Source organism: Citrus clementina, unplaced genomic scaffold (genome assembly GCF_000493195.1).
Source record: "Citrus clementina cultivar Clemenules unplaced genomic scaffold, Citrus_clementina_v1.0 scaffold_7, whole genome shotgun sequence".
NCBI lineage: Eukaryota > Viridiplantae > Streptophyta > Magnoliopsida > Sapindales > Rutaceae > Citrus > Citrus x clementina.
The window spans coordinates 8,092,415-8,158,621 of record NW_006262075.1 but is presented as its reverse complement, the minus strand read 5'-3'; the positions used below and the strand labels follow the sequence as shown (position 1 = coordinate 8,158,621).

At 36.3% G+C, this 66,207-nt stretch overlaps 5 protein-coding genes and 1 pseudogene across 5 annotated transcripts; 5 read left to right on the top strand and 1 right to left on the bottom strand.

Moving 5' to 3' along the window:
• Positions 1-8,745: 8,745 nt before the first annotated feature.
• LOC18035821 (putative leucine-rich repeat receptor-like protein kinase At2g19210) lies at positions 8,746-13,154 on the top strand. The gene is made up of 13 exons (XM_006426771.2): positions 8,746-8,827; positions 8,921-9,473; positions 9,566-10,044; positions 10,152-10,290; positions 10,487-10,558; positions 10,644-10,715; positions 10,996-11,076; positions 11,173-11,327; positions 11,490-11,719; positions 12,085-12,211; positions 12,292-12,354; positions 12,454-12,643; positions 12,740-13,154. Exons 1-13 carry the CDS (start codon positions 8,746-8,748, stop codon positions 13,152-13,154), a joined length of 2,658 nt encoding a protein of 885 aa, XP_006426834.2.
• A 3,281-nt stretch (positions 13,155-16,435) lies between these two features.
• On the top strand, positions 16,436-20,315 carry LOC18035816 (LRR receptor-like serine/threonine-protein kinase IOS1). The gene is given in 13 exon segments (XM_024181066.1): positions 16,436-16,511; positions 16,594-17,137; positions 17,223-17,698; positions 17,785-17,923; positions 18,015-18,086; positions 18,196-18,264; positions 18,341-18,421; positions 18,568-18,723; positions 18,826-19,036; positions 19,136-19,262; positions 19,394-19,456; positions 19,578-19,767; positions 19,892-20,315. Coding segments are annotated over 13 exon segments (2,628 nt in total).
• Positions 20,316-23,185: 2,870 nt separating this feature from the next.
• Positions 23,186-27,612, top strand: LOC18035792 (LRR receptor-like serine/threonine-protein kinase IOS1). The gene is made up of 13 exons (XM_006426769.2): positions 23,186-23,267; positions 23,363-23,900; positions 23,990-24,465; positions 24,558-24,693; positions 24,785-24,856; positions 24,954-25,025; positions 25,117-25,197; positions 25,937-26,085; positions 26,201-26,424; positions 26,500-26,626; positions 26,734-26,796; positions 26,907-27,096; positions 27,201-27,612. The coding sequence occupies exons 1-13, from the start codon at positions 23,186-23,188 to the stop codon at positions 27,610-27,612; spliced, it is 2,622 nt and encodes an 873-aa protein (XP_006426832.2).
• Positions 27,613-38,555: 10,943 nt separating this feature from the next.
• Positions 38,556-39,841, bottom strand: LOC112096868. Its single transcript, XM_024181065.1, has 2 exons — positions 39,176-39,841; positions 38,556-38,882 (listed from the first exon to the last, which is right to left on the bottom strand). Exons 1-2 carry the CDS (start codon positions 39,839-39,841, stop codon positions 38,556-38,558), a joined length of 993 nt encoding a protein of 330 aa, XP_024036833.1.
• A 2,470-nt stretch (positions 39,842-42,311) lies between these two features.
• LOC112096867 lies at positions 42,312-47,035 on the top strand (annotated as a pseudogene).
• Positions 47,036-51,623: 4,588 nt separating this feature from the next.
• Positions 51,624-59,775, top strand: LOC18035813 (LRR receptor-like serine/threonine-protein kinase IOS1). The gene is made up of 14 exons (XM_024181064.1): positions 51,624-52,034; positions 55,580-55,715; positions 55,820-56,357; positions 56,463-56,938; positions 57,047-57,185; positions 57,281-57,352; positions 57,451-57,522; positions 57,606-57,686; positions 57,778-57,932; positions 58,035-58,258; positions 58,345-58,471; positions 58,642-58,704; positions 58,798-58,987; positions 59,355-59,775. The coding sequence occupies exons 1-14, from the start codon at positions 51,624-51,626 to the stop codon at positions 59,773-59,775; spliced, it is 3,105 nt and encodes a 1,034-aa protein (XP_024036832.1).
• Positions 59,776-66,207: the final 6,432 nt, after the last annotated feature.

The window sequence follows — 66,207 nt, the reverse complement described above, 5'->3', positions numbered from 1 at the left end:
TTGAGATAATTTCTCAGATTAATTGGGTATGAATTTTAAATTAAATATATAAAATTTATGCAACCTTCAGCTTTTATGTTAACTTTCTGAGTTTGAGTTAGGATTATGAGTTACTTCAAAATACCAAATTGAGATTCATGTACGAACAAATGCACATTACCTTTTATACATGAGTAGTTTTACATTTCATTACCACGTGCTAAGAAATAATAAAAAAGATTGCCTACACGTGACTTAGGTATAATATTCCACATTAAATAAAGATGAATTTTATATTAAGGGCTTTGTTTGAGATTGCTTTTGAGAAACTTAAAAGTGATTGTGAAAAGTTAAAAATTAATTTTAACGTTTCATAATTTTTTTTTTAAATCACTTCATCTTATAGCATTTTGAAGACCTCTGCTTTTGAAAATCTATTTTGAAAATCAGTTTCATACTTAATACAATCTCATATTTATCCTAATACATATTATAAAAAATTAAAATTATCCTTATTCAAAATCAAATCATTACGTTAAAGAAAAAATTATTATTATTATTATTATTATTATTATTATTATTATTATTATTATTATTATTATTATTATTACTACTACTACTACTACCAATTAAATTGAGATAATAAAAAAAATATTTATTTTAGTTATCAATTATTATATTTACGCATAAAATATTATTATATACGCATATTTATAAATGCGTGTGTAAATAAATTTGATAGATTTAGGTCTATTTAAGTCATTTGTATTTTTATAGAATTTTAAAACTGAGTTTTACTAAATATATATTATTATTTTTAAAATTCACAATACTTTTAAAAATAAAATTTATTAAACGTTTAACTGATTCTCTCCAAGTTTGATTGATTCTCTTGATACCTATGTATTTCTACAGTATAACTAATAGTAATAATTTTAAAAATTACAATATTATCAAATTGACTATAAGTAGATAAAACTTGGACAACCTAAACTCTTGAATTAGCTTTTACATTAAGTTAGCCCATAGGCTTCTATATGTTTCAACAGCCAATAGAGTGAAAAACCACCATTCACAACATGTACTTGAAATATATAAATATATATATATATTGATTACAATTAAAGGACGGTAATTCATACGAAATCTTTTCTTTTCCAGTTTTCATTAGATAAAAATTTCTTAGATCATGGGAGATTATGCTTTCTGTTTAAGCAAATCTTTATTTATAATTTATTTTTAATTATAATACCAATTTATAGTCAAGACATAGAGCCTGAAAAGAGCATGTAATTTTCTAAATTGGAAGCCTTAAAGACTTAGATTAAAATATATACATATATATACATAATATGAATTAGACTATGGTGTAACTGTGGTACCGTGCCACAATTGCATTCAGCCGTTGGATGCACTTAGATTGGTGGGGTTCACTGACATCCAACGGCTGGATGCTACTGTGGCATGGTACCACAGTTACTCCACATGTTTCCCCATATAATCTAGATTAGATAGAGTTGAACAAGTCTATCATTGGTTTAGAATTTTAGATTTTACTTAACATCTACATTTACATAGATATAATTATCTATACCGAAAAAAAAAAAAAAAAACTGATTCGCGGGGAGGAAGCTTCGCAGAAGGGCTAAAAGTCCTTTTAGGAACTTCTTTAATCTATATGAATTAAGACGATAAGTTTCCAATACATGATAAGTCAACTTGACTTTTGATAAAAGGATAGAAACGAAGAAATGATAAGTTCGTGCAGACCATTGAAACGATAACGAACGACCGCCCATGATCCTATGTGATAAGAATTGAATGTGTAAAATTTGTTGGCGAATTAAAACCTCCGCCTACCCAACTAATTTCTTCCTACAGTGACAAATTATCAAATTCATAAAAGCAGAAAGCCCCAACTCAACGACCCAAAACGTGACACGTCGCCATCATGAATAATTTTTATGACAAAAAATCTCAAGTTGCTAGTCGACAACAAAAGCAAAAAAATATAAAAGTGGCGGGAAGTAGACGTACATATATGGTATGGCTTTCGATTTGGGGGTAGGTGGTACGTACTAAGCCTTCTCCACCATTTATATATTATTTATTTATTGAAAGAAACCAAACTCCGTTTATATAATTTTTTTATGTGGCAGGACAGTTCGGTGGACAAAAAATATCTAGTGGTTTGCTGTGTACAGATATGAGACATGGACGTGTGAATGTCGCGGAATATATAGGGGGTCCACAAAATTTGTTGTGATGACTGGTTGTTGCCTTGTTGGACGTACATGGGGTACGAGATCGAGCGAGTGGTCTAGATTAACCCTACCAAACGGCATATGCTTCATGAGTTTCTTGAGATGCATATGTGCTTGAGCGCTTCAGATTATATTATGTAAGATGTCGGCAGCACGCCCTCACAAAGAGGCAAGGTATCAGTTCGAGTACTTATTCCAACACTCTTCTCTCAATTGTAATTGAGTGGAGACGGGGGGGTGTTTGTTTGTTTTCGTGAGTTAATGACTTAATTGTATTTTTTTAAGTTAATAAAATTTTTAAGTCACTAGGCTTTTAGCCTAATGAGATTTAATTTCCTTCTTCAATCTAAGTGAAGATAATTTTCTCTCGTTCAAAATATGAGTGGAGCAGACGTCCCTCAAATATTAGAGGAATGTAAAATTTAAACGGTATTTCATAAGAATTGATGTAAATTAGTCACAATAACAGTCTGACTTGTAAATATCATTTGTAATCTCATATAATATGAGTTGTACTCTTGAGCAATAATCTCATGTAATAAAAAAAGTTAATAAAAGTTTTCAATCAATTAATTCCTTAAATTATTAAGTTATTTTTTTTAGTTTTTTGTTTAATCGAAAAAATCTGGATAACATCATTTAAATATATTCTTCAAAATATCAATATCTAATTAATTATTTCTATCTATACCTAGATCAAATTTAATAATTAACATTATCAATCATCTCTACAACTTATGATAATATAGTTATAAGACTATGATTATTTTATCTTTTTATTTTCTTCAAATTGGCGTTATTTATTTTTTTTAATTTTTTATAAATATTTTTCAAATAAAAAAAAAGTAAACAACAATAAAATTGATTAACATATACTCATTTAGAACATAAAATGTTGCATTCAACTGTACATGATGATGTTATGACAAAATGTTATCTTATTTATGTTCTTTGAAATGTCTATTATTTGTTTAAACATTTATAATCTGTAAATGCACAAATGTAAAAATATTAGTTTTCAGATTTTTAAGTTAAAAAAACAAAGTTAATATTTTTTTAAAGTGATTCAAACAAATATATATATGAATGTATGCATGTATGTATGTATCATTATAATTCAAACATTTAGCTCTATTCAAAATTCAGACTAATTCAGGTCTATTCAGATTTTAGGTTATAAAAACAAACGCTACCACATATTATTTTTCGTATTTTGATGAGTGGAGTAGATATTTTTACTAAATTTATGAGAGTAGATATTTGGATTGTACCACAACAAATTCTTACTGAAATATCAATAGGGTTCTTATTTTAATATACATATGAGTAGTTAAAAAAAAATATATGCAGCAGATACCGAAATTAAAAATTTCAGTTTATAGAACCTTTAACAAATGACAGCCCTCGGATGAAGATTAGGAATTGGTAAATAGTAACATTAATGTGTAAGTGATAGGCACATTACAAGATAACTCGTGCGGAAATTTATTGTTATATCACATATGGGACTATTTAAAATCTCGACTTGAATAATGAGACGAAACATAAGAAGTAATAAGTCAATGGGTGGTGTATATAGAGTAAAATAGTTTGTACTTGTAGAAAGTGAATTTTAAGTGTGCATATACAGCCGCCGCTCCTTAACAAAAATCCTGTAAAAGTAATAAAGGATAACTGAGATTGAAAGAATAAGAGGAGGCTGTTTAAGAAGGACTCCTCATCCGGTGAAAAAGTTGCTCCTATCACATGCCCGCGTACTCTTTATACTGCTCTTATCAAAAGAAGCGAAGGCACTTGTCTTTGAAAATTTGGAGTTTTAGTGGACCTTAATAGATGTTGGACTTTCTCCTTTTGGGTCTTTGACGAAGTTGGAGAGTGGACTGGTGGTTTAATTCTAAAATATAGAATCTTCGCAGTGTGTGTGTATATTCAATTTAGAATTTAGAATTTTATTAAAGTATGAAAAAAAATTAACTCATATAGTTTAATAGTAATGTTATTATACTATTAAACTATATGGTTTAATAACTCTTTTGTATTTATACGTGCGGCTAACTCACTTAAAGTTAATTCAGGACTTCAGGATGCCCAACTCTTATATAGAGATTATTATTTAACTCGGAATTCATTCTGAGCTTATATAGGATATTTATCCCTAACATATATGAATATGTTTTGAAAAATGACACTGCTCACAAATCTTCATTGAAAGAATATTGACTTTCTCCTTTAAAAAAAAAAGAAATTAAAAAGTTTTTGGTTGGTCAAAAAAACTATAAAAAGTGAGAGAATATTAAATTACTCACTTGGGAGAAATATTAATTAGGTGCATATTCTATTTTTGTCATTTTATTTTGTTACTATTTAAGGATCTATTTAGCACACTATATTGCATTGCATTGTATTATATTATGATGTACTATATTAAAGTGCATTGCCTGAATTTATAATGCAATACTATGTTTGGTAGTATGGACTGTATTATATAAAATAATGTTATTTATATCAAAATTAAAATTATTTTAATTTATTAATATTTTAGGATTTTATTATTACTATTTGAAATTAATATTAAACAATTATTTTGTATATTAATTTTTATAATATAAAAATTATTTAATACTACTATTAAAAATAAAATATTTTACAATAATATGATATAATATTAATAATATTATATTATTACATAGTGTATTTCTATATATTATTTATTATAATATAGTACAATCATATTATAATGTAGTATAATTTAATAGTATATATTAAAAATATAATAGTAAATTATAAATTGATATTTATTTATTAATGTCAAATACAATTGCTTAATTTAGATTTATTTCTAAATTTACAAATAAAATTAAAATACTCTTTACATATTTAAAGTAAAATAATTAAAATGATTTTGTGTAACGAAAGTAAAATAACGTGTTATCATTTATTTATCAAATATTTAGATTTATTACTATCTTATATTATTATTTAAATTAAATTTATTTAATACACTTTTCATTGTATTAGCCACCTTTTTAAAGCAATACAATGCAATTAGAAAATGCAGTCAAACATGGATTAACACAAGAACAATATTAGCCACCTTTTTCTTATTTTTTTAAAAATAAAAATGAAGGTAAGTTAAAAATTACAATAGTTTTGAGAACATTTTAAAAATTTTCATCACAGGTGGGTAATTTGAAATTTGGAGATCAGTGCGGAGCTTATAAGCATGTACTTAATGTTGTAAATGCTTAACTTTGTCGTAGGCTCATCATCGGTCATAACCATGTTAGATTTTAATATTCGTTTGGGTATAACAGGGTTCTATGGAACACGGATAGGCTTCAACAACTATGGGCTTCAGATTTCATATTACAGGATACAGATGGACTATTGGCACCCCTCTGATTTCCTCATTGAACCCCCTTTTTAGTTATATTTATTTTATTTTCGAAAATACCCCTTTTTTTATATATACTTTTTTAAATTCTCAATTTTCATTTGATTTGTTTTATTTTTAAAAATCAAAGTATTATTGTGCTATTTTTTTAATTTTTTTAAATTTTATTATTACCCTACACACTAATTAAAAAGTTGTATGGGTGATAAATTTTTTAGTATTAATCATTGGTTGAAATAACATATATTTCAAATTATAATTTCAAAATAATTTTAATTATAAAAATATTTAATCAATAAGAAATCAAAAGAGAACAATAAATTATTCTAAATTTGTACAATTTATTTTACTTAAATAGGAAGTAACATATATAGATTTTTTTTATAAAAAAAATTGATTATGAATTAAGTAATTTGTTAGGAAAAAAATAATTATATATATTTAATTTTTAATTATCCTTAATTATAATTTTATTTAAAGTGAGGTTTTATATGATTAACGTAGGGGTGCCAATAGCCCCACTCTACATGATATATCACAGTGAAAATAAAACTAGTCGGCTTCGGCTCAGGTTAGCTGTGAGTTGAATTGAACCATATTGGATAACTGCTAACAGCCACTTTGCGATTAGACTTGATGGGCCTGGTTCAGCATTGCACTTGGGCTGTAGGGCTAAATTATAATTCCACAACCCCCCCCCCCCCCCCCCCCACCAGAAAAAAAAAAAAGAGGTCCAGGCATCCAGCCGCAACAGCCTCTAGTGGGTTAAAGAGATCAATGTATAAAAAACCCAGTGGCTTTAGAAAAAATGAGATCAGGTGTTGACCGTTAACAAAATATTTTATTGGTTTACCTCCAATTTTATTTTATATCTCTATTTAAAACTTGGCTTTAAAAATTGTTCGTTTCCATTCAGTCAACGGGGAAATCCTCAGAGGGCTCGGTCCAGTTATCACCAAAAAGTAGCACATGCTATGCTCCTATTTTTCCTGAGATGCCATGGTTGACCGCGTTTACTTTGTATATTTAATTCGGTATACCCGTATTTTTCATTACATCTAGAATCACGCCAGTGTTCATAAATATATACATAAAAACACACACACATATATGTATGTATGTATGTATGTATGTATACGTGTGTGTGTATATAAATTTTCTAATCTGAAAATCTGAATTTTACAAAGCATGGGACATTAATTACACCATTATAAACAGGAAAAAAGTAATTTATAACATTGTGAAGGAGTTCCGGATTTAAAGTTGACTCTCTCTCTCCTTCTCTCTCAATATATATATTTTTAGAGTTTTATCTTTTAATGTTTTTGATTTTTATCACTTACCTATACTGTATATACTCCGTAATTTTCTTCACCTCAAAATAAAAAGAGAGAAGGGGATAATTAGATAATATGAAAATGGCAAGAGAGTCGTTGATTATACAAATAACATTCGTAGCTTCAATCTCCTTTTTTATTATTACTAACTCTTGGAGTGTAAATGGCTTCCTTCTGGTATGAGTTCTCTTGGAAATATCGCAGACAGTTTGATAGAAGTCATTATTTTACATGAAGTTGTTGCCTATGATACATTCATTATCATAGTTTACCGAATTTTTTCGCATAGGATTGCTTTCTCATCAAGGTTTTTTTTTTTTTATTATTAATCATTTTTTACTTCTATTAAAAAAAATGCAAGCAAGACGAAATAAAGTAGGTTTATAATGCGGCCGTAATTGTAAGCTGTATCGCAGAAATTAAAGACATTCAATATATTATATTGATGGCTTCTAGAATTCTCCTATATTTTTTAATGCGATAGGAAAATTGGTTACTTGTAAATAAATAACATATGCTCACGATCATGGTGTGTATGCGTATGTACCTGTTGGCGCTGGCCAAATTAAATATTTCATGCATGTTTTACCCTCAATTCTCTTTTGTCTTCAATTTTACAAAATTCCTTTAGTAAGAGAAATAGACATTTCCCCTCTATAATTTCTAAATTTTAAAATTTTTATGGTAACTTAGTAGGATTTATACCATCTTACCGCGTGACAACAGTGACGGATCCAGAAAAATAATTTACCAGGGGCTAAATTAGATAATAACAAAATATAAAAACTAAAACTTTGAATATATAAAATATTTGCTAATATGAATGGGTATGAAAATGTTATGCAGTAGACTTATTATTAATACTATTAAATGTATTATTTCTTACATAAACAACCAAACTACATAAACAACTAAAATATCGTTTGTCCTATCTGATTCTAAAGATGATTTTTCACGAATTTCGTTACTAAAAATGTTCACTCTACTATTATTATGAAAATTGAAAAAAATTAATCCTATTCTTGGGTATAGAAAAATGTTCTGAGTGGTAGGCTATCATTATTTTTAATTATAGTATAGGTTTTTATAGTTCTTAAAAGTTAAATTTTATGATTTTTTTAAAATTATATGAGTTATTTTAATAGATTTAATGGGGGCTAATTAGAAATCCAAAATATTTTTCTCTTTTATTTTTAAAATTTTTTTTTGGCCAATGGAGGCTTGAGCCGCCGCCGCTGGTGACAAGTTGGAACCGTCACTACGTGACAATGACCAGTTGAAAAGACATATCTACACATGTTGGGGTGTTAGAGAAAATATCTCCCATTGATTGATTATTGAACTTGGATTAAGTATATACAATTTAAACAAACCTCAACTCATAAATAAAATTTTGAGTTGAGTTAGTCCCATGAGTTTCTATAAGTAAATAAAAACTGTAAAGTGTCAACTCCCAATAAATATTTTGATGTTGTTAAATTATGAGTAAAATCCCAGAATGTGAATGCCGCAAATTTGGTAATTAACTCGTTTTCGCCATTATGACCTTGAAAGGAGCGAATGACCTCGAATTCTGCATAAACCAAAATACATCAATTCTATACTGATTATCTGACTTCGTGAAAAATGTAATAGGTCAACTGAAAGAATATTTGACGCAACCAAAATATACAGTTTAGCTGGATTGAATACTTGTCTCGCATATAATTACATGTTCACGTCTCCTTCGTTTCCTGAAAACGAAATAAACAAAGACAGATATTGGCAAGTGATGGAGAAATTAAGGAGCTTTCGGTATGCATTGCTTTCTTGTTTAACTCTTGGAGTACTGATTCAAGCTCAGGATCAATCTGGTTTGAACTTCCAATTCTCTTTTCATTTTGAAATTTTACTTATTACGCCACTAAGCATTCTATTTAATTTCTTCTAAAATTTCACGTTTTCAGGATTCATTAGCATAGATTGTGGGATACCGGCTTCTTCTGGTTACAACGATGAGATTACAGGCATCAAGTACATTTCAGATGAAACCTTCATCGATACAGGAACATCAAAGAGCATAGCACCTGAATTTCAGTCCAACGCACTTGAACGACAATTTAATCACATCCGAAGTTTTCCTGAAGGTACAAAAAACTGTTACACTCTAAATCCTGCCCAAGGACAAAACTACAAGTATTTGCTCAGAGCCCGTTTCATGTATGCAAATTATGATGGCCGAAATAATGTGCCACAATTTGATTTGTTTGTCGGAGACATAATCTGGGATACGATAAAATTGGATAATGCTTCAAGTATTATGACCACAGAGATCATACACGTCCCTCCAAGAAAAAACATTTATGTTTATCTTGTTAATACTGGCCTTGGAACACCTTTCATTTCATCACTTGAGCTCAGGCTTTTGAAAAATTCTACCTATGAGACTCAATCTCTGGCTGAATCACTTTGGTTGCTCAGAAGATACGATTTCGGTTCCATAACTAATAAATCAGTCAGGTAATGATGCGTATTGAGTTTGATATATGAAATTAGATATCAGTTTATTTATTTCGATCTTAATTTTTGTTGTCAATTTAATATCTCAATAGGTACAAGGATGATATATATGATCGCTTATGGATGCCTAAGAACTACCCTGGCTGGAAAAAATTAAGCACATCGCTACCCATTGATGCTGAAAATCCCAATGCCTTTAGACCGGCACCAGCTGTGATGAGTACAGCTGTCACATCGGAGAATGTTAGCGAAAATTTTTTGATCGTTTTCTGGGAGCCTACGGATCCCGCTTCGCAATATTATGTATACATGCACTTCTGTGAAGTAGAGGTCTTATTAGCAAACCAGACGCGAGAATTCAACATCACTCAGAATGGCAAGTTTTACATTGGGCCTATTGTTCCTACTTACTTGTACACAACAACTGCCTTAAGCTCAGTGCCTGTGAGCGGCGCAAGAATCGAGTATATAATCAATGCAACTGAGAGATCAACTCTTCAACCCATTCTGAATGCCATGGAGATCTATATGGTCAAAAATTCCTCGCAATTGCTAACGGATGAAGATGATGGTATGCTTAATTCAAAAATATTGAACAATTTAAAACATTTTTTTTTTTCTGAGTGCACATAATTTTATTCTTATTAATTTTTCGTGTCATGATTTTGGGAATTGCAGTTGATGCTTTAAGGAATATAAAATCAACATACGGAGTTAAAAGAAATTGGCAAGGAGATCCGTGCGTTCCGAAAAATTACTGGTGGGATGGTCTTAATTGCAGTTATGAGGATAACAATCCTTCTCGAATCATATCCCTGTGAGTGTATGCCTTCAATTAAGCATGCTAGACTTTCAGTTTAATTTTATTTATTTCTTTCAAATCGAATCCTGGATTTGACCTCTAGGAAGGCGGCTCCTTTACTACTGGAGCGCCGCCTTGACTTGAGCTTGCACCCAGGATTTTCAATTTAATTTTATTAGCTACGTCTTATTGAAATTTAAGTTGCAATTAGGAACTTATCTTCAAGTGGACTGACCGGAGAGATATCTCCATACTTTGCCAATCTCACAGCAATAGAGTTTCTGTAAGTATTCTGCCTTCCGTTGACCATAAGCAACCATTGACCATTATAATAAGCGTTGACCACTTATGAAAATTTTTGGATACAGGGATTTATCGAACAATAGTTTAAGCGGAACCTTCCCTGAATTTTTATCTAAACTGCCGTCTTTGAGAGCGCTGTAAGTTTACTTCCTAGCTAAGATTATAATTGCTAAGGGCATCAAAACTTTATATAAATTGATGTGGAATTATATGATTGGAGAGGAAGACCAGTTCATACAATATATCAGTTATATAGAACACAATTGAGTCCTTCTAATCTAAAGTCTCCCGAGTTTTTTAAGGTGTTGTGATGAATGCGTTTGTTGTTACCCATTTACTGTTTATACTACTATTTGGATTGAATGAAATTGGACAACTAATTAACTTGACAATTTGATCTAACTCTGCAAATTGCAGAAACTTAAAAAGAAACAAGCTTACAGGTTCTCTTCCAGCTGACCTCGTGGAAAGGTCAAACAACGGGTCGCTGACATTGAGGTTTAATTCCTTTTACTTTTAAACCAGTTACAATTATGTTACACGTCATTATAAATTATTTTTCATGTCTTACTAATATTCTTATGAACTTGTAAGTGTGGACGGCAATACAAGCACAACTTGTTCATCCGAATCATGCAAAAAGAAGAAGCACAAGTTTGTTGTTCCTGTAGTAGTATCAGTTGCTGCGTTTTCTACTGTCTTATTTGCATTGGCAATCTTTTGCGGTCTTAGAAGGAGAAACAAACGAGGTATATAGATATGTATACACACACACATACATAGCTAGACCTTCCACAGATGAAAAGAAATATGATGCTTAAAAATGAATTGATTATCAGTCACAATTGATTTTTTTTTTTCAATAGTTAAATTGTATCAATTATTAAATTTGTGATACCTTCAATTATTAGTTGGCCAAAAGGTGGAAATGGAATTTGAAAACAGAAATGATTCTTTTGCACCGAAAAGTCGGCAATTTGCATATTCTGAAATCCAGAAGATTACAAACAATTTTGAGAGGGTCCTTGGCAAAGGAGGATTTGGAGAAGTTTACCATGGCTCTTTGGATGACAATCAACAAGTAGCTGTTAAAATGCTTTCTTCTTCGTCAGCGCAAGGTTACAAGGAGTTTCATGCAGAGGTATATACGAAACATTTTGTTTGATCTTAATGTGCTGTATTTTTTAAATTACAACTGTTGTGGAAAAAAAAAACTATGAAATAAAAGTTAATAGTATGTAGTAATTTAAAAATTTTGACAAAATTAGTAAAGATATAACCCATTTTTTGTTATACAAGTGTAAAACTAAATTAACTTAACTTTTAAACTACAACAGTTAGTGTTTATTAAATATTTTAGTACTGTAATTTTGAAACTATAGTTGTCTAACCTCAATTCTTAGGCCCCATTTGAGGCAGCCACCCGAAACGCGCTATTGTTAATACAAAAAATAGTTGAGGTCAATTACATTTCTTAAAATGAGATGCTGTTTTCAATTGCTGCAGGTTAAACTTCTGATGAGAGTTCATCATAGAAACTTGACAGCCCTTATTGGTTATTGCATTGAAGGCAACAACATGGGGCTCATTTACGAGTACATGGCCAGTGGAACCCTGGATCAATATCTGAAAGGTCCTTTTTTCAAAATTCATGATTTAATATAATCTTCTAGAAATGATTTCTTGTTAGTTACATTCTGCAATGATGTACAGGCAAGAAAGAGCATATGTTGAATTGGGTGGAGAGATTGCAAATAGCAGTTGATTCTGCTCAAGGTAATCGTCTAGAGAGTAAATAATTGCTCGTCAATACATCGTTTTATCGTTTCCAAATGAGCTCTGTGTTTAAATTTTATATATTGAATTGTGTAACAGGATTGGAGTATCTTCACTATGGTTGTAAGCCGCCCATAGTGCACAGAGATGTGAAATCATCCAATATCTTATTGAATGAAAAATTACAGGCCAAGATAGCTGATTTTGGCCTTTCCCGGATTTTTTCAATTGAAAGCGGTGACCAGATATCTACAGCTGTTGCTGGAACCCCTGGTTACCTTGACCCTGAGTACGCACTTGGCCATTGTGAATTTGAATATTAATTCTCCAAGCAAACTTTGGCAACAACATCAACTCTGTTTCATACTTTTGTCCGTGTATGCAGGTACTATGTGCTCAATTGGCTAAATGAGAAAAGTGACGTGTACAGCTTTGGGGTTGTTCTTCTAGAAATAATCACAGGCCGTCGGCCAGTGATATCAAGGGCAGAGGATGACACTACGCACATAAGTCAATGGGTTAATTCCATGCTTGCCGAGGGAGATATCAGAAACATTGTTGATCCAAGTTTACAGGGCAATTTTGACAACAATTCCGCCTGGAAAGCTGTTGAACTAGCACTAGCTTGTGCATCTCATACTTCCTCTGAAAGGCCAACAATGACAGACGTTTTGATGGAATTAAAAGAGTGTTTGTCATTAGAAATTGTTCGGAATGAAGGGCATGAAAAAGGACATAGAGATCCAAGAAGAATGGTCACACTTAATCTGGATACTGAGTCTTCTCCTTCAGCAAGATAGTATATTTTTCTGTATTAATTTGCAATGAGTTCTTCTCGTAAATTCAAAATTTTCAAGCTGTATTATAAGCATTGTCAGTTCAATAACCGGAAAAGTCGATGATAATAAGAAACCTGTGGATCACTCTATCCAGTTATCATTGAAAAGGACATGAAGTTCTTTACAATTTTCACAAGGGAATAAGATTTACATACTGTAAATAAGAGATGATTCTATTAGGAATATTATTATTTTGATTTATCTAACTAATTTTAGCAAACGACCATCTTTTTTAAAGAATCATCCTTGGAGTTTCATTTTTTTTTAATAATAATTTTTGATACACACACACACACACAAAAGAACACTCAAGAATTTGGTGAAGGAAATATTGAAGTATGATCAAAAGTCGTGCAAGAGGTTAGAGACTACGGTATAAAGTAAGAATGCCCAAAAAAACTTGTGAAGCATACGATTGATCTATCTGGAGACTGGAGATATAAGAGCAGTTATCAACAATGACAAAAAAAGGCATATGAAAATTTAAAGAGCTTTTTGTGTTGTCCTTTTCAATAATTTACAATAAGAATTATTATAAGGTTTAAAGAGGGAAGAAGGGTGTTTGAATAGCTCTACTCTTTTATCTTTGCATGCACTTGGGGTCATATGTGAAGCCCATTTAGCAGTGATATTATTGGTGTGAGGTTTGTTTGGACCTGGGTTCATATATCAAGCCCATTAAGTATCAATCAGATGACTTGTTGAACTTGGTTGTTAGAGCTTAAAAGCATCTTTGAAAAACTCTTTAAATTTTTCTCTTTAAATATTTGTTTATTTATTTATGTGGTAAATAAAAACATCAAAAAATATGAAGTAAAATTTTATTTAAAGAGTCTTTTTATGATACTATAATAAAAGTCCACATTCATTATCTTTTGCATCTCATACTTCATCCTATAGGCCAATAATTTCCAAATGTTGTGGAGTTCATTGAAAATTTAATTTTCAGTTCATAATTTATTAGTTTAGTAAAAACATTAAATCAGATGAAAATATCATTGATTGAATGAAAATCTTACATGATTCATATGATTCGCTTTTATTACAATATTATATTTTCATTGAATCAATTATGTTCTACCACATCAATTTTTTTTTTAATTTTTTTCCTATTTACAAGATCTAAGTAACTCATACCGTACCAATAGGCATTTGGTCCAATGGGAGAAATCTTGCACTTACAATATTGAGTGTAAGGGTTCGAGCCTCCATAAGAGCATTATAGAGGTTAATTTTAGTACTCCCTCAATTATCAACTAATTAACTGGAGATAGTCTCTCTCTTATGAAATGTGAGTAGAGTAGATACTCCTCGAATATTAGAGAGGATTTAAAATATATTTGAGTTTAAAGTATCTGGGCAAGTACTTTAGTAGGTTAATGTATGGTGGTGGTCTCAGTTGTTTGGTACAATGAATGGTGGTGGTGGTCTCAGTTGTTTGGTACGATTGTAAATATTGTAATTGTAATGTCTAATATAATATCAGTAGTAATAATCTCCCTTATGAAATGTGAGTAGAGTAGACATCCTTCGAATATTAGAGAGGGTGATTGTAAATATTGTAATTGTAATGTCTGATGTAATATCAGTAGTAATAATCTGTGTCTGGGCAAGTGCTTCAGTGGGTTAATATATGGTGGTGGTCTCAGTTGTTTGGTACGATTGTAAATATTGTACTTGTAATGTCTGATATAATATAAGTAGTAATAATCTCCCTTACGAAACGTGAGTACAGTAGGCACCACTCGAATATTAGAGAGGATGATTGTAAATATTATAATTATAATGTCTGATGTAATATCAGTAGTAATAATTTGTGTCTGGACAAGTACTTTAATGAGTTAATGTATAGTGATGGTCTCAGTTGTTTGGTACGATTGTAAATATTGTACTTGTAATGTCTGATGTAATATTAATAGTAATAATCTCCCTTACGAAATGTGAGTAGAGTAGGCACTTCTCGAATATTAAAGAGGGTGAAGAGTAGGCACCCCTCGAATATTAGAGAGTATGATTGTAAATATTGTAATTGTAATGTCTGATGTAATATCAGTATTAATAATTTGTGTCTAGACAAGTGTTTCAGTGGGTTAATGTATGATGGTGTAATTGTAATATCTGACATAATATCAATAGTAATAATCTGTATATAACAAAATTCAAATAAGTAGTGATAATCTGTATATAACATAATTAAAAAAAAAAAGAGTAAATCATGCCGTACCTGTGAGTAAGGCTAATAGGCCGTCTATCGACCGTGACTCATTGTCTCTTCACATTTGGTCAACTCTTAAGAGTTGCCCGAAAGTTATATATGTAATGAAATTTATTGAATATCCAACGTGCTCTCAACTATCACAAAGATCTCAAACTGCAAATCGTTGACTCATAATCAATTGGCAAAAGACAAAAATGTATTCTATTGGATTATGTCTCATAATCAAACTCATTAATTTTATTTTTATTTTTTATAGTAATTATTTTAACGTAACATAAAAAATAAACTTATCGAAGAGAATTAATTAGTTCCACGAAACAGCCGAGCAGAATAGTTTATATAACTGTTACATGCATCAGGCATTTTCATATGAGCTACCTAGTGGTTAGAGATTGCAAATAATCAACACGGCTTTAGGGGTAATCAATTCTACTACGTAATTTGGATATTATCAGACTTTCGCCTGATAAGAGTTCAGGTTTTCAAAATATGGGAGTACTTCGACTATCAACTTGCAGCCTTACCATATTTTTCCATCTTGATGATTAAGGGCCCGGCTCTTTGGTTGAAGTTTGAAATTCATTTACAGCTCTGCAAGTGTGTCATATACATATATTTTATCCGGACCCCTGATGCTAATTCAAAAACAATCATATCTTGATCAGTATTAGAAAACCAGGTTCGTGAAGCGTTGACATTCATAGGAGCTAAAAGAAGGTCTACCATAAAATTTGGTCGATTAGTTATTTTCCTCGAATCTTACAAATTGAACTTAAAAGCCTTGTAAGAGCATCACGACAACGGAATATTTTATTTGAGGGAATATTATACTTTATTCTACCAATTGAATCCAATAATGGGATATCTAATGTATTGCTGAGCATTGACCAATTTTGCCAAAATATGATATAATTTCATAATATTACTCTGGCAATATAAACTAGAAGATGATCACATATAGCCCACTTCATTTTCTAGCAACTAAACTTTGCTAACCAACACAAAATTACAGATGTTGATGAAAATGTTGAAAATTTTCCTCCTTGCGCTGCTTGGTAGTTTGCCTCTTGCAAATGTAATTCATGCCCAGGATCAAACAGGTTTCAGTATCTGATTTTTCGAATAACAACAATTTTAGTTGTATTTTCATTAACAAGGCCTCTTTCTGCTTCATTTTCACAGGATTCATTAGTCTAGATTGTGGTTTACCTAAAGATTCTAACTACACGGAAACAACAACTGGCATAAATTACATTTCTGATGATGCCTTTGTCGAAACTGGAATTGGTAAGAGTATATTACAGGAATTCCAAACCGGCCAGCAAAAGCAAATGCGGCGAGTCCGAAGCTTCCCTGATGGTATCAGAAACTGCTACAGATTCAATCTCACAAAAGGCAGTAGATATTTAATCAGGACAAATTTTATGTACGGTAACTATGATGAGAAAAATTCTGTACCAGGATTTGACATGTTTATCGGGCCTAATAAATGGTTATCAGTAACATTTGAGAATAATGCATCATTTGTTGCAATAGGGGAGATCATTCATATCCTACCATCAGATTATTTACACATCTGTCTCGTGAATACCGGTTTAGGGACTCCTTTCATTTCCGCATTAGAATTAAGGCCATTGTTTGAAAATTCCACTTATAAAGCACAATCTGGATCTTTGAATCTCTTCACAAGATTGGATGTTGCTTCAACAACAAATTTGACAATCAGGTGAGCCAGTTTTATTACCAATCCTGACATTTATTTGCTCGTGTAAAAGCTTGGATCGTGATAAAATCCTGGTCCTTTGCTTCAGGTACAATGATGATGTTCATGATCGCAGTTGGTTTCCATATAATTCAGCTAATTGGGCAAGGATAAACACTTCGCTCACTGTGGATGCTGAAAGCCACAATAGTTATCAACCACCGGCTGTTGTCATGAATACTGCTGGAACGCCGAAAAATGCTAGCCAGTCCATGGATTTTTACCTGGAAACTGAGGATCCATCGATTCAATTTTATGTCTACATGCACTTTGCTGAAGTTCAGATTCTCCAAGCTAACCAGTCAAGACAATTCAACATTTCTTTGAACGGAGAGCATTGGTATGGACCTTTTAGTCCTAATTACTTGTTAACAACAACAGTGTTTAGTCCAACAGCCTTGATTGGAGGAAATTATTCGTTTTCGCTCTATAAAACGGGAAATTCTACTCTTCCTCCCATCATCAACGCCATTGAAGTTTACTCAGTCAAAGAATTCTTGCAGCTACAAACAGAGCAAATAGATGGTATTTTTTTTTTCCTGTCCTATAGTATGAGATGAAATAACATCAATTTCTTGTTCTAATTATCAGCTTACGCAATTAAATTTTAGTTGATGCTATTACAAATATCAAAGCAACGTATGGATTGAAGAAAAATTGGCAAGGTGATCCATGTGCCCCACTAGCTTACTTGTGGGATGGTCTTAATTGCAGCTATGGTGACTCTAGTTCACCAAGAATCACATACTTGTAAGTATATCTAATCAAGCGAACAAACTGACTGTTTAGCTTCTTATAACACTGTTTAAATTTTATTGAGCATTGAATATGATCATATCAGGAACTTATCCTCAAGTGGATTGAAGGGGGGCATAACTTCTTACGTATCTAATCTCACATCACTCCAGTTTTTGTAAGTATTTCAATCTCACAAGAACCAGTAGTTTTTGTGCTTATTAATTATTTAATATTAATCATCTAATAATAATCACCTGATCACCATTGTTTGTGTGAAATATCAGGGACTTGTCGAACAATAATTTGACAGGATCAGTACCTGATTTTCTATCTAAGCTACCACTGAGGACTCTGTAAGTTACAAGTTGACAAATTTTCCTTTTCATTTAAATGTAAACAGGCGATAATCTTTTTCTTGCCCCTTTTCAGAAATTTGCAAGGAAACAAGCTGAACGGTTCAGTTCCAGTTGAGCTACTCGAAAGATCAAAGAATGGATCACTTTCATTAAGGTGTGCTCTTTAATTTATTGAGCTTATACAATAAATTTTTTTTTTTTCGTTTTCAAAATTCACAGTAGATGAAAGGATTTGATTTAGAAACACACACACACATCTACACCTTTAAGACTGAATTTCATTTCCTGTGATCAATCCAGCGTTGGCGGAAATCCAGGCCTTTGTTCAAAGATTTCATGCAAAAAGAGGAAGAACAATGTTGTGGTTCCCGTGGTAGCGTCAGTTGCTGGTTCAGTTTTCCTCTTAGCAGCGGCATTAGCAATCTTTTTTGTCCTCAAAAGAAAGAGACAAGGTGTGTACATATTTTATTAGATTCAGTCACAAAAACAGGAACTCTTAGAGCTCACATGATCAAGATCAATTTAATTTGTAATGACTTTTCAGTTGGGAAAGTGAAGAGAGAATCCAAAAATAAAATAGACTCATTTGAGGCAAAAAAGTCGACACCTCTCGTACTCCGACGTCGTGAAAATTACAAATAATTTCGAGAGGACTCTTGGGAAAGGAGGATTCGGAACAGTCTATTATGGCCGCTTAAATGAAATTGATGTGGCTGTTAAGATGCTCTCTTCATCATCTGCTCAAGGGTTTCAGCAATTTCAAGCTGAGGTACATAAATAACTAATTCATACTCGTTTGAACAATTGAGCTCATTATTTTATCTTTCAATTTTCCTGTGATATGCATGAGCCTTGACATTCTTTGTAGGTCAAACTCCTCATGAGAGTTCATCATAGAAATTTGACATCCCTGGTTGGGCACTGCGATGAGGATAACCAAACGGCGCTCATTTATGAATTCATGGCCAATGGAAATCTACAAGAATATTTATCAGGTTATTATGCAGTATGCACTAAAGATTTTTGCATGATCAGAAAATTAATAATGAAGACGTTCACAATTCTAATTTATGTAATTTGTGCAATATGGTATAACATAGAAAATTTTTGTGTGATATGAATGTAGATATTAGCAAAAAAGTCTTGAGTTGGCAAGAGAGACTTCGAATAGCAGTGGAGTCAGCACAAGGTTAGATAGCTAAATTAGATTATTTGAATCATTCTCCTTTGATTTGCTAATTAGTTGATTTAATATAGATGTGAAGGGAACTGATTAATTAATCATCCACTTGGAATTTAAAATTGTACAGGTTTGGAATATTTGCACAATGGTTGCAAGCCACCAATAGTCCACAGAGATGTGAAGTCAACAAACATATTATTAAATGAGAAGTTACAGGCTAAGTTAGCTGATTTTGGGCTGTCAAAGTCTTTTGCAACCGACGCCAACACTCATGTCTCCACCGTTGTTGCTGGCACTCCAGGCTACCTTGACCCCGAGTAAGAATATTGATAAATTAATCCTTTTTCTTTTAACAAACCAAAAGCCAATATTAATTACCAGAAAGTTTCATAATTATTCAGCAATGTGTGTGAAATAGTTTCATAATTTGGCACTGTGCAGGTATTATACATCAAATAGGTTGACGGAAAAGAGTGATGTATATAGCTTTGGGGTTGTTATTCTTGAGATAATAACTTGTAAGCCAGCGATTTCAAGAATCAACGAAGAAGAGAAGATTCACATTCGTCAATGGGTCAATTCCTTGATAGCCAAAGGTGATATCAAAAGCATTGTTGATCCAAGATTACAAGAAGATTTTGACGCCAATTCTGTCTGGAAAGCTGTGGAATTAGCAATGGCTTGTTTATCTCCAACTGGTAATCAAAGGCCAACCATGAGTCAAGTTGTAATGGAATTAAGTGAGTGTTTGGCAGCGGAGATGGCTAGGGCAAATTCAGGCCGTGGTTTTCATTCAAAAGGCTCCATTGATCATTTGATGATGTCCATGAATCTTGGCACCGAATTAAATCCCCGAGCTAGATAAAATTCACCGGTTAACTTTGAACATTTTCTGCTTCATTTGATAAAATTCATCGAATTAAGTCCACCAACTCCCTTGACGCTGCTAAAGAGAAGAATTTTTTCTTTCTTTTTTTCCCCTTGTTTTCAATAAACTACATTTTGGCCCTAACTGCCTGTATATTTGTTGTCAATCAATCATCTGATTTGAGTTAGTATTTCCTTTGTGGTATTTTAGACTTTCACTCAATATAATTTTAATTAGTAGAGAATATCACTGCATCTTTAATAGGGATGATAATGAGGAGGAGAGGCCTACCTCATTTCCCATCCCATTAAAAATTTCACCTTCATTTCCCACCCCATTTGCCAATAAATTTAGTGGAGTGGGGATGAAAAATCCCAATGTCGGGAATGATTTCCTCATCCCCACCTTATTCTCCATTTACTTATTTTATAGTAGATATAGATAAATGATTTTAGTAAATTAAAAATTAGAAACTTAAATAAAATTATTATCATATTATAAAGTATTTAAATTATTTTAAAAAAATCTCCAAAGGTTAAAATAATATCTTGAAATAATATCAAACCTAAAAATATTTGAAGAGAGTAGCACATTCAAAGAGAAAAGAAAACATAACGATATATTAGAGTTGAATATATAAGAATTATAATGTAGGTTTTCTTTTAGTTATAACCTAATTATATTAAGTAAAAATAATAATAAAAATTTATTAACCAACATTTTAATTGATAAAATGAAATTATTGAACAAAAATAAAAAAAAATTCATATATAATGGGGATTGGGGTGGGGGTGGGGTGGGGAGTGCAAAACAAATCCCAACCCCATTAAGAATTTTGAAATTATTTTTCTCTTATTTCTCACTTCATTCCCCAAAAATTATTTAAAATTCACCTCATTTGGGATGGATCCTATAAGACTCCAAACCCGTGAAGGATTTTGCCATCCCTCATCTTTAACTCCATGCATATTTTTGGTACTTACACGGCAGCCTATTATATGCCTACATATTTTTCGCCATATAATTAAGCAGGCTACAAATTTTTCCATATAATTTCTCTACTTAACAGAGCCTAGAGACATTGCGAACTTGCTAAAGATAAAAACTTTGAAAAAAAGCGACACCAACAAACACAATCAAATGGTGTATATTTTCATCCACGAATCATTCTTAATTTTTCATTACTAATGAAAGCAAAAGGTATAATGTTTTATTAGATACTTACTAAACCAAGAATCAAAGGCTGATATTGAATCACATAACAATATAAAACTTCTGTAACAAACCGTTATAGTACAGTGTGTCTTCTTGTTCTATGGGTCACTAATCTTATCTTCAGTTGAGTCTAGATTTTTCTTCGCTTGATAATCAATCTTGATGCTCCTGAAACCTTCTGAAATCCAAATGAAATGATTCAAGCCAAAAATAATTCATTGAGGCACTCTGTCGAACAGTTCGGCAAAACCATCAAACACCATCATATTTTAACTTCAATCCAACAAAAGCAGGGTTCTTCCAGATCAATTGGTCCATTATATGTCTATCGAGCCAATAATGATTGCGTTTAACGAAGCTACTCAAGAAATAACTTTTGGTTAGCATATGAGTTAAAATTCCCTTTTTTTTAATTAATTAGTAAACGTACTTTTATAAAATTAAATGAAAAAAAAGAAATATCAGCTTCAATTGCAAAATTTTATATATTTACTAATGTTTATATTTGTCATCATTCTTATGAATTGAACAAGTCTTTGAGTCGACTCTTACTAAAAAGATATGATTATCAGTTTTTCTATTGTTAAAGAACAAGTTGGTGCCTAATGTCAAATGATTCCAACCCGCAAAATCGCGAAGTTAGAACCTGTTATAAAATTGCATGTGGCTTTCCGGATGGAGAGATTTTAGAATACGTAACAGATGCTATGTCAGTTATATAACAAACAAATGATACTATAATATGGTGCATTTATTTTAAAAAATTACCAAGCAAGTGATGGTAATATTAAATTTAATTGCATGTGTCATACATGCATTAGTTGGTTAAATTACTTTTGATGTATTCTAGAATTCTTCCTGGGGATGAGCTTCCTTTTAAAATTAAATCAAATTTCAATTGATTCAACTTAAATTGCAACGAGCAACGGCTTGACATGAACACTTATATATACAATTTCAATTATTTGGAGTTGAATTGTTCAAATGTTCATTTACCAAGAAGTGGCCAAGTGGCTATACAGTTTCAATTACTTGGAGATGAATTGTTCAAATGTTCACCTGCCAAGAAGTGGCCAAGTAACGAAAGAGACATATATAGGTTCGGTACCCAAGTAAATCTTTGCTAATTTTTAGTTATTCTTGAATGATTCTAGTATCTAGCCAAAAAATCCACGTTCGATGTGAAAGAAATAAATTAAAAACTATGGTGACTAATTGATACTTTTGTCTTATTTGAAAGATCTTGTTGAAAATGCTCACGTAATTAAAAAAGTCTAAATTCGAAGTGTATATGAACGAATTTGATAGCCTATAAACACTTTACTATTTACAGGAAGTGTTGCCCAGTTTAATTAATTTGGTCAAACTTTTAGCTTCTTGTCACCAATGCACGATTTATTTAGTTCAGACTTAGAAAAATATTAATCAAATTAAATTATTGTAGTGCAATACCAAGGAACTTACAGCTGAAAGGAATATTTGACTTTAATATTTCCTGTTTTGTTCTGGTGCTTATACTTACTACAATCTAAATGAATACATAATTGGTCAAGTTGTTGTATTGTTTTCCATTTTTTGATTCAGTAGGAAAAGTTAGAAGATCATGATGGAGATTCTTTAATTACCTTCCCTGGAAGAAACTGAAAAAGGTGATGGAGATCTTTGAGAATTTTCTCTTCGCATTACTTGGAGGTTTTGCTCTTGTAGCTCTGGTTCACGCTCAGAATCAATCAGGTCTGAGTTTTTAATTAATATTTTAATTCTTCAGGATTTAATTAACTAACTCTCATATCTTGGCCGTGTTAAGAAAAGTTGGCTTTTGCGTCCAGGGTTCATTAGCATAGATTGTGGGGCTGAAAACACAACGTACACAGATACAAAAACAGGCATAAAGTACATTTCGGATACAACTTTCGTGGATACCGGCATAAGCAAGAGTGTAGCACTCGCATACCAACTAGAGAGTCTTCATCAACCTCTATGGAATCTCAGAAGCTTTCCTGAAGGAAAAAGAAACTGTTACAATGTAAAACTTGCGAAAGACGTTAGATATTTGATCAGAGCAAGCTTCACGCATGGAGATTATGATGGCAAAGGTACGGTACCAGAGTTTGATTTGCATCTTGGACCAAATAAATGGGAGTCTGTGATCTTGGGAAATGTCTCAACTATCATTGTTAAGGAAATTATTCATGTCATCTCCTCCAATAGTACACAAGTTTGTCTTGTGAATACTGGTTCGGGGACGCCTTTCATATCAACATTAGAATTTAGGCCCCTGCCTAATAACACTTACATTACCCAATCCGGATCACTCAACACCTTTATAAGGATGGATGTTCTTTCAATTACCAATCAAGTAGTCAGGTGGGTCGATTTCATACCTACGCTCCTTCAACTTTTTTGTGTAAGTTCAAACTAGAAGAGAATCTTAGTGAAAAAGAAAAATGTTTCAGGTATCCGGATGATGTGTATGATCGAAGCTGGGCGCCATATGCTTACCCTCAGTGGCAACAAATAACTACCCCACGTACCATTGATGAGGATGGGTACAATGACTATCAGCTGCCATCAATTGTCATGAGGAGTGCTGCTACGCCTAAAAATAAGAGCGAGCCTTTACTAATCGACTTGGTCCATGAGGATTCCACCTCAAAATTTTATATGTACATGCACTTTGCTGAACTTGAAGAGCTTCAAGCCAACCAGTCCAGGCAATTCAACATTTCTTTCAATGGAAACCACTTGTATGGACCTGTTGTTCCAAGTTATCGGCACACAACCACTGCGTACACTACTTCCGCGTTGACTGGAGAAAAGTTGCAATTTTCCATCCATAAAACCGAAAACTCAACCCTGCCGCCAATACTCAATGCAATTGAATTTTATTTGGTACAAGATTTCTCACAATCAGAGACAGAGCAAGCAGATGGTAAGTTGTTTTCAATATTCATTCCATTGTCAATCTTCTTCCTCTTTATTTGAGTTGTCATAATGTTTGAATATGCCACATATGCATTATAGTTGATGCTATCATGAATATCAAGTCGTTGTACAAAAGAAAAGACTGGCAAGGAGATCCTTGTGCCCCTCAGGCATTTTTGTGGAATGGCCTTGGTTGCAGCTATAATGATAATGATCCTCCTAGAATCACTTCCCTGTAAGTTCATGCCTTCAAGAACGTTAGATTATTATTTTTTCTATTTTTTCATTCAACTCTCTGATAAGTAAATCAATGAACCTGAAATCAGGAATTTATCCTCAAGGGGATTGACTGGGGGGATCCCTCCTTATTTATCAAATCTCACAGTGATAGAACATTTGTAAGTATCTGAATCTGACATGAATGAATGCATTGTCATCTCAAATTGACGATGAGGACTCAATATTGGGCTTAAATGTTTCAATCCAATTTGTCAGGGACTTATCAAACAATAGTTTGACTGGACCAGTGCCAGAGTTTCTATCTAAACTCCAATACTTGAGGGTCTTGTAAGTTATTTTTGGATTTAAACTGAAATGACATGTTTCTTATATATTATTTGTACAGAAACTAAAATTTACATCTGTTTTGCTATTGCAGGAACTTAACAGGAAATATGCTGACAGGCCCGTTGCCAACAGAACTTGTTGAGAGATCAAAAAATGGTTCATTGTCCTTAAGGTATACTTTTTGTCAAAAAAATATGAACCTCCATGTGATATCTTACATTGCTAGTGAGTGAGTTTTTAGACTGGTTTATAAGTCATGGGCTCTCCTATCTAAGTAAATGCATTTGTGTTGCAAAGTTCAATAACAAAATAGTGAGAGCCCTTGTGCTTAAAGCAGACAATATCCTATAAGAGGCTGTGTGCTTAAAACGGACAATATTTCCTTGGTTGCTAGGCTTGGGCTGTTACAATTGGTGTCAAAGAGGCATCAGAGCCGACTCTCCATTACTAGGATGGGTTTGGGCTATTACACCCGATATAATTTAATACCTAACTTTCCTAAGAAACTTGTGAAGTTTATCATTTGAGATTTTTTTTTCAGAATACATTATAAATACTATGTCAGCTATATAACAAATAAATAATATAATGACATCAGTGCATTTGTTTTGACAAACTGCTATTCAAATGGTGGTTATATTAAATTAAATTACACGTCATACATACATTAATTGATTGTATTACCTTTGGTATATTCTGAAATTTCTTGCCTATAGAAGCAGGGTTTTGACTCTAAACTTTTTTCTATTTATCAAATAGGTTCATTAAATTAATTTCTTGGAAACATAATAATCTTCATGGTTGTTAAATTACAGTAAGGAGTTGTAGCGGTAACGCCATGCGTGAGTTCAAAAGCTATCAGTTAAAATTTTAACTTTTGATGTTGTTTAAATTGGCTGCTTTAATTGAAGTGTGGACCTTTGCTCATCATATCCTTGCAAGGAGAATAATAAGAAGAAGAACAATTTTGTTGTCCCAGTAATAGCGTCATTTGCTTCATTATTGGTCGTCACTTTAGCTGTATCAGCTATCTATTGGAGACATAAAAGACTAAGAAAAGGTATGACCAACATTATATATATTCTTGGTACTTCGATTTTATCTCCATGTTATTTTTAGGAGAATATTTCTCAAGACTATAAATTTGCTTACACGGCCTCTTAATTTATGAGTAGGGGAAAAGAACGATGATTCCAGCTTAATAGATGGATCATTGGAGACAAAGAAGCGGCGATTTACATATGCTGAGATTACAAAAATTACCAATGACTTTGAAACAATCCTCGGCGAGGGAAGTTTTGGAAAAGTTTACCATGGCTACTTGGATGATAACACTGAAGTTGCTGTGAAAATGCTCTCTCCATCTTCTCGTCAAGGATACGAGCAGTTTGAAGCAGAGGTAATCTTAAACCTAACACAAGCGAAAAATTGGAGCCCAAATTTATATCCAACTAAAAAGATTTTAATTTTACAGGTAATACTTCTACGGACAGTTCATCACAAAAATTTGACAACGCTCTACGGCTATTGTAACGAAGGAAACCAAATTGGTCTCATCTACGAGTACATGGCCAATGGGAGCTTAGAGGAGTATTTATCAGGTTTGATTTTGCTTCTTTTTTTTTTTTGGCTTTTTAAATGTCTAAATAAGAAAGTTTATCAATTAACACAATACAAGAATGTTTTAACATTTAGTATGTGGATGCAGATAGCAATGCGGACGTGTTGAGTTGGGAAGGAAGACTTCGTATAGCAACGGAGGCAGCACAAGGTTAACATGAATATATGTGTCAAAATTGGTTAGAATTGAGCTTTCATTTTTTTTTTTTTTTGGGGTGGCTGCAATTAAGTGAACTGATTTTGAGTGGATCTGAGATGTAGGATTGGAGTATCTACACCTGGGCTGTAAGCCGCCCCGAGTACACAGAGATATCAAGCCAGCAAACATTTTATTAAATGATCAATTCCAAGCCAGATTAGCCGATTTCGGGCTGTCAAAAACTTTTCCAATTGAAGGTGTCTCTCATCTATCAACAGGCGTTGCTGGGACATTTGGGTACCTTGACCCTGAGTAAGTATATACCTACGCCCACATTTTTCATATAATCTGAATAGAGCTAGCTGCTAGCAATTGTTTCATTGGACAGAGCGATAATCACCTGTTTTGACTTGTAGGTATTGTCAAACATTTAGGTTAACTGAGAAAAGCGATGTGTACAGCTTTGGAGTTGTTCTTTTGGAGATAACCACAAGCCGGCCAGCAATTGCAAATACTGAAGAGCATAAACACATAAGTCAATGGGTAGATTTCATGCTTGCACAAGGTGACATTAAAAACATTGTTGATCCAAAGTTACATGGGGATATTGACGTCAATTCTGCCTGGAAAGCTGTTGAAATAGCAATGGGTTGTGTCTCTCATTCTTCCACTCCAAGGCCAAACATGAATCGGGTAGTGATGGAATTAAAGGAGTGTCTAGCAATGGAGACAGCTAGAAAGGAGGGCCATCGCTTCGGTTCAGGAGATCAGAGTGGAAGGATGATGACTCTAAATCTAACTTCTGAACTAGCTCCTCTGGCTAGGTAGTACTTTTGACCGAAGAGATGGCCCCTGCGACAAAAGAATAACGAATGGCAAAAGATCATGGCTTACTATTGTCCATTCATATAAACAAATAGTTGTGCAATCTATAAAAGAGATCTAAAGAGAGCCATTGTGGGAAACATGTAATGGCATGATTTGTGTTATTTCCTTTCCATCAAAGAACATATTGTGTTTTTGGCTAAGATATAGCTTTTGGAGGTCAACAACGTTGTAGCTTTAAGCTTTTACTCCTTCGTCTTAATGCTCAGGCTACGTTTGACATGCAGGATTAGATAAGATTAATTATTATAATTGGATTAGATTAAGGCAGTATTTGTTTTTTTTTATCTGAAATATGAATAGACTTAAATTAGTCTTAATTCGGAATAGAGCTATATGTCTGAATCTGAATAACATGTTTGGTTTTTTTTTTTTTTTTTGTCTGGATCGTTAAATATAAGTGTTAAGCTGTTTTTTTTTTAATTTAAAAAATCTAAAAACTATTATTTTTACATCTATGCCCTTACAAATTATAAATGTTAAACAATTAATAACATCTCAAATAATATAAATAAGACAATATATTTTCATAACATAATCATGCTCAATTGAATACAACCCTTTAATATTCTAAATTAGTATATTATAATCAATTTTATTGTTGTTTAAGATGTTTTATTTGAAAAAATATTAATTAAAAAATATAAAGATAAATAATGCTAATTTGAAGAAAATTAAAAAAAAAATAAAAAACTATTCGTTTACCACTATATTATCACAAGTTATGAAGATGGATAATAATGCTAATTATTAAACTTATTTAGGTATGGATGAAAATCAATTAATTAGATGATGATATTTTGGAGAATATCTTTTAATGATGTCATTCAGACTTTTTAGATTAAGTAAAAAACTAAAAAAATTAGCTTAATGACTGAAAATTTTGATTAAGTTGAAAAAACAAACCGACTTAATGACTTAACTGATTACAATTAAGTCAATTAAGTCATTAAGTCAAAAAAACAAATAGCCCCTAAGTTGGATTAGATTAAGCTGGATTATATTATATAGTCTTATGTTTGGTACAGTATCAGATTAGGCTATGTTAAATTATATATAGATAATATTAAATAGCATTTAACTTGATATTTAAATATCAATTATTCATAAAATTTTATAATCATAATTAAAATAAATTTAAAAAATAATTAATAAGAAAATTAAATATATTGTAAACAAGTTATTTGGTACCCATAATATAACAATCAAATAAAAACACATAAAACAATCTAAATATTTAATTAATTTTTATCAATTATTTAAAAATATTATATAAAATCAATTAATTAATGGTATTATTAATTTTTGTGATGATTTTTAATATTATATTAGTGATTATTAAATTTAGTACAATCCAATAATGCAATAAATTATTAAAAGAATAATTTTATTGATAAATTATTAAATATACAAGTAATGAAAATATAACCTCAAGAGTTAGTAGAAGTAAAAGTACAAATTCAATTAGATCATAGATAATAAATAAAAATAAATTTTAAGTAAATCATAAATAAAAATTAATTAATTTATATTAGGTGTAAATAAAAAGAAGTCTCATGGTTGGATTTTTTTTAAAAATCTTATCCCATCTAAATCCGTGTGTAAGTTAGTATTATTGATCCCGTAATTTTGGGATTAAATTCAAATTTAGTCCCCCTTAGTCCAATCCAACAAAGCTTGCTAAACATGGGATAAATATTTAATCACAAAATTAATCCAATCCTTTACTTAATTAGCATCCAAACATGGCCTTAGGGAGTTGAGTCTCGCACATGCGCCTCACGTGCAGATTAAGTGATTGGCCGCAAAACAGCGTCTGTCTTGTGCTATTTGGGTTTGGCTCGTTTTCCGAAGTCTTCATGCTAGATGAAAAGTCGTCTTCGACCATCCGTCACGTCATCTTATCAAAAAACTAGCAAACAACGTTGTCGGTCGTTTTATTTTTGAGATCATCTTCAACACATATACATATATAAATATTCAATAATCTTTGTTGCCTAAATGTTTTACAATAACAATTGATGTAAATAGATTGGTGGCTATTTCGGTACCTACAAAAATTGATGACCATGATAATTGAGAAGAGCTAACTAGCTAGCATAATCAATGAGACTAAGTTAATGTTAATAGTAGAATGTTGAGCGATCTACAATTACGTGAACATTCAATAAGTAAGCCACATATTAAGATATCCATAAAATTTGATCTTGAAATTGAAGATGATATGTACTAGACCAATAAGTCTTTTATAAGCTTTATAGTTGCACAGTGTGAATTGCCCTGGAAGTTAACAAAATTGGGATTTCAATGAAGTTACAAATGTTTTTGTTCTGCTTTTTGCACGTTAGTTCTCAAAATGCGGAGCCGGTTACATTAGCATTTTAGTTGTGAGGGTTCCAACTATAATACTATAAATTATTACTAAAACAGGGTAGCCAAGAAGCAAATTGTCCCCTTGAACCTTGATCATATAAAATTACATATGCTACAATGATGGACTTTTACTTGTTCTAAAGCCTAGGTGTTAATCTCATCTACAAAATATAAAATAGAGAAGTCAATGAATACTTATTTACAACTAATAGCTATATACACAACTTGCACATAAATGTGTGTGTATGTATATAAATATACAGAGAGAGAGAGAGACAGAGAGAGATAGCAGATTGTATTAATATCCAAAAAAAGGAATGTCAGAAAAAGAATAAATGAATTAATATTATGATGATGCGCGTACAAGTCAATGAATAATATGCATGGTGTTGAGTACATAAAAGCACCAGGTCGGCCATGCTACTATTTCCGCCCCGGCACGGATCGCTTCAGCCAAAGTGATATGAGCAGAACACGGGGGCTAACACGAGTCGACCAGAGATGAATACAATCAGGGAAACATACCGACCAGAGGTATATACCGAGCCTGCACTCATCCCTAGAAAAGTGGGAACACGATCCCACAGAATCGCGGTAGTTGCGCTTTTCCCAGAACCGTTGAAGGACACGCGAGATCCACGTTTGCCCACAATGTAACAATTAGAGTCCCATGAAGGGCTGCCACTACCCGAAAAAGGTGGGATGAAGGGCAAACGGAAACGTGGGGACAACGGCTATAAAAGAAGAAGAAATCGATGAAGATGGGGACAGAAAAACTGAGGGAGGGAAAACGCTGCCAAATTGAAACCAGGTTATTTTCCTACAAACTTCGAGCAAATCAGAAACCATTCTTGAATCTAAATTTAACCGTTTTCCCGTAAATACCTTGTACTAACTTAGGCATCGGAGGGTTTACACCGGCAAAACCACCGGCGTCTCTGATCCATTTTTGGTGAACGCAGGTCTAGTAAAGGAAAGGAGAGCGATTCCAACCCCAGTGGTTCGAGCAACGGTTGACAACACAAATATTGGTGAAAGAATCTGGTCGGTCAAAAGGCGAGCAGATTTAAGCATCAACATTTTGGCGCCGTCTGTAGGGAGCTGAATAAAAAGCTACCACCAAATTAGTAGTTACCGGAGAAGCAGCGAACGATTGGATATGGATGCGTCAAGAAAGGATACTTTGAGGGAGGACAATGAAACGGTGGAGACAATCACTCTCCGGGAGATTGCAAATGAAGCCCAAGAGAGGATGATGCAAGATAGATTGGAGCGGATGGAGAAACAAATAGAGACTCTCGCGGCCATATTGTTTGAGCTGAGGGACGAGCGGAGAAAGGATTGTGAAACCCCCGTGGGAAGAGATGAAGTTGGAGCAGAACCCAGCCTCCGGGGGCGTAGAGTCGAGAAAATCCCTCCGTCCGCAGACCAACCTAACGGGGTGCATCCCCACAGAAGTACTAGTCGGGTCCCAGGGGAACACGTGGAAGAAAAGAGAGACCAACCTCGCCCCGGACGGATACTGGAAATTAATGGCCGAGGGGCCAGTGTTCATGAAGGAGAGCTCAGACAGCGGTTGCAGAACGTCGAGCAGGAGCGAGACCAGATAGCTGCACGTGATCCTGATCGTGCTATAGAATTGGAGGGGGAGGTGCGCAGATTGGCGCAGGTGATAGAAGAGATGCAGGGCAAGAGAAAGGCCCCAAGCTGGAGGATAATGCTAGATGAAGAATCTCCGTTATCAACTGAGATCATGAGTACCATAATCCTAAGAGATTTCCGCTTCCCCAACCTCAAATACTCCGGGCGAAGCGACCCGTTGGTGCACATTGAACGTTTCAACGACATGACGGGTGTGCAGGGGCTGACACCAGCTCAGAGGTGCAGGGTGTTCCCGTTGACACTAGAGGGACGAGCCCGAGAATGGTACTGCAAGCTGCCCCGAGGAAGTATAAAGGGGTATGAGCAGATGTGCCAGGAGTTGGCCGAGCAGTTCCGAGGGGCAGTGGCCCCAGAAGACGACATGATGGAACTGATGGGGATGAAGCAGGAGGAGCATGAATCCCTTCGAGATTTTGTAAAACGATATCACCGAGCGGTGCTGGATTTGAGAGCTTTTAATCACCCGCAGGCGTTGAGGGGATTAAAAGAAGGTGTAAGAATCGGCCGATTATGGTATAACTTAAGAAGCCCCCTCATACAGAATTACTCGTCGGGGTATGAGCAGGCGAGACGAGATATAGAAATCGAAGAGGAGAAATCGGCAAGAATTAAAAGTGAACAACTGGAAGAGCTGAGGCAAAAGGAACGGAGAGCTCCGAAAAGGAGCGGGTCGGGAAAGCGAACTGGAGAATCTTTAGGGATGGGTGGAATATCAGCTCGGTCCCGCCCTTACCCCATAGCCCCGAGAGCACAACAATTCCAACACAGCCGGGCTCAACCTCTGCGCCCCCCGATCCCAGAGCGGCAGCGAGAATTCCGGCAGATGGCTGCCCACCCCTATCACAACACTCCCAGAGCATTACATGCAACCAATTCCAAGGCTAGACGACCAGATCAGTTAGAGACTGTGCTAGCCCGAGGTGACATTCATGATAGCCGAGCAGTTCAGCTGGTAGACCAGAGCTTGGCATATAGACAGTACACGCCATTAAAGATCTCCCTGGAGGAATTGTATGAGAGGATCGAGGGACGAGACCTGCTGTATCCTCCAGCCCCAATAACAAAACCGACTCACCGACGGGATAAGAGCAGATTCTGCAAGTTCCACGACACTTACGGTCACACTATAAGCCAATGTCGTGACCTGAAGATTCAGGTGGAGGATTTAGTGAGGAACCGATACTTGGACGAGTATGTAGATGGAATGTCTCCTGTCGTGGAATCACAGTACACACGTGATGAAGGAGTTGAGAGGGATCTGGAACGTGAACAGCCGATCATCCGTGTGATAGCAGGAGGGCCAACATTGGCCGGGGATTCGAACAGAGCACGGAAGAACTATGGGAGATACGCCATGACTGACAAAGAGATGCTTCTAAATTTGCCAGCAGCCAAGAAGGCAAGAGTGCGGCAAGTTCCCATTATGTGGACGAAGAATGACGAAGAGGGCATTTTGTATCCTCATGAGGATGCACTGGTGATTAAAGCATTAGTAGCTAGTACAGAATTGAGGCGAATACTGGTGGACACGGGCAGCTAAGTTGATATTCTGTTTAAGTCGGCCCTAGATGATATGGGAATTTCAGACTTAAAGCTGGAGCGGACGAATACATCCTTGAAGGGATTTGAAGGGGGACGATTAACTCCCATGGGGGTCATTGAACTCCCGATTACTGTGGGGACAAAGCCATTTGAAAGAACGATGATGCTGGACTTTGTCGTGGTAGAGGAAAGAAGTCCTTACCAGATGATATTGGGGAGACCATTCATGAGGATAAGCCAATGTGTAATGTCCACGCATTATCTGGTGCTGAAGTACAGAATAAATGGAGTCGTGGGCGTAGTAAAGGGCGACCAGAGAATGGCCAGGAGCTGCTATGCTACAGCGGCCAAGGAAACGCTGCAGGTTACTTCTCTAGATAACCGAGGGGATTCAAAAAATAGTTGCCAAGAACCTGTTGAGAAGCTAGAGGAAGTTGTTGTAAGCAGGAGTGACCCTAGCAGAGTGGTTAAGGTCGGATCAGAATTGGGCGAAGCAATAAAGGGCGAGCTGGTGAAGTGTCTACAGTCCTATGCAGACATATTTGCCTGGTCTCATGAGGATATGCCAGGTATTGATCGCGGGGTAGCTTGTCACAAGCTGGCAGTCAAGAAAGGGGCAAGGCCGGTGAGGCAGAAAAGGAGGTGCTTCAACCACGAAAGGTACGAAGCCATAAATGCCGAGGTAGAAAAGCTGCTGAAAGCAGGATTTATAAGGGAAGCCAAATACCCGGAGTGAATTTCCAATGTAGTACTGGTAAAGAAGGCCAATGGGAAGTGAAGAATGTGTATAGACTTCACGGACCTCAATAAGGCATGCCCGAAGGACAGTTTTCCCCTACCAAAAATAGATTAGTTGGTGGACTCAACTGCGGGTCATAGTCTGCTCAGTTTCATGGATGCCTTTTCCGGATACAACCAGATACCCATGAACGAGCAGGACGAGTAAAGCACTACCTTTATAACTAACATGGGTTTATTTTGTTACAGGGTGATGCCCTTTGGCCTGAAAAATACAGGAGCTACCTATCAAAGGTTAGTGAACAAGGTCTTCAAACCATTGATCGGTCACACTATGGAATTATATGTGGACGATATGATCACCAAGTCAAGAGAACCGAGAGATCATGTGAAGCACTTGGAAGAGACCTTCGAATTGCTGAGGAGGTACGAAATGAAGCTGAACCCGGAGAAATGCGCATTTGGGGTCAGCTCGGGCAAAATTTTGGGATACCTGGTGAGCCATCAAGGGATTGAGGCCAACCCGGAGAAGATACGGGCGGTGATAAAAATGAGGTCCCCACGAACAGTTAAGGAGGTGCAGAGCCTTACGGAGAAATTGGCAGCATTGAACCGATTTATTTCGCGAGCCACTGATAAGTGTCACCCTTTCTTCCAAATCATAAAGAAAGGGAGGAAGATGGAATGGACATCGGAATGTGAGGACGCATTTGGACAGTTGAAGGAATACCTAGCCCATGCCCCGTTACTATCAACTCCGAGAGAGGGTGACCAGCTGCTTTTGTACTTGGCAATCTCTAAGTGGGCTACCAGCTCGGTCTTAGTCAGGGAAGAAGAAGGGAAGCAACACCCGGTATACTACACAAGCAAGGCCCTGGTAGACGCAGAAACCAGATATCCACTAATGGAGAAATGGGCGCTAGCTCTGATAACGGCAGCACGAAAACTCCGACCATATTTCCAAGCCCACCAGATCGTTGTGATGACTGACCAGCCCCTTCGGCAAGTGCTTCAAAAACCAGATGCGTCTGGTCGTTTAGTAAAATGGTCCGTGGAGCTGAGCGAATTTGACCTATCCTACAGGCTCCGAGGAGCAATCAAGGCCCAAGCCCTGGTAGATTTTATGGTTGACCGTGTTGAACCAGAGGAAGAGGTCCAAGAGGAACAACCAGCAAAACAGGAGGATTCAAAGGGGATATGACTGGTAATAGTTGATGGATCACGTAGTGAACAAAGATCCGGGGCAGGAGTTATAATACGAAGTCCAGAAGGTGTCGAGGTATCCTATGCTGTAAAGTTCGAATTCCAGCTTACGAACAACCAAGCTGAATATGAGGCCTTCATTACTGGGCTCGGTCTTGCACATGCACTACGAGCAGAAAGGGTAGAAATCCGAGCAGATTCCCAACTAGTATGTAACCAGCTCAGCGATCAATTCCAAGTAAGGGAAGAGAAATTAGGACTTTATTTGAAGAAGGTAAAGCAGATGGTTAAACTCTTCAATGAAGTAGAGGTGAAGCAGATATTCCGGAATGAAAATTACCGAGCTGACATGTTGGCTAGGATGGCCGCAACTGTAGATCCCAAATTACCGAAATCGGTTCCACTAGAGGTGATGACCTTGCCGAGTATAGGAGAGGAGGTAGAGGTGATGAGAGTAAGCACTGAAGAATCCTGGATGGACCCGATTCTTGCATACATTCGCGATGGCGTTTTACCAGAGGACAAAAGGCAGGCAAGAAAGCTAAAATGCCGAGCAGCGAGGTACACACTACTCGACGAGGTACTCTACCGCCGATGATTCACTTTGCCCCTTTTGCGATGTGTGGATGATGAGGAGGCAGATTATGTACTAAGGGAGATTCATTAGGAATTTGTGGCAATTACTCGGGAGCAAGAACTTTAGCCTTCAAGGCACTCCGGCAAGGGTACTTCTGGCCAACCATGCACCAGGATGCGAAAAAGATTGCAAAAAACTGTAAAACATGCCAAAGCTTCTCTGAGGTTCCCACACAACCCCCAGAAAAGCTGACCACTATGACATCCCCATGGCCTTTTGCTCAATGGGAAATCGACCTGATTGGTCCGTTACCGAAAGGCCGAGGAGCGACAACCCATGCAATTGTAGCAGTAGACTACTTCACCAAGTGGATAGAGGTGGGGGTCCTTAGTCAAATCACAGAGAGAAAGACAACGAATTTTATTTGGAAGAATATCATCTGCAGATATGGAATCCCTTATACCATCATCACCGATAATGGGAAGCAATTTGACAACAACAACTTCAGAGAGTTTTGCCGAAACTTAAGGGTAGACCTGAAGTTCTGCACCCCTGCACACCCCCAGGCAAACGGACAAGTGGAAGCAGCCAACAAAGTGGTAAAGAAACTCTTGAAGACTAGACTGGGAGAGAATAAAGGAGCTTGGGTTGACGTACTACCAGGGGTACTGTGGGCTTACCGGACAACTCACAAAACCGCTACAGGGGAAACCCCGTTTGCATTAGCTTTTGGTCATGAGGCGGTAGTCCCAGCAGAAATTGGTGTAGGAACACATCGGACGGAATACTTCAATGAGGAGCAAAATGGCGAGCAGATTTGCTTGAGCCTGGACCTTCTGGAGGAGAAAAGCGAAAGGGCTTCGCAAAAAGTGGCCCAGTGTCAGCAAAGGGTCACGCGTTATTACAACAAGAACGTACGTGTGCGGTAGTTCCGAACAGAAGATTGGGTGCTCAGGAAGGTGAACCAAAACACCAGGGATCCCAACCATGGAGCTCTTGGTCCGAAATGGGAAGGCCCGTACAGGGTGATACGAGCAACTGGACCGGGAGCCTACAAGCTGGCGTATCCAGACGGACGAGAGGTGAAGAGGTCGTGGAACGCCGAGCACTTGAAAAAGTACTTCCAGTAAGCAAAGTGCTCTACTAGTTTTCATTTTGATAAGTTATTTCTGTTGTGAGCACGGTAATTTATGACATACACATATATTCCACATTTCTGTAACGCATTCGAAATTCAATAAAGATGAATTCAGTATGGAGCTCTTCTGCTAGCAAGCCCATTAAATATTTACTAAGGCAAGAAAGTGCCTGCTTCTGCTCGGTCAACGAAAGACCAGTAGCTAATCTACGAAAATTCTACTAAGGCAAGAAAGTGCCTGCTTCTGCTCGGTCAACGAAAGACTAGCAGCTAATCTATGAAAATTCTACTAAGGCAAGAAAGTGCCTGCTTCTGCTCGGTCAACGAAAGACCAGCAGCTAATCCTATGAAAAATTCTACTAAGGTGAGAAAGTGCCTGCTTCTGCTCGGTCAACGAAAGACCAGCAGCTAATCCTACGAAAAATTCTACTAAGGCGAGAAAGTGCCTGCATCTGCTCGGTCAACGAAAGACCAGCAGCTAATCTACGAAAATTCTACTAAGGCAAGAAAGTGCCTGCTTCTGCTCGATCAACGAAAGACCAGCAGCTAATCCTACGAAAATTCTACTAAGGCAAGTAAGTGCCTGCATCTGCTCAGTCAATGAAAGACCAACAGCTATTTCGACGAAAGTTTTACTAAGGTAAGTAAACGCCTATTCCTGCTCGGTCCACTAAAGAACCAACAGGCAAAACCAGATAAATTATCAAATTAGTTTGCAGAAACAATCCAGAAACGAAAATGAGAAAAGGAAGCCAGTAAAGAACATCCAAAAATTTATAAGCATTTAAATGTTTACAAAACTAATGAAAATCTAAAGTCTATACAAAAATAGACTTAAGGATTAGGAGGGTCAACGGCTTCAGCCGGTGAAGGATCAGCTATCTCTGGAGGTAGAAGATCAGCAATACCGGGAGGAGGCGGCATGGATCCTTGTCCCACTTCCAAGGCACGTCCCCCAGCTTCCCCCTCCTGCACCTCATCTAAAGGAGCCTCCATCTGATCCTGCTCTTTATCTGCTTGGCCGATCTCCGCCATATACCGCTGCACTCCGGCCTCCAACTTGTTCATGTCCAACTCGGGATATTCTTCCTTAAGCACAGACATGATGCATTTATAGGAGAAGGCAACCCCAGAATCATACTCGGCATCCAGCCGATCATCCACATCAGCGGATTTGCCTTTCTCCTCAGCCAGCTGCTCACCCAAGGATTTGATTTCCCCCTCAAGGGCGGCCCTCAGAGTATCCCTTTCACTTTAAGTAGCCTGAAGATCAGACCTCAGGTCACCCAGCTCACCCTCGAGTTTGGAGGAAGTAGATTCAGCAATCGCAACTTTCTCCTCTAGCTCCGTAATCTACTTGTTCAGCTTAGCCAGCTTCTCCTTGGAGCGATCAGCAGATTCAGCCTTCTTCTTCAATTCCTGATTGTCAGCTTGAAGCTTCCTATCATGGCGCGCGGACCCAGTCTTGTAGCATGAAACCATGGTGGCCAGCTTGAAGGACACTCTCTGAACCGAAGCAGCTAACTCGGAGAGGCTCATACTCTCGATGTCCTTCACCATCTTTGGTCCCATCGATTTTTTGTAATCCTTCTGATACGGGCTCAGATAGTTGCCTTGATCCCAAGATGGTAGAGGAGAAGAGCGATCCTCAGACTAGAAGCTGACCTCAGGACTCTTGTCAGAAGTTTTCTCCCCACCACTCTTACGGGGTGGGGGAGGGGGCAGAGCAGGGACAAGAGCCTTGGAAGGGCCGACGCTGGTCTTCTTTGGAGGAGGAGGGGGGTTGCTGGAGCTACTTGGAGCCCGACCACGCTCCCTGCTCATCGCGCTGAGGATCGTGTTATCCATTCCAGCGGCTAGGTCCACTAGGCCTGAATCGACCAGGCTTGTTGGTGACAGGAGGTCTTGGCAGGTAGGCGCGTTCAACAGAGCAGTTTCCACCTGAAGCAAAGGTCGATCTTCAAGCCCCCCGATCAAACCCTATGACTCTGCAATAGCAAAAGAGGTTAAAGAACCCGATAAATGACAGTTTGACTAAGAACATGGGCAAAAAATGAACGACCTGGGGTGACAAAATGTGTGGGAAGATAAATGTCCCCACCAAGCGACCGAACTGTTGGACACCAGTTCCCTCCAGCAAAGAGGAATTTGTTCTTCTAATTTTTACATGAAGAGGGGAACCCAGTGATCGGTTTCCTCTTTGCAGAACTGGACATAAAGTAGTATTAGCCCGCTTCCCTCGGGCTACTCCGCAGTTGGTACAGATGTTTCACTTCAACAAGGGAAGACTCCTCCGACCCGCACCTCTCCCACAACACAAACATTGCCGAGAGAACCCTCCACCCATTTGGGTGTAGCTGACCTGGGGCCAGGTGCATACCGCCCAGTATCTTGGCAAAATAACGTTGAAGGGGCAGCCGAGCTCCTAGTCTGAAACTCTCCAAATGCATCGTCACATACCCTTTCGGAGGCCGACTAGGGACATCACCTTTTCCAGGAACTACAAGAAGAACCTCATTGGGGATGTTGTAGAGGTTCCTAAGCTTAAATAGATCAGTGGGGGTGGTGGCACAAGCTATGAAATCAATAGGGTAGGAATCAGCCTCCACCATATGGCCAAGATTCCTTTTCTGAGCAGGTCCGCTCGGTCCGGAACTGCTCCCCTCACCATCACCAGCTCTTTCAGGGATCCCAACCCCACTAAAGCTGTGGTTCTCACCAGAGCCCGACGCATGTCCACCTCTATTCTCTACAAGCTCTAGTTCGGGGGAGGGAGAGACAACCAAGGGGCGTGGGTACTCAAGGGTATCCCTGCCATGGGAATGACCTACACTACTGGAGGGACCTAAGAAATCGGTGGGTATTGAGACGTTGAGGCCTGAATCCCTTGATTCTTCATCACCCTCATCAACAATTAACTTTCTTTTCCGGTTTGACATATCAGAATCCCAAAAGAAAGCAAAGAAAACTTGAATATACGGATACAAAAGGGGGCAACACGGAACCCAATCAACAACAACCAAAGAAGAGATTAAAACCAGTACCTGAAATGAACTGGCCCTGATAGCGCTGCCGTGACAGAGAAAAAACCAACAAGTAGAAACTCCGGACGCAGGAAGTGTGAGTAAAGTTCAGAAAAAGGGTAGGTTAACGACGGAGAGATGAATAACAAAACGATGAAGATTAAGTCTAGGGATTTAAAATGAAAAAGGGAAAAATGAAAGCATTTAAGTGATGGGGATGCCAGCTCACTCACCGGATATCGAGGACAGATAGCCCGTCATTTTAAATTTCAAATACGAAGAGTCTGGAGATGCCACATCACTAACTGTTACAAGGGGCCAGGATAGACGTAAGCCTAGATATGCAATGGACATGCTCATTTAGGCCCATACTCAGGTCGGAATCTCCCCAGAAAAAAAATGGTACCTCAGGTCCGCCCCAGCAAACAAAAGACCAGATGAGAAGCTCCCCGGGTTGGTGAGATTTGACCATCAGTTTCTACTCTTCACTCATTTCACTCGCCAGACCAGAAACTGGGGGACTGGTGGTGTTGAGTACATAAAAGCACCAGGTCGGCCATGCTACTATTTCTGCCCCGGCACGGATCGCTTCAGCCAAAGTGATATGAGCAGAACACGGGGGCTAACATGAGCCGACCAGAGATGAATACAACTAGGGAAACATACTGACCAGAGGTATATACCGAGCTGGCACTTATCCCCAAAAAAGCGGGAACACGATCCCACATAATCGTGGTAGTTGCGCTTTTCCCAGAACCGTTGAAGGACACGCGAGATCCACGTTTGCCCACAATGTAACAGTTAGAGTCCCATGAGGGGCTGCCACTACCCGAAAAAGGTGGGATGAAGGGCAAACGGAAACGTGGGGACAACGACTATAAAAGAAGAAGAAATCGATGAAGATGGGGACAGAAAAACTGAAGGAGGGAAAACGCTGCCAAATTGAAACCAGGCTATTTTCCTACAAACTTCGAGCAAATCAGAAACCATTCTTGAATCTAAATTTAACCATTTTCCCGTAAACATTTTGTGCTAACTTAGGCATCAGAGGGTTTACGCCGGCAAAACCACTGGCGTCTCTGATCCGGTTTTGGTGAACGCAGGTCTAGTAAGGGAAAGAAGAGCGATTCCAACCCCAGTGGTTCGAGCAACGGTTGACAACACAAACGTTGGTGAAAGAATCTGGTCGGTCAAAAGGCGAGCAGATTTAAGCATCAACAATGCACATGGTTAAATACACCATGCAATCAAAATAAAGGCACAGAAAATTCAGAACAACATTCTTCATCTTCCAATAGATGACTTTGTTGCAGCCCACGGGCAAAAATGACAGAGGATCGGTGCTGAAAGCATTGGCTTATTCATTAACTCAGTAATTAATAAGATACGTTTGTAAACGTATAATCCATCATATGGTTAACTTGTGGTAATCAGTCGCAAGATTTGAAAAATGGGTGCAATGTATTTCAAAATGTTGTGAAGTCTTCTTTTATTACAATTTTAAGTCAAATTTTGATAGCTCAATGCTTTATTCACCCATTGACTAACTAGAAATAAAGTTGAAATACTGACAGAAAATTACTTTTTCCTCCCAAAATTGAGGGATAAACCAGACTTCATATATCATAGTCAATAGTACTCCAACACAATAGAGGTAGGTCTCTAGGGTTATTTGTAACACTCTAGGCGAATCTTATATCGACAAAGCATGAGAGAGATGCTAGGTTTATAAGTGGTGTCCACACCTTAATTGACAAAACGTGTTTTGGTGACGTCACAAAACACGAGAGAGATGCTGGGTTTATAAAGGGTGATCCACACCTTAATTGGCAAGACGGGTTTTGGGGTGTATGAGAACACCAAAAATAAAACCATGCGGGCCCAACCCAGACCTAGTAAGATATTGTCCGCTTTGAAATTTAACAAAGCCCGCACAGTTTTGTTTCTGGGGCGCCCATACACTTAAAACGCGTCTTGCCAATTAAGGTGTAGGTCACCCCTTATAAATCGAGCATCTCTCCTGTGCTTTGCCAATGTGGGATTCACCTGGAGTGTTACAGTATTTGTCACTCTTCTAAAATTGAAGGGGTATTTGTAATAACTTGATAACATTTGGGGAAAAAAATACACATTTGTGAAAACATAGGGAAAAACTGTTAAGTTTCCTTATGAATCCTGCGTTTTTGCAGTACAAATATTGAGCCGCGCATCTTTGTTTGGCTGAAAGAAACTAAAGATTGTGATGATGTTGAAGCCTTTTCTCTTTGCATTGCTTGTCAATTCTGCTTTAATAATTTTTGTTCATGCCCAAGATGGTCAATCAGGTTTGAATTAATAGATTTAAATATGCATTGTCACTTATATGGTCACTTGCATTTCACTAACAATGCATAAGATTTTGATCTGTTTCTATATTTCTGTCACGGGATTCATTAGCTTAGATTGTGGATCACCGAAAGATTCTAACTACACTGATTCACTAACGGGCTTAAATTACACTTCGGATTCTGCATTCATAGGCACAGGCATAAGCAAGAGCATTTCACCTGAATTCAAAACAGAGGACCTCAACCAACAGCTATGGAATGTCAGAAGCTTTCCTGAAGGAAAAAGAAACTGTTACAATGTGAAACTTCCAAGAGCCAAAAATAACAAGCACTTGATCAGAGCAAGACTTATGTATGGAAATTGTGATGCTCGAAATGTAACACCGCAATTTGACTTGCATTTACAAGCTAATTTTTGGGTCTCAGTGAAGCTGGAAAATGCGGACAACATCATATCAGAAGAAATCATACATGTTCCATCATCCAATTATTTACAAGCCTGTCTTGTGAATACTGGCTTGGGGACTCCTTTCATATCAGCATTAGAAATAAGGTCTTTGAATAATACCATTGACAAGACTAAGTCCTGTTCACTTCATCTCTTTTCGCGGCTTGATATTGCTTCAACAACTAAACAAATGGTCAGGTGAGACTTCTCGCATTAATAATTCATTTGTAAGAATTAATCATTTGCAAAGTCTTAAATTTAATTCAACTTGCTTAAGTCATTTATGATATGAATCAGGTACCAAGATGATGCTTATTACGATCGTATCTGGATGCCTTTTAACTTGGAGAATTGGGGCAAGATAAGCACTTCATTAACAATTGATGATGGTTTTTACATTGACCTTCGACCACCTGAAGTTGTCATGAGGACAGCTGCCACGCCGGCAAATGCCAGTGAGCCCTTAGAATTTTATTTGATAACTGACGACACTCTCGAATTTAATTTCTACTTTTACTTTGCCGAACTTACAAAGCTCCAACCCAATGAGTCCAGAGAGTTCAACATTTCTTTCAATGGGAAGCATATCTACGGGCCATTGTCACTTGAATACTTATACTCATTGGCTATTTTCAGTGTGTTGCCAACGATGAGTGGAGGAGATGTTTGAGGAATTAAATAGAGCGACCATGATCTCCTCCAAGTGAAAGTGAGCAAATGGTTGAGCAGGTCACCTTGACCAGGTGGTATGAGCTTGAGCAGATCACCTCGACCAAGTACAATGAGGTTGAGCAGATCGCCTTGACCAGGTGGTGTGAGCTTGAGCAGATGACCATGTGGTATGAGCTTGAGCAAATGACCTCGACCAGGTGGTATGAGCTTGAGCAGATCACATCGACCAGGTGCTATGAGATAGAGCAGATCACCTCGACCAGGTGCTATGAGGTGGAGCAGACCACCTCGACCAGGTGCTATAAGCTCGAGCAGATCACCTCGCCCAGGTGCTATGAGCTCGAGCAGATCACCTCGACCAGGTGTTATGAGCTCGAGCAGATCACCTCGACCATGTGCTATGAGCTTGACCAGATCACCTCGACCAGGTGGTCTAAACTTGAGCAGATCACCTCGACCAGGTGATGACCAGGAATAAAGACTCAGTTAAAATAAACCACCACAAAGCTCTTCCGAAAAAGCAGGGCATAAATTTGATCAATTAATGGTTTTTGTCACGATCTAAGGTCGTGGGTGTGAGGTATTTTATAAAGACCCCAAGAAAACCACGCGGAGGAGAGGGCTCTTTTTCTCTTGATCTGACTGAGAAATTCTTTCTGGAGACTCTACTTTACTTTTCTGAAAATTATTCAAAAAGCTTTTGGTTTTAAGGCAATATTTATTAAGCCATATGAGAAATGGCATATTTGGTTTTTCCTATAAACCCCATAACTGACTTGAGCGTCGGAGGGTTTACGCCGGAAAAACTTCCGGCACCTCTTACCATTCTCTGTAATTTCAGGTGCTTATTGATCGTCAGCTTGAAGATTATATGCTCATGAATGTTCTGCTCATAGTCAGAGAATATTCTCGGAGATTGACCAGCAGCTTCCCACCAACAAATTTAATGTTGATGCAGGGATCTGAAACTGAGTCATTAACCAATTGGTTCAGATTTCGGCATCAACAGGAGACAATCGTTTTTCTATTTATAAAATAAAAGATTCAACCCTTCCTCCCATTCTCAACGCGATTGAGATTTACACTGTTAAGCAGTTGTTGCAACACCATACTGATGAACAAGATGGTATGTTCTTTCAAGTAGATTGAAGCTTTTCATTTGGTGTTCTAATTTCGAATCTAATTATTAGTTTCTTGCATATCTATTATGCAAATATGCATACATATTAGTTGATGCTATCAAAAGTATAAAGTCAATTTCTGGAGTGAAGAAAAATTGGCAAGGAGATCCATGTGTTCCTCGAGCTTACATTTGGAATGGTCTTAATTGCAGCTATGATGGTTTTGATCCTTCTAGAATCATGTCGCTGTAAGTTTGTTTATCGTTAGCAACAATATGTATCCACAGTATATTACATCAATACTTAATTTTAATAAAAAATTTATAATCTTGCTATCAGAAATTTATCAGCAAGTGGATTGACAGGGGAAATAGCACCTTACTTTTCCAATCTCCCACTGTTACAATATCTGTAAGCATCTCAACCTCCAATTAAGTTTAATGTTCTCAACATATATATAGATTATGGTAAGTAAATTGATTTGACATTTCTGTGGGCAATTTCAGGGACTTATCAAACAATAGTTTGACTGGTCCAGTGCCCAATTTTCTTGCTAAATTGCCTGCCTTGAGGATCCTCTACGTTACTTCACTTTAGTTATCAGTATATTTTATACAAGGCTTTTGATGAGAAAAATAAAATAAGGGATTACATTTTCTTTTTATCCTTCTGCAGAAACTTAGAAGGAAACATGCTTACAGGCTTAGTTCCAATTGAACTCATTGAAAGATCAAAGAAGGGATCGCTATCATTAAGGTCTACTTTTTGTGAACCCTAATTGCTATGTTGACTATTAATACACAAATGTACATAAATCATGCTTTGCAAATTCAAACTAGGCCTAAGAGTACTGAATCATATTATAGCTCATAAGGATAATAGAGATCCTTTTTGCTCTCCTAAAAAAATATTGAAGTCAAATATAGATCATCATTAAGAATCCAATAGAAAATTAACTATTTGTGTTCGATTCTAGTATTGGCGGAAATCCAGAACTTTGTTCATCAGATACATGCAAGGCGAAGAAGAAGTTTGTGATTCCTGTAGCAGCATCAGCCGTTACATTGTTCATCCTTATAACTGCATTGACAATCTTATGGATCCTCAAAAGGAGGAAACAACAGGGTTTGACCCTTTTTGCATAAAGCAGTGAAATGTTTAAGATGCGTATCGTATCTAATTGTGAACAAGTTCTCTTGTTGCTTGAATTTAATCATGATGATGCGTTCAGTTGGGAAGGTGGACACATATGATTCATTGGAGTTGGAGAATCGCCGGTTCTCGCACTCCCAGATCCTGAGGCTTACCAACAACTTTGAGAAGGTTCTTGGAAAGGGAGGATCTGGAACAGTATATCAAGGCTACTTAGATACAACACCAGTGGCTATCAAGATGCTGTATCCATCATCAGTGCAGGGGACTAAACAGTTTGAGGCAGAGGTATCAAAAAATTAACATTTAATTAGAAAGCCTGCACATTAAGATGGGTATTGTGACGAAGGCGCCAACAAGGGGCTCATCTATGAGTACATGGCTAATGGAAACTTAGCAGAGCAGCTAGCGGGTTCGGATCTTCTTGAATCTCATTTCCTCTTTCCAAAGCAAGGACATGCAATTGCCACAAACTTTTTTCTTTTTCTTATCTTTTTTTTGGGTAAAATGTAGACGATTGCGAGAATATCTTGAGTTGGAAAGAAAGACTACAAATAGCAGTTGAAGCAGCACAAGGTTAGGATTGAGCTTCAGATTATTGCAAAATATTCATATGGCTCTACGTAAAATTTCTAAATGATAAGAGTTTAAAATGTGGGATTGGTGTATTTGCATCATGGCTGTAAACCACCCATTAGCGACAGAGATGTGAAGTCTACAAACATCTTACTAGATGATGAATTTCAAGCAAAGCTATCAGATTTTGGGCTGTCCAGAACTTTTCCCGTTCAAGGTGGCACTCGTGTCTCTACAGCTCTTGCGGGGAACCCTGGATATCTTGACCCTGAGTGAGTAAATTGATTTGATTAAGTGCGGAATTTTACATAATAATATATCAAACAAGCCCCTAAATTTATGATTATAATGAGTTGTATGTACATGCGTTTACTTTTACAGGTACATAATATCAGACAGGCTGACTGAAAAAAGTGATGTCCATAGCTTTGGAATTGTCCTCTTAGAGATAATAACAGGCCAACCTGTGATTAAAGAAATAAGTGAGAACGAGAAGACTCACATAAGTCAATGGGTTACCTCCATGCTTGCAAAAGGGGATGTTAAGAATATTGCTGATCCAAGGTTAAAGACTGATTTTGATTTTGACTCTTTCCTGAAAGCTGTTGAAACAGCGATGGCTTGTGTATCTCTAACTGCTGCTGAAAGACCAACTATGAATAAGGTGTCTATGAAATTGAACGAATACTTAGCAATGGAGGTTGCTCGAACGAAGCAGACTCATCAGCCATATGACACTGAATGATAAGATTCTATTACAATGCTACCTGTAAATTTGGTTACTGATCACATTTATGCGCCAGCAATGCAGTAAATAAAAAGGGTGAATTCCCCTTAGATATATATCCTGGTGTTAGTCACCGATTCTCCGTTGGTAAATAACCAATCTTTAATTAATCAATAATATGCTACACTTACAGTATTGAAATATATATTTTAATTAATTTCCTAATGATGTGTCACACTGTCACTGTCACCAATTCTCATGTGGAAAGATTAATAGATTTTATTATCTATCATAAATATGTTAATATCTATTACGATTTTATTAATCCAATGAGTGATAGTAAGATGTCATGTTAGTTGAAATACAAACTATATATATATATATATATATATACTTATAAGTATAAACATTACTTCTCCTTGATTTAAGAACAAATTTAAGCCAATTCAATTTTAAAAGGATATTATTAGGCAACAGTTGTATTTAGCTAACTAATGTGGTTCTACTTTTGCATGGAAGAAGAAGGAAAGCATAAACAAAGGTTCTGAGTTCGAAGCCCGCATTTGCCTCTGTCTCAATCAATTAAAATTCCTCGAGATTTCCAAGTTTCTGGTCTTGCATTCAACTGCTCTTAATTTGCTTTTAATGTTGAAAAGAAATGATTAAAAAAACAAAGGTCAAGAAGGTGTTGAGCAAGTAGCAAGCAATTGCATGTGGCTATCATTCAATTGTTGACCTTGGCACCTAAATTGGCCCCGAAGCCATTAAATTTGAAGATTTTGAGCAATTGCATGTGGCTAGCATGCAATTGTTGAATTTGGCACCAAAGATGGCCAAGAATTTTGCTGCATGAGTGGTAAGCTTCCGTTAAAAATAGAGAAGCAATTTTCATTTGAATGAATCCCAAAGTTAAGAGCTTCCAACATGGGAGATAAATGTTCTTAAGTATGTAAATATATTGTAGGAGCATTTGGCTCTTCAATATGGGTATTACGGGTTTGCTTTTTTAAGGAATATTTATTGGGATCATGTACTTTGGGTTTGGGTGAGAAAAAATATTTTTGAAAATGCAGTTGTAACAATTTTCACATAGTGAATATTTTTCTCTGGTTGGTTTTTGACAATGACCGTGGTTTTTCTCTAAATTTAGAATTTTCCTTGTAAATCTTGTATTGTATGATTGGTGAACTCCCATTTTTCTATCAATTTGTTTCTTGACAAATTACTTGAAAGGAATATGAATTTCCTAACTTTTAAATATATTGATGATGCAGAATGGCATTAAGATTTAACTACTGTTTGGGGGAAAAATATGAAAGATAGCATAACGCCACGTGCCGACGAATGCAATAACTTCAGTGTAATCCGAGGTACCCGGCACGATCAGAGGTACCCCGCATAACTCTAGAGTAACTCGAGGTACCCCGCATAACTCCAGAGTAACTCGAGGTACCCCGCATAGATTGGGGTACCCCGTATAATTCGAAGTACTCGAAATAACTCCAGCATAATTCAAGGTACCCGGAATAACTCCAACATAATTCAAGGTACCCGAAATAACTCAAGGTACCCGGCATGATTAGAGGTACCTGGCACGATCAGAGGTACCCGGCACGATTAGAGGTACCCCACATAACTCCAGAGTAACTTGAGGTACCCCGCATAGATTGGGGTACCCCGTATAACTTGAGATACTCGATAGATCCGACTCAGGAGAATCCTCTAAAAAAGTTTGCCATGAGAAGTGTCTCCACCTCTTAAAAGATAATATTCGATTTTGTCAGAATTAAGAATAAAAAAACGTCGTACTAAAAGGAGGGGACAACCGCCTGCCACCTCTACTAAAAGTGAAAGACATTGTCCCAAGGAAAGTAGTCCTCAAATCCAAAGGCCACATGTCGCTGCACATGGTGGGCTCCACCATGTGCAGCCAACTGAAAAAAAAAATTAAGAGAAGGAATTTGGGGCCGTTGGACTTGAATCCAACGGCCACAAGTTTCTTCCTAGATGCTGTTCCAGTCCCGGATTAGAACAACAATTTAGTTTTATAGTTTAATTTAACTAATAACCACTACATACTTATTTGTATTTTGCTCGAGAGAGTTTCGAATCAAAACTCCAAGTTTTTTTATTTTTTAAAAACCAAAAATATTCCTTGTAATTTCTTAAATTTTGTCTCGCATCAATGGTTTACCTCTTCTTAATAGAATACTATTAGCAAATGATATTCCTTCTACGCTAGATGCAACGTTCGGACATTTGTATAGGGTTGACCAGCCTAATTTAATTGTGTTAAACATCATTTTCATGAATTTAATTCTGCAATGAGCAGCTATTGGGCCCCTCATAAAAGCATTTTCTCAATTATTAAATAATTAAGTGGAGGTAATTTTTTTTAATCAAATGTGTGTGGAGTAAACACTTCTCAAATATTAAAAAAAATAAAAATTTAGAAAGTTCTTAATAAGAGTTTTATGTAATATGAGTTATAATATGATTGTAATATCAATGCAAAAAAAAAAAAAAAATCTAGTTGATGTGATTTTCACTTATTAATTTCAGGAAAATTTTCTGACCAAGTCATATTCACATTTTATGTTAAATTATTAAAAGTATTTTTCAATGACAATACTGGGAACAAGATTAGATAACTATAGATATAACATTGAGTCTCCCGGTGTATAAGTTCTTGGAAAATTTATTTTCATAAATTTTATTATTGCCTCAAGCATTTTCGTTGGAGGTCTATCCTCCGTAAGTCGTACCTAGTACATATGAAAAGTAGACACCTTTGACGCGAATCCTCAGATTCTAATGATTGGATAATTTAATACAATTTTTTTCTGGGAGCTCAATTTCGAGACATTTTAAATAATCTATTCCCAAACAAATGGAGAATTGATTGAACAACTTCGATCCCGTTTAATACAGTACGGTTTTTTTGTTAATAAAAACAAATTAAAAACACAAGGTATATGAAAAGTAATAATGATAGAACTACAAATATTTTGTACAAATAAATGCATACAAATTGATTGGCATGAAATAATTGGCTGAAAATATATAACGGTCAATGAAAAAATTATGTAGGTCCATAATGATTTAAACCAACTAATCTTTTTGTATCATATCAATTTATACACATTTGTATAAAATATTTGTAGTAGCTTAGCTCTATCCTTAATCTATGAAAAACATACGTTTGATAGAACTAAAATTTTTGTCCTGAAGAATTGTATTTGAGTAGAATAGTCTTTTTTTTTTTTTTGTCTTTTTGAAATTTGTAAATTGTAATTGCTTCCTACTAGAAAGTGAACTGTCTTTTTAACCAACTTTTAATTTTTTGTGGTTCCAACTATTTGAGCAGAAAATGTTGTCTAGTGGGGGGAAGGAAATTCTGATCAAAGCGGCAGCCCAAGCAATTCCAGCGTGTGCAATGAGTGTTTTCAAACTCCCAAGAGGCTTTTGTGATGATATTCAACGAGCTATAGCGAAGTTCTGGTGGGGCTCGAAAGGGGATAAGCGTGGAATCCATTGGCAGAAATGGGAGAAGCTCAGCCAGGCGAAGATTAGAGGGGGGCTGGGATTTCGAGAGTTTGCTTGCTTCAATCAAGCATTGGTAGCTAAGCAAGCTTGGAGACTTTTGCAGTACCCAAACTCCCTTGTTTCAAGAGTCCTTCAAGCAAGATATTACAGGAAATCCAGCTTTTTAAGTGCAGAAGCAGGAGCCAATGCCTCGTATATTTGGAGAAGCATCCTTTGGGGTAGGCAAGTGATTAAGAAGGGTATGAGATGGCGGATAGGTAATGGAAAGAAGATAGCAATTTTCTTGGATAATTGGCTGCCAAGATCGGAGACCTTCAGACCTATTTTCCCTCCATCATTGCCTGTAAACTCAGTTGTTGCAGATTTAATTAAGGCTAACAACCAATGGGATGAAATCAAGCTGCGGCAGTACTTCATGGGTGCAGACACAGTAGAGATCCTCAAGATTTCCCTCCCAGCTGAGCAAGCGGAAGATGAAGTGCTTTGGCATTACGACAAAAGAGGGAACTACTCGGTCAAGAGTGGGTACCAACTAGCTTTGAGAACGAAATTTCCAGACTCCACCAGCAGCTCAGAGGCTTCCAACCAGTACTGGAGTGCCCTTTGGTCTCTGGAGCTGCCTGAGAAGCTTAAAATCTTCATGTGGAGGGCCTCAAATAATTTACTTCCATCGGCGGAAAATCTGTGGAAAAGGAAGGTAGTGGATCAGCCAACTTGTAAGCGATGCAAAATAAGTGTAGAGACTATCAGCCATGCCCTCTTGGAGTGCAAGTCTGCGAGAAAGATTTGGCTCCAGTCCCCCTATACAGCCCCTAGCCTAGAAGCTAATTCTCAGGACATCTTTAGCACTCTACAAAGAATGGCTAAGGAGCTGAGGAAAGCAGATTTGGAATTAATGGTTGCTCTGTGTTGGTCTGCATGGTATGCTAGGAACAAATGTATTTTCGATGGCAGGGAGATTAATCCTATTGTCTCAGCTGCAAAAGCGGAATCTGTGTTGACAGCATTTTAGAGAGTTAGGAAGCCTGAGCAAGCTCATATATTTCTCCACAGAAAAGAGAAGCAGCAGTAGTGGCTCCCCCCCCCTGAGAATGTTTTCAAAGTTAACGTGGATGCTGCTATTGATTCAATGAATCTGAGTGAAGGAGTGGGAGCTGTGATTAGAGACTCTAATGGTAAGATAGTTGCGGCTGTGATTAATCAGAATCTCCTTAAGGGGTCAGTTAGCTTGGCTGAAGCAGAGGCTGTGCTTTGGGGCCTACAGCTGGCAAGAAGTGCGGATGTAACCTCTTTGATCATTGAGTCAGATTGCTTAGAGGTAGTCCAGCTAGTGAACAACACCAAGGGCAGTAGATCAGAAATTTTTTGGACAATTCTGGCAATCCAAAACCAAATGAAGAATTTCCAGAAAGTTATTGTCAAGCACATTCCAAGACACTGTAATGCTTGTGCCCATTACCTAGCTAAGAGAGCTGTGGGGAAAAACTCTCCTTGTATGTGGCTAGGAAATATTCCAGCTAAATTATATGATGTACTCAAGGTGTTGTGATTAATAAAAGGCTTACTTTCTTTTAAAAAAAAAAACTAGTTGAGTTAATAAATTCTCTTGTTGAAATTAAGAAATTTGAGATTTGATCGCCTCTCACATCACATGGAAAACATATTGGGTTATTGTTATACTAAATAAAAAAAGAAAACAACGATTTTCTATTTAATAACCTTCTATTTTATTCCATATTTATCTCAATTCCCTTATCTACCTACGTCATGTTGGGGCATCTAAAGATTTGAAGCATCACAGAGAATTGGTCAGGTTATTTGAGCCTGAGGGATATTTTATTGCGTAATGAGATTGTCAGCATCGATTCGTTGTATATTGATTCTCTTGGATGGCAATTTGCTAAATTTTGAGGCCCAACCCGACTTCTCAATAATTTTTTAATGCACATTGTGAGAGACACGCCTCTACCAACATTATTATTATTTGATAATACAACTTGTGTACCATTTAACAAATAAAATTTCATAATTTGCTATTCATTTTTTAGGTTGACCTGGTAGTTAATTCAAATTTTCGAGTATTTTAAGTTTTAACCAATACATACTTACAAACTCTTGAATAGTACTAGTGACTAGCACAACAAGATTAAAGTTATAATAATTTAACTCTCAGTGTAAATTTCCTAACTGAAGTCAAATTTAAGCATCGTCGTGTCAGTAGATTAAACTAAATTTATTTTTTATATTTTTATTACGATTATAACTTGAGTAGAGTAAATTATGTTTACAAAATAATGTTTGATGCGAGGGTTCTATAAATAAATTTTACATATTGATATGTTTATTAATGCATATGATGAGTGATTTTCTTTATTTATTTTGATTATAAATGCATGAGAGTATTTTATGAAAAAGAATGTAGATTTAAAATATGATAAAAATACTTGTGTACATGTGTATAAAAGTTTTTTGTTTTTTAAAATCATTAGACAATACCCTTCCCCTCTAAATACAGAGATGGGAATGGAGATATAGTTAAAAAGTTATACTCAAAGATATTCAGTTACAGAGATAGAATATAGAGAAATAATTGAGAAAAAACCCTTTGGGGCCTGTTTGAGCACACATAAAGCTTTTTGTTGTGCGCTTCGACATTTTTGTCTTTTGAGGGGCTATTTAACGCATGCAGTATATTGAGATATAATAAGACATATGAGATGAGAATCGTTGGCCTACCTCTTGTAGTTCTAGACACAACAATATACTTTTTACCACCCGTATGAGATCCAGGTATGACAAAATTATTCCCCTAGGTAATTGTTTCGTGATAGTTTAAGAATTATGTATATATGCTCTCTCTTGATGTTATTTTCATGATTGTTATATATAACATCATGTATTTCTTCTGAACGCTAGTTACTTGATTTAGAGTTAGACATTTTACGTATGTCTTTACATACAATTTGATGAAATTGTACATTGCAATAATATAATTATTTAAAGTAATGGAGTGTTTACTTTCCAGGTTGGAGAATTGGGATTATTGATAATGTTTACTTCACAAAATAAGAGTAGGAATCGGAATCATAATTATGGGCCTTACCTCAAAAAAGAAATGAAGAATGGGAGGCTGATTCTCGGAGGGGGAAGGGGGGAATCAGTCTCCCATTCTTTGGAGTGACGATTTTGTCTCCCCAATAAAATTCATAAATTCAATTTTATCCTTGGTTAAAAAAAAACTAGTTGAGCAGATTGATTTGCAACGTCGTCGATGAGAACCGAAAGCCATGATGGTCGTATGCGGGTCGTCGTGCATCACTCTCAATGCTATCTTGTCGAACATAGCAAAGCCTTACATTGATCTCATTGCAAGCAATCCCATCAAACAACATCCTGTCGTGGATAATCGTCATACGTGATCTCGTCGTTGCTACCACTCTCAGAACTTTAGACATCACTGTTGCACGCGATCCTATCTTGTGGGGTGTCAATTTTCGCTTGTCAATCAGAAAAATAATTTTTTTGTTATTATATATTATTATTATTATTATTATTGACAATATTTATTAATAACAATAGAAAAATAGTAGTAGTAGAAACAACAATAACAACAAGAAGTAATTAACTAAGGGCATGTTAGTCACTTAAAACAATTCATTCCGATTCGAAGACAAAGTAAATACATTAATGGGATTACAACCTATTTCGATTTTAATTATTACAGTTCAAACAAATAACTTATTCTGATTCCTCTTCCCTATTCCTATTTCATCTCATTCCAGTTCTTACCTATTCCGATTTTTGTTTAGTAAACAGACCAAAAGCTTATTTTCAAAACCTATTATTCACTTACTGAGTTTTAAACTTTCCACGTTTTACTAATTTTTCCCTCCCAAAGAAGGTTACATGCGCATTAGTCAATCCAATGACTATAGTTATTTTGAGTTTTTACCATGTGATGGTGCTAGGAAATAGATCATATCATTAGAGCTTTTTAATCACCTCATTTTAGATCATATAAGTACAATATGATTATTGTAGATGTTTAATTAATGTTTATTGATATTACCATAGTAAACTATTTTGATACTCTTAGAAATATTGGATGATATTTGGATGAGATTATTTAAGCACATTATATTACAGTATTGATGTGTGATATTATATTGAGGAGATTGATCAAGGAAGTTGGTTGAATATTGAATTATTTTTTAGGGTGTTTATTTTATGGATTTGCAGGTTGGAAATATAAAAAATATAAGGTAGACTCTGTTGAATTTTCAACAATATCCTTATTGATATTTTATTTAATCACTTTAGATGAAACTAGATAAATTCGCCTTTAGATTGTTTTTCTTAGTGGTAGTTAAGTTTTATGGCTGGACTAAATTGTGATATATTTCAAAATAACTAATTAACTGATAATTTATCCAAACATTTCAATTTAACAAGTTCTTAATGTCGTTTTGGTGAGTTATATCTGAATATCATCGTTAAGTCTTACAATTATATACTACATCTTGTTGAATCAACCTTGGATGTGTAGACCGATGGGTTAGGCTTGACGAAAGATGAAGAGCCACTGAATTATATGATAAAATATATATAAAAACAAGTAAAATCTAAAAATAACCTTGTATATTCGCAGCCTCTCAAGGTGTTTTTTCCTAGCGTGCGGATTGCTGAATTCGTCAAAATTGAAGTTTACAAATTAATTAATTTGGTATATTCACTGTTTCTGGGTAAATAAGCCCAACGACTAATTAAGTCTGCAGAGAAGTTGAATTACTCAAAGTATAAGTCTTCTTCCCACGCTGTTTGCCATTGTTCAACGAATTCAGCTACTTGATGCTGACTTTCTAGCAACATACACATTCAATATCACAGATCACAATACACTTCTTCTTGAAAGTGAAATTAATTAACTAATTAAGCAATAAAGTATTACCATCAGCCAGTTGCTTGAAACTTTTGCCATGCGCGTTGTCGCTATCTAGCTACAAGACCACAATTGACCACGTCGCAAAACTATTTTCTATTCAATTTCCTCTTACAATTCTTCAACATTTTATTACAAATTGTCAGACGATGCTTGTTCTACATTTCTCTCCAGAGGAAAGAAGAATTAGGAACCTGACAATGGAAATGTTTCAGCGATTTGCCTTATTATGTCTCTGCATTTTCCATCTTGCAGCCCTTGTTTGTGCTCAGGATCAAGCAGGTTTGCAGCTCTCAATTTTACGACAGCAATTTTATTCATAATATTGTATACAGGGAATACCTTAAGGCTAAATTACTTTTTCTGTGGATATTTATTTGTGTCAGGATTCATTAGCTTGGACTGTGGGTTACCAAAAGATTCTAGCTACACTGAAACCTCAACGAAATTAAGATATACTTCTGATGCAAATTACATAGAAACCGGCCTCCCAAAGAGTATATTACTGCAATACAGAAGAATGAAGCAACAGCAAGTGTGGAGTCTCAGAAGCTTTCCTGATGGGATAAGAAACTGTTACAGATTCAATCTTACTAGGAATACTAAATATTTAATCAGAGCCACTTTCATGTATGGAAATTATGATGAGCAAAATAATTTACCAGAATTTGATGTTCATTTGGGACCTAACTTGTGGGGTACAATAAAAATAGAAAATGTATCCGTTGATTATTCAGTGGAGATCATACATGTACTCTCATCGGATTATTTATCCGTCTGTATCGTGAATACCAACAAAGGGACTCCGTTCATATCAGCATTGGAATTAAGGCCTCTGGATAATAATACTTACATAACTCAAACTGATTCGCTGGAACTATCTATTCGCCTGGATGTTGGTTCCACATCAAATGCTACATTCAGGTTAGACCTTTTTACGTAACTGTTGCACCTCAAATTAGCTTTTAAGTGAAGCAGCTATAGTGTTGGATTAAAATCATTGTTAAATTACTGTGCAATACGCGTCAGGTATATAGATGATGCTTATGATCGGGTCTGGTGGCCATATGATTTGGATGAGTGGGAACCGTTCAGCACTTCAGAAGCTGTTGATGCTGATGGTAGCAAAAATTTCAAACCACCACCTCGTGCCATGAAGTCCGCTGTCAGACCTGTTAATGCGAGCAATTCCTTGGATTTCTCCATAAACGCTAGTGATCCTACATCCCAATTATATGTCTACATGCACTTTGCTGAAATTGAAGAGCTGAAAGCAAATGAGTCCAGATTGTTCAACATTACTTGGAATGGCAATCTTTGGTATGGACCTTTAAAACTGAATTATCTGTCCTCCACCACGGTGTTCTCACAATCTGCCATGAGTGGGGGACAATATAACTTTTCACTCATCAAAACCGGAAATTCAACTCATCCGCCAATCATTAATGCCATTGAAATCTACGAGGTAAAGGAATTTTCGCAGTCACAAACAGATGAACAAGATGGTACGTTCTGATCACTTATGCCATTTGTGGTTAATCTGATACCAATTTTATTCAAGGATCATTGTGTTAAATGCTAATTTCTTTCATTCAATTTCATCGGAACGTTAGTTGATGCCATCATGAATATCAAGTCATTTTATGGATTGAAGAAAAACTGGCAAGGAGATCCATGTGCTCCCCAAGATTACTTGTGGGAGGGTCTCAATTGCAGCTATCCCGATGATGATTCACCAAGAATAACCTCCCTGTATGTTTGAGTCTTCTGGGTAGAAATAACATATTTTGTTTATTCTAGTTTAGTATTTCAACTTTCTCTTACTGAAATTATTGAATTGCAATCAGAAATTTATCTGCAAGTGAATTGACCGGGGGTTTTGCTCATTATCTTACCAATCTCACAATGCTTACATCTCTGTAAGTATCTGATCAAATCTGACAGTAGTTGTTAAGTATCCAGTATATGAAATAATGTTGGAATGAAATTGGCTAACTGTTTTCAATCATTCATTTAGGGACTTGTCAAACAATAACTTGACAGGACCGGTGCCTAAATTTCTATCTCAGTTGTCATCCTTGAAATTCCTGTAAGTAACTTGAAGTAAAATTTGCAATTTTCTCGGACAGGAAAACTGAAGAAACTCATATTTTTTTCTTCATCTCTTTGCAGAAACTTGGCACGAAACAAGCTCACTGGTCCACTCCCAGTTGAACTACTTGAAAAACAGGAAAACAATACACTAGAACTGAGGTATGGTACAACTTATTGTTGCAGTCTCCTCACACACTAAATTATTTGAGCTAGAGTCTTACTTTACGACTTTTGTATGGATCGATTCCAGATTTGACGGAAATCCAGATCTTTGTCGATCGGCTTCATGCAAGAAAGAAAAGAAGAAATTTGTTGTCCCGTTAGTAGCATCAGTTGCTTCAGTTTTTGTCGTCTTAGCCGCATTAATTGGCTTATGGAGCCTTAAACGGAAAAAGCAATTACCAGGTCGGACCAAATTATTGCTATATTATATGTCAATTACCATGTAAACTGGAAATCATTTTTCAGACCCACAAATTCTTATATGGCTTGTTAGACTATCATCAGGGAGGAAGGTGGATGCTAATTGCAACAGATCATACGAGTCCTTGGACCTGAGTAGTCGACAATTCACTTACTCTGAGGTCTTGAGGATGACCAACAACTTTGAGAGGGTTCTTGGCAAGGGAGGATTCGGAACAGTGTACCATGGCAAATTGGACAATGATGAAGTAGCCGTGAAGATGCTATCTCCGTCATCATCTCAAGGGTATAAGCAATTTCAGGCAGAGGTATTCATACGAAACTCAAAAAAAATCTTCAGTCTATGACATGGACTTTTCTTGGATAACAAGTAAGATATGGTTCTTAAATATAGGTCAAGCTTCTTTTGAGAGTTCACCACAGAAACTTAACAACCCTTGTTGGGTATTGTGATGAGGGCACGAACATGGCACTCATCTATGAGTACATGGCTAATGGAAACTTGGAAGAGCATCTTTCAGGTTTGAATCTACTTGAAATCTTTGATTATAAAAAAATATGCATGTATGTACAGATTTCTCAAACCATAAACTAATTTTTTCGATGATTCAGTGATATAATTTAATTTTTGGTAACTTAGATAACTAAATAAGCAGCAAGATTTGAACTGTTTGATTTCATTTTGATATAGATAGTAGCAAAGAAATCTTGAACTGGGAAGAGCGGCTTCGAATAGCAGTGGAAGCAGCTCTGGGTTAGTAAGAAAATTTGGTTTGCATAATAACTTTGATTTGATTACAATGTTTTGAGTCATGGCTTTAAGTCAATTAATGTAATTCAAATGCAGGACTGGAATATCTGCACCAAGGTTGTAAGCCACCAATCGTTCACAGAGATGTGAAGTCTACAAACATCTTAATAAATGAGAAATTCCAAGCGAAGTTAGCTGATTTTGGGCTGTCCAGAGTATTTCCAGTTGAAGGTGGCACTCATGTGTCGACAACCATTGCCGGCACCCCAGGATACCTTGACCCCGAGTAAGTGATTCATATGAAATTTACTCGTGAACAATTTTCCTAACCGAGAAAAGCTTACTACATGTTTTTTTTCATTCCAATTGCATCCATATACATTCTTCTGCAGATAAAATTTAATTTATTCACCTTTATTAAAAAAGAAAAAAGAAAAAGCTCACTAAAATAATATTATTCAACATAAATGAACTCAAATTGGAAATAATAAAACCCAAACGGAGGAGTAAAGAACAGAGTGCTCTATAATTACAGAGTATTTAGTATTGTACAAAACAGAGAACCCCGTTTTATACATAACCAAATCCACTTACATTTTTACTGGTGCAGAAAATACTTGAATAATTTCAAATGCTTCATCTTTTACTTGCAGGTATTATATATCAAATAGGTTGACTGAAAAAAGTGACGTGTATAGTTTCGGGGTCGTTCTCCTGGAGATAATAACAGGACATCCTGTAATTTCAAAATCAGCTGAGAATGGACACACTCACGTAGCTCAATGGGTTAGTTCCATGCTTGACAAAGGAGACATAAGAAGCACTGTTGACCCAAGGTTAAAGGGCGATTTTGACATCAACGCTGCCTGGAAAGCTGTGGAAATAGCAATGGCCTGTGTTTCTTCTACTGCCAACAGAAGACCATTTATGAATCAAGTCGTGATGGAATTGAATGACTGTTTGGCAATGGAAGCAGCTCAAAAGAAGGAGAGCATCACCACGTCCGATTCGAATAATTCTGTTGAAATGATCACTGTGAATCTGCATACTGAATTATCCCCATTAGCAAGGTGATAGTTGTGCAACAGTGTTAATATTAGGACTTCAAGCAAACGAGAAGAAATAATTTTTTTTTGTAATTACGTTTCAATGGGTTAAGAACTTCGTATCTACGATGGTTCTGGTTCTATTTTCCTTTTCTTTTTTTTGTAATTTTAAAAAAAAATTCATTGTATATATGTAATAACGCTACTACTGAAACAGAATCTCCAAGTAAGTGCCCAATAATAACATTTAAGTTTGTTTTAACACACTAGAAGTCGGTTAAAAATCCATCCTGTAGTGACAGATTCATTTAGAAGGACTTTTGCAGAACTTATTCTAACTATGATGATGGATGTCACCTTATTATCACCTACACTTGAACGCTGAAACGTTCAGTAATCTCATGCACTTGAAATATATATTTAATTGAGAATTGCATTATATTTAATTTGAATATTCGGTTTTACTTTGACAAGAACAAATGGATTGAATCTGTAATATAATCAAAGTAAGCAGTCATTCCAAGTATTTTCTTGACCACTTGGACACTCAAGTTCAAAATTTTATATGCATATTAATTGGTAGACTTTTCGTCTTTTTCTTGACATTGTACTACTGATCTCTTAAAATAATTGTTCCTTACAGCCATAATGAGGTGGACTTAGGGATGGCAATGGGCACCGCCCGCAGCGGGTTTGCCATTACCAAACCCAAACCCGCACAAAATTTAAATTACCAAATCCACCTGCAACCCGCAGCAGGTTTTAACAATTACCAAACCCGTAATGGTACCCGGCGGATTTTTTGCGGGTTTCCGTATTTAAAATCACAAATGTTTAATATATAAATTTATAATAATAACCTCAAATTCCATATAACATACTCAATTTTATATTTAAACAATGTAAATAAAAAATTAAAATTTCCACATCAATCCAACACAAATTCTCAAATTTAAGTATAAATTACACAAATTCATTTAAAAAATACAAATTAGTATCAAAAAATAATAATTACATTTCATATTATCATTTAAAACAAGCTCCAAGAGAAGATATTCATTTCATTCACCACCATAAGCACCCATCCAACACAATGCCTATAATAATAATTAAGATTAATATTTTCAAATACTAATTCGAAGGGAAATGCCTTTAGTTTTCTTTAGGTTATGACTTTAGAATGGGAGATGGGTCACATACACACATACACAACTTTGAGCCTTTGATTATTTGGTAATTTGAATAATGACATTATTTTCTTTATACATTTTAAAATTAAAATTAAATTAAAAATATTTGGAAAAAATATTGCGGGTTTGGTGGATATCCATGCGGGTATCCATCGGATATAAGGTTAATACCAAACCCATCCGCATCCATATGCGGGTTTTAGTTTATAATACTAAATCCGCCCGCAACGGGTAAAATTACCCACAGCGGGCGGGTTTTGGCGGGTGGGTTTGGGCGGATTTGCGGATTTGCGGGTACAATTGCCATCCCTAGGTGGACTACTAATCTCTTCAAACAAGGCTTTGAAATTGTATAAACTAGAAGACAGACTCTTTAGTGATACTTTTTCCATGTTTTTTTTTCAAGAGTAAATTTTAGTTCATCCTAGATGTTACGACAATGTACCTTTGACTTTAAAAGAACAAATTTTAAATAATAAACGTGTTATAATAGATATTTAATAAAAACTTTTTAAATTTGATAATGGCGAAAGCTCGTAATACATGGGGAGAGAGAGCGCAAGTGGTTATATATTGATTAACTAGTGGACTCAATCATTCGTTGATTTAAACAACGCGGTGTAGTTTATCTCAAGTCTTTAAAGAAAGTAAAGACAAGATATCATACAATGGATTGTTGACCAAGCAAACCCCTTTGTGTTTCAAAATTGAACAAAGCTACTCCGTTGTTAAAAAGATTCTGTTAACTTTCAATTATTTCGATGTTGTTTATTATTTGACCCTTAGAATCAGACTTAAAAGTTAAAAAAAAAATTAAATTGGCAACTATGTACTTGCACAAAGTTCAGCAGTTAATCAGTTAAAAAATTAATTTTGATTAAAATAATAAAAGAAAAAAGTTAAAAACTAAAACATATAGGTGCATGTCAGCGAGCAGCCTGCGTTTAGGAGGCCCGTCAACTTGTGTAATAATATACTACCAACTGATATTACAATCTTATTCAAGTGGTTTTATGAGATTAATCAAGGGATGCTAATAGTCCAACTCTTTCTAGTTTCATGCTAGATAGGGTTGGTAAAAACTCGGGTCCGGACTGGGTTTGGCCTTACCCGGGACCAATTCGGATCAATAAAATAGCTGCCCAGACCCGGATTGGTGCCTGATTTTTTCACATCTAGTCCGAGTCAAGCCCGGCACCTCTCGGGCACGGGTTTTTGATCCGGGCCTTGTTGGTTTTGGAATTGGTTTGCCATAAGTGGAATCATTTGTAGATTTTTTGTTTGAAAAAGGACTCATGTAAGAGAAAGCCGAAAGCAAGGAAAAAGAAAACAAAAACAAAGAACCATAACCACATAACAACATGTAAGGCCTATCAAATGGTGGTCAAAGCACTCAAGAATCAAGATCTAAGCCTGTCAAGTGGTGGTCAAAGCACTCAAGAGTCAAGACCTTTTGCTTTTTGCAATCATATGATGATTTTACAGGATGTATAAGACGTTTTTGCAATCGGTGTCGGCTTGGAGTGTTTGCTTGGGGTGTTTGCTTTTTGCAGCCAGCAGCTTGTGTTTCCTTGGAATGTTGAGTTGTGGCCGCTAGCTTGGAGTGTTAGAGAGCTGGAGGTGCGGTAGCCGTTAGCACTGCTTGTGTTTACTTAACAATAGAATAGAAAACTAGGGTTTGTTTCAATTTTGGGTGTATTGTATTTATATTTTCTTTCTTTTTATTTTTTTAACTTATCAAAAACCCGGGCACGGATCTGGGTTTCGAGTTTTTGGTGCCATCACCGGAACCAGACCCGAAAGTGTCCGGGTATTAAATTTCAATATTTGGAACCGTATTTTTTGTATATGCGGTCCAGATTTTTGGTCGGGTTCGAGCCAGATCCGGTCGAGGCGGGTTTTATTGCCACACCCAATGCTTGAAGATATCAAATATATATTGTTTCTTAATGAGGTCTTTCTCTAAACGAGTATGCAACATCAAGTTGGCTATAAATTTTTCTTTCTAACATGCTCATAATTTTTACTCATAAGTTTCAAACTGAAATACCTTCAATTCTTATTCAAATAAATCCAAAAATTCAAACATCTAATACTAATTAATCCCACATCGGCAAAGCACGGGAGAGATGCTGGGTTTATAAGGGGTGATTCACACCTTAATTGGGAAGACGCGTTTTGGGGTGTATGGGCACCCCAAGAACAAATCCGTGCGGGCTTTGTTAAGGCCCAAAGCGGACAATATCTTGCCAGGTCTGAGTTGAGTCATGACATTATGGTATCAGAGCAACTAGGTTAGGATTCTGTAGACTTTCTTTTATAGTTTCATTAGATTGTCTAATAAAATTGATTACATTTGTTTTGCAGACATGAAGAAGGACAATATGGGTATGAAAAGTGTTAAGAATAAGAGATGGACAGAAATTGACAGGACCGAACAATTTATCTGAGGAGGAGTTCTTGTCAAAGATCTTAGTTATACTACTTTTTGCTCTTGTTTACAATAACAAATTTTCTTAGTTATACTACTTATTTAGTACTCTGTGCACTTGCACGACCTTTAGCTATGAATTATTTACCCTTTTTATTATTTATTTATTCTCCGTGTTATAGTCAAAAGATGTCACGTAGGGGAGGTGCTAGACATGCCTCTAGCTCGAGAGATGTTTTAGGTATCGCTGACGACGCTGACCCAACCTTGCGCGAGATGGCTAACGAAGGAAATCCTATGATGCGCGCAATGTTTAGATTGATGGAACAACAAAGTAAGTTAATTCAAGATATGGCTAGAGGTAGAGTTGGGGCACAAGAGAATGTGCCAATTGAAAGCCAAGGTGGCGCAAGAGATCATGGAGCTATGGTGAACTTAGAACGATTTAAGAAATTGAGACCACCTACCTTTCAGGGGACTGTCGATCCCATGGTTGTAGAGGCATGGCTAAAACAGATGGAGAAGATATTTGTGGCTATGGGTTGTAATGATGATCAAAGGGTAATATTGGCTTCATTTGTCCTTCAGGGTGAGGCAGACCACTGGTGGGATGCCAAATCTCGTCTTTTAAGGGCTGGCTTGCAAGATGCACCCATTACTTGGGAGTTATTTCTGGAGGCTTTTCATGAAAAGTATTTTCCTAAACGAGTTCGACATCAGATGGAGGCTGATTTCCTAAGGTTGACTCAAGGAACAAAGTCTGTTGCGGAGTATGAGGAACAATTTACCGCCCTCTCTCGTTTTGCTCCTACCTTGGTTGCTAATGAGGGTAGTAAGTATAGAAAGTTCTTGGAAGGGTTACGTCCTAACATTAAAGGGCGAGTGACTATCCTTAAGATTAACAATTATGCTGATTTGGTGGATCGAGCAATTCTTGCGGAGAAGGATATTCTTGAAGCTCAAGTTATAAGAGATCAGAGAAATAAGAAGAATCGACAAGGTGGACCACAAAATGGAAGTTCTTATAGGCAGGGCCCTCACTCCCAGAAGTATAATGGTGGAGGTAACAAATGGGATAACAAGGGTGTTCCTGATGACACTGCTCAGAGGAACTACCCCATTTGTCGACATTGTGAAAGGAGGCACCCTGGTGAATGCCATTGGAAAACTAGAGCTTGTTTTGCTTGTGGAGAATCTGGGCATAGGATTATGGATTGCCCAAAGAGACGTAGCGAGACTACAAATACTCTGACTAACGAAGGGCAGAAGAAGAAACTGAGGGTGCAAGGGCGTGTTTTTGCACTAACCGAAAAAGATGCTGAGGTGTCCAATGATGTAGTATCAGGTACATTGTCCTTATTCTCTAGAGAAGCCAAAGTTCTTTTTTATCTTGGTGCTACACATTCATTTGTATCTTGTGTGTTTGCCCGTTATGCTAATGTGCCTATCACACCACTGGATGTTCACGTGACAATTAGTACCCCTATGGGGGATTGCCAGTTAATAGATCATGTCTATAAGTCATGTGTGATCAGATTGTGTGATAGAAAATTCCTTGTGGATCTCCTACCTTTAGAGATGCACGATTTTGATTTGATTTTGGGGATGGATTGGTTAGGACCTTACCATGTTTCAATAGATTATTTTGCTAAGGAAATTATTTTTCGCCTACCTAGCGAGGAAGAATTTCATTTTCAAGGGAATCATAAGAGTCATAAAGCTTTGATTTCTATGGTTAAGGCAATGAAAATACTAAAGAAGGGGTGTGAAGGATTTTTAGCGTATATAGTTGCTGATCATCCCGATGGGGCGTGCCTTGAAGACATACCTATTGTAAGGGAGTTTATTGATGTATTTCCTGAAGATCTTCCTGGACTACCCTCAGATCGAGAGGTTGAGTTTACTATAGAATTAGTCCCCGGTACTACACCTACATCCAGGGCAACATATCGGATGGCACCCATTGAGTTAAAAGAACTAAAGGTCCAGCTACAAGAGTTGCTAGATAAGGGTTTCATCCGTCCTAGTGTGTCGCCTTGGGGTGCTCCCGTTTTGTTCGTAAAGAAGAAAGATGGTTCAATGAGGTTGTGTATTGATTACCGGCAGTTAAATATGGTTACTGTCAAGAATAAATACCCTCTTCCTCGAATTGATGACCTCTTTGATCAATTACGAGGTGCAGCGGTATTCTCTAAAATTGATTTACGATCTGGCTACCATCAATTGAAAATAAGAAGTGAGGATGTATCGAAGACAGCTTTTTGAACTCGTTATGGACACTATGAGTTCTTAGTTATGCCTTTTGGATTAACTAATGCTCCTGCAACGTTCATGGATTTGATGAATAGGATCTTCCAACCTTATCTTGACCAGTTTGTCATCGTCTTTATTGATGAAATATTGATTTACTTTAAGAGTAAGGAGGAGCATGAGACGCACCTGAGGATTGTATTAGAAACATTGCGGGAGAAGAAGTTGTATGGAAAATTTAAGAAATGTGAGTTTTGGCTTGATCGTGTGATGTTTTTGGGACATATAGTGACGAAGGATGGTATTTCAGCACTCCAACCAAAGTCGAGGTAATTGTGAATTGTGAAAGGCCTTCTAGTGTGACTGAAGTAAGGAGTTTCTTAGGATTGGCAGGTTATTATAGGCGCTTTGTCAAAGGATTTTCTAGCATAGCAGCACCATTGACTAATTTGACTAAGAAGAATGTGAAGTTCAATTGGGATGAGGCATGTGAAAAGAGCTTCCAAGAGCTCAAAAGTCATTTGGTGACTGCTCCCATTTTAACTCTTCCTTCTAAAGGTGGAGGTTTTGTGATTTATAGTGATGCTTC

Excerpts from the sequence above, each read along its gene's own strand:
- LOC18035821 (XM_006426771.2), top strand. The coding sequence starts at position 8,746 with ATGGAGAAATTAAGGAGCTTTCGGTATGCATTGCTTTCTTGTTTAACT. Across the intron at positions 10,716-10,995 it reads CTGCCGTCTTTGAGAGCGCT|AAACTTAAAAAGAAACAAGC; the intron begins GTAAGTTTACTT and ends TGCAAATTGCAG. Across the intron at positions 12,212-12,291 it reads CCTGGATCAATATCTGAAAG|GCAAGAAAGAGCATATGTTG; the intron begins GTCCTTTTTTCA and ends AATGATGTACAG.
- LOC18035792 (XM_006426769.2), top strand. The coding sequence starts at position 23,186 with ATGGAGATCTTTGAGAATTTTCTCTTCGCATTACTTGGAGGTTTTGCT. Across the intron at positions 23,901-23,989 it reads ATTACCAATCAAGTAGTCAG|GTATCCGGATGATGTGTATG; the intron begins GTGGGTCGATTT and ends AAAATGTTTCAG. Across the intron at positions 24,694-24,784 it reads CCTCCTAGAATCACTTCCCT|GAATTTATCCTCAAGGGGAT; the intron begins GTAAGTTCATGC and ends ACCTGAAATCAG.
- LOC112096868 (XM_024181065.1), bottom strand. The coding sequence starts at position 39,841 with ATGTCAAACCGGAAAAGAAAGTTAATTGTTGATGAGGGTGATGAAGAA. Across the intron at positions 38,883-39,175 it reads AGGAGTCTTCCCTTGTTGAA|GGTTTGATCGGGGGGCTTGA; the intron begins GTGAAACATCTG and ends GCAGAGTCATAG.
- LOC18035813 (XM_024181064.1), top strand. The coding sequence starts at position 51,624 with ATGAATCTGAGTGAAGGAGTGGGAGCTGTGATTAGAGACTCTAATGGT. Across the intron at positions 56,358-56,462 it reads ACATCAAATGCTACATTCAG|GTATATAGATGATGCTTATG; the intron begins GTTAGACCTTTT and ends AATACGCGTCAG. Across the intron at positions 58,988-59,354 it reads CCAGGATACCTTGACCCCGA|GTATTATATATCAAATAGGT; the intron begins GTAAGTGATTCA and ends TTTTACTTGCAG.